Here is a 60,948-nt window from a genome sequence, read left to right as displayed (position 1 = left end):
TGGGACAGCTTCTTGGGAAGTTTGGACATCTGGACTGCTTCACCCCTCAGAGTTAGTTGGGGATAAAGGTCGAAACGAAACCTCAAGTTCCACTTCAAGTTCACCTCAGGAGGTGGTGAGAGGCTTGATTTGCCTCACCAGGCTTTAAGTAGAAAGCTTGTCCTACCCCAACTAGGGTGCCGTGATGGGGAGCACCACCTCCCTCCCCCTACTCAAAATGAAAAGTTGGCACTTACAATTAAGTCACACCAACTGCCCAACTCAGCTCAGCTTTTTTTATTAGAGGTTTGTAATCCAAGCAGATCTTTCTGCTGAGGAAAGAGGCATCTGAAGACTACTTGAACATAGGAATTCTGGTGTTTTTCCAATCCTCCATGGTGCATTGCAGCAAAGATGATTCAGGAGCCTATGGAGCTAATACCTTTTGCCAGGAAAACCTGTGCAAGAGGGGCAATCAGAGTTGAGAAAGAAGAGGTGAGCACTCGTGTGTGTGTGTCTATAACTGTGTGTTTTTTGTTTTGAATGGCATTTGTTAAGAGCTTGCTTACTCTGTGCCAGGCACTGTATTAAGCACTGAATACAAGCTAATTAAGTTGGACACAGTCCATGTCCCATATGGGGCTCACAGTCAATCCCCATTTTACAAATGAGGTAACTAAGGCACAGGGAAGTTAAGTGACTTGCCTAAGGTCACACGGCAGACAAGTGGTGGAGCTGGGATTAAGACCCAGTTCCTTCTGTCTCCCAGGCTTGTGCTATATCCACTAAAAAATAATTATGGTACTTGTTAAGAACTTAATATGTGCTAAATACTGTTCTAAGCACTGGGGTAGGTACAAGTTAATCAGGTTGGACAAAGTCCCTGACCCACATTCATTCATTCATCCAATCGTATTTATTGAGTGCTTACTGTGTGCAGAGCACTGCACTAAGCACTTGGAAAGTACAATTCAGGAACAAATGGAGACAATCCCTACCCAACAATGGGCTCACATGGGGCTCACACACTTAATCCCCATTTTACAGATGAGGTAACTGAGGCCCAGAGAAGTTAAGTGACTTGCCCAAGGTCACACAGCAGGCCCATGCTCTTTCCACGGAGCCATGCTGCACGTTTTCTCACCCAGATTTTCTGGACAGCCATTTCTCTCCAGCAAATGGCCAGGGAAACTCAGCCCTGAGGTCTCTGGAGAGATGATTATAACAGTGAGTGCCAACTTTATTGCTGGGTCTGCCAAAAGCCCAGCTCCATTTACTGCAGGCAGAAAATATCAGTAGATACAGAAGAACTTGGATCAATCCTTGATAGGTTACTAGAGAGACTCTATCAACTCCTGAAAGACTTGGTATTGTTTAGAACTTGAAGGGGCCATCTATTCTACTTCAACCCTCTTCTGTTATCAGGACCTTTCTCTTTAGTCTTTTGCATATCACCTATGATGACCGGGTTCTGAGTATTTGTTAAGTGCTTACTATGTACCAAACACTGTACTAAGTACTGGGATAGATACAAGATCATCAGGTCCCACATAATCACAGTCTGAGAGAAAGAATAGGTAACTGAATACCCATTTTGCAGATGACAGAATTTAGGCACAGAGAATGAAGTGACTTGCTCAAGGTCATACAGCAGTTAGGTGGTGGAGCAGGGATTAGAACTCAGGTTCTCCAACATCATCATGGACTCTAACAACTCTGCTCTGCTCCCTCCCTCACACTCCCTTCCACCTGGATTTAGGGAATATACAGAGATCTCCTATTTCCCACCCTGGCTGACAGCAGTATGGTAGGGTAGGACTGGAAAAAATTGAAATGCTGCCAGTCAGACAGATGGGCTGACATCTGGGAGTCTGGGGCAGGCTGGGAGATGAGTCTTTTGGTATGTAGCTCTGGAAATGTCATTCAGCCTGTCTACATGGCACAATCCTTGATAGATTAGGCTGGCCACTGCCAATTTAGACAAAAAGTAGACTTTTTACCTGGAGAAGTCCTGTCTAAAAGAACAACTGTCCCAGGATGAACTGATCTTTGTCTCTAATAATAATAATAGTGGTATTTGTTAAGGGCTTACTATGTGCCAGGCACTGTACTAAGTGCTGGGGTGGACACAGTCCCTGTCCCACATGGGACTCAGTCTCAATCCCCATTTTTCACATGAGGTAACTGAGGCCCAGAGAAGTGAAGTCACTTGCCCAAGGTCACACAGCAGACAAGTGAGAGAGCCAGCATTAAAACCCATGACCTTCCGACTCCCAGGCCTGTGCTCTATCCATTAGGCCATGCCACCCTAGGTATGATAGTGATAGGTGTTGATAAAGGGCAAGGACTGTTCCCTTGTTTTCATGTTTTGAAATTCCCTCCTCAGGACCTCACTCTAATTCCCAGAAATCTGCTTCTCTCCCCCAGACACTGACAACTGACTTTACACAGGATTTCAAATTGCTTTCCCTGCCTGATCAGTCTTGTTTGAGGATCACATGAGAAGCTCAGCCTTCCTTGGAGTTCCACACAGGGACTCTAAATTCATCATTCAGGTGTGAAGAGACCCATGATTGCTCGATTTTAGAGTGAGATAAATCTTCCCTGTGCTTGGACCCTTTGGGGTAGTAATTTTGCTTCTTGAGGAGGTGCCCATTCACTCTATCGGTGCATCCTGCTGGAACACAGATAGTCGGTTCTGAGTGGCTCTGGAGAGGCTTTGACAAGAAAATGAGCCTTTTCACATCTATACAATCACCTCCCCATTGCAGTAATGTCCAGAAAGGCTCCCTAATGGCCTGGAGGAGTGATTGGGCTTCCTTATGCACCTAATTTATTCTGAGAGAGAGGTTCCCAGTCCTCAGAGGTTCACTCAATGAGTTCAAGCCAAAGCTGATTTTAAATGAAAGAAGAAACAGTCATTTTGCTTTGGGTAAAGGGAGAGCGTGGAAGGCCAAGCAAGCCTCTTAGCACTGTGACCTAGTGAATAGAACACAGGCCTGGGAGTCAGAAGGACCTGGGTTCTAATCCTGACACCGCCACTTGTCTGCTGTCACAGACCTCCCTGCCTCCTGCCTCTCCCTAACTCCAGTCCATATTTTTTTCTGCTTCCCAAATCATTTTTCTAAAACATTATTCAGTCCACTGTTTTCCTCTCTTCAAGAACCTCCAGTGGTTGCCCATCTACCTCCATATCAAACAGAAACTACTCATAAGTTGCTTGAATAGTAATAATAATAATTATTATTATTATGGTATTTAAGTGCTTACTATGTGCCAGGCACTGTACTAAGTGTTCAATCAGCTTTCTCCCTCCTAGCTATCCTTGCTACTTTCCAACTACAACCCAGCCGCACACTTCGCTCCTCTAATGTCAACTTATTCTCTTTACCTCAATGTGCTCAGATATCATGGGTGATTCAGTGACCAAGCAACTGACATCCTGAACTGCCTATACATCTTCAATCAATCAATCAATCAATTAATCATATTTATCAAGTTCTTACTGTGTGCAGAGCACTCTCTAAGTGCTTACGAGAGAACACAATAGTAAATAATAGTAAAGAATGAATTAATGTTAAGTGCTTGTGAGAGTACAATAGTTAGTAGACATGATCCCTGGCCTCAAGTAGCTTAGAATCTAGTGGGATAGGCAGCCACTAAAATAAATTTCAGGGAAGGGGGAAGTGACAGAGTTTAAAGATATGCCCATAAATGCTACCAAGGGGTTAGCACTCTAGTGCTTAAGTGAGGAGAAAGTACTGAAGTAATAGTAATATTGGAGGTATTTGTTAAGCCCTTACAATGTGCCAATCACTGTTCTAAGCGCTGGGGTAGATACAAGGTAATCAGGATGTCCCACGTGGGGCTCACAGTCAAAATCCCCATTTTACAGGTGAGGTAACTGAGGCACAGAGAAGTGACTTGACTTGCCCAAAGTCACACAGCTGATAAGTAGCGGAGCTGGGATTAGAACTCATGACCTCTGACTCCCAACCCAATGCTCTTTCCTCTAAGCCACGTTGTGGGGAGATGAGAAACTAATCAGCAAAGGCAACCTGGAGGAGATGTGATTTCAGAAGGGATTTGAAGACGGGGAGTGCAGTGGTGTGATTTGAAGGGGAAGGGAGTTCTAGGCGGGAGGGAGAGCATAAGCAAGAAGTCTGCAGTGGGAGAGGCGAGAACAAGACACAGTGAATAGGTTTGCTTGATTTGAATGAAGGGTACCAGCTGGGGTGTATGTAGAGAAAAAGAATGGATAAGTAGAAGGGAGAGGCTGATTAAGTGCTTTAAAGTCAATGGTCAATAGTTTCCGTCAGATGCAGGGAGGAGTGAGCAACCACTGGAGGATTTTGATGTGTGTAGAAATACTTTTTTTTTTTTTAAAGATCCTGGCAGTAGAGTGAAGTATGGATTTAGAAACCTGGAGATCAGCAAGGAGGCGGGTGCTTGTAGTCAAGTCAGAGCAGTGGCCGTTTGGATGGAGAGGAAGGGGTGGATTCTGGAGACACTGAAGAAGAAGTGACAGGATTTGAGGGCAGACTGAATGTGGGCTTTTTAACAGAGGGAGGAGCAAAGTGTGTGAACTGGGATTTAGTAGGAGAGAAGCTAGGCTAAGTAGTGGGGAGAGAACAGATTGAGGATCTGCTCCCATTAAATTGTAATGTTTGAGGGAGGGGACCATATCTGTCATTTCTATTATACTCTTCTAAACACAGGTGCTCAAATATTATTGATTAATTGTACACCCTCAGACCAGTGAGCTGGGTCTTGCAAAATGGCTGTGGTTCCCCTCCTAAACCCCCTCCATCCCCATGCATCTCTATCCAATGCTATATGTGGACAGCCTCTCCCACCCTAAATGACCCTTGCATTGAGATGTGTGTGCGCCTTTCAGCTAACTAGTTTTTCTTCTTCAGCTCAATGGGCCCAACCAGGTGATAGCAGTGGCAGAGGTGTAAAATGAGAATCTAGTCCCCACCTTCTTTCCCCATTCCTCGCTCTATCTGACTCTCCTTTCTTCTCCCACCCCCTCTTTTTTCTGTGGCTCTGCTGCATCAAAGATGGTGAGAATTCTGGTCACATGAATTCTGGCCTGTCCCTCCCCAAAGTGGCTCTAAGGGATACCTTCCCCTTGCAGGCTGCAGGAGGCAATCTGAGCCAGACAGGTAAATGAACCCAGAGGGTTGAAAAGAAAGGATGAAAGAAACTGAAAATGGGGCAGTGAGTTAAATTATTTATGGTATGTGTTTTGGGGGGCTTGATCGATGACAATTTTCCTCTCCTCCTCTTCTCCCTGCCTCCCTCCTGTTCTAGGCACTGTCATCTCTCATGAGAAGCTCCAAAAAAGCAGGTAGAGTTGTTCTAGGACCTCTTAAAAACCCGAACTTGTTATCTAATACAGCTGTCTCATATCTAGTAACAAACAAATGGGGTATCTCTTCCCAGATCTCATTTCCTAGGAACTGAAGGGTGTATTATTTCACAATGTACCCTGTCAGAGACGTTTGGGGAACCTATTGAGATAATATTACTGCAGCGTTAGGGACACTAACAAGTGGTGGAACTCTGAAGAGGCAACGCAGTTTTGAGAAACAGCAGTCCTGAGGTTGGTACCTTGGTTGCTTCCATCCACTTAGTGATTCAGGAGGAAGAGGGGGCTGTAGAGAAAAGGCCATGAATTCACCAGGATGTCTAGGTTTGTCATCCTTGTGTTTATTGCAAAGATACCTGCGTCTGGCCTGTCAGTCTTGCATCTCCCCTAGTGCTTAGTTCTTGGTTTTTTTTTTGCTTTTTTTAAAAATGTGATTTGTTAAGAGCTTACAATGTGCCAGGAACCATACTAAACACTGGGGTAGATACAAGCTAATCTGGTTGGACACAGTCTATGTGCCATGTGGGGCTCACAATAAATAATAATTATGGCATTTGTTAAGTACTTAGTTTGTGCAGAGGACTGTTCTAAGCATGGGGGTTGATACAAGGTAATCAGGTTGTCCCACGTGGGGCTCACGCTTTTAGTCCCCATTTTCCAGATGAGGTAACTGAGGCACAGAGAAGTTAAGTGACTTACCCAAGGTCACACAGCAGACAAGTGGCAGAGGCAGGATTAGAACCCAGGTCCTTCTGACTCCCAGGCCTGTGCTCTATCCACTAGGCAATGCTGCTTCTCCAGTATAGTGCTTGCTACATAGTAAGTGCTTAAATGCCACAATTATTAAATGATGCTCTTGGCCTTTGGGAAAGTGGCCTAGTCATTCTTTGGAGGTAAATTTTGCACTGTGGTAAAATGCCAAGCACTGTGCTCAGTACTGGAGTATGTACAAGAGAATCAAATGAGAAACAGGCTGACCTACCCGGGGCTCGTAATCTAAGAGGTATGGAGATCTGATATTTTATTCCCATTTTACACATAAGGAAACCAAGGCCCAGAGAGGTGAAGTGACTTGACCCAGGTCACACAACAGCCCAGGAAGAGCTGAAAATAGAATGCAGGTCTCCTGACTCCCAGTCCCAAGACCTCTCCACTAGGCTGCATAAGGGGTTCCTATGAGTAATAGGTTTTATGAAGGAGAAATCGAGCGAGGGGAGCCAGGATGGATGAAAACCTCAGATGTCAGAGAAATGAAAAAAATCAATAGCCTCAGGTTCTCAGTGAGTAGAGAATTAATGGGTTGATTAGAAAAACTGAGAGATGCTTTGGAAAGGGGGAAAACCTAATGGGTTTCAGGGTGTCAGCAGATTGCAGCTGCAGGAGCAAGGCAATGAGCCAGGTTCTAGCAGCTCACAGTTATGGTGGTCCTTCTTGTGTTTCTCATTTCTTTTCCCCCCTATGCCCCTCTCTCCATTTCCCTCCCCCTTTGCTTCCACGCTATTTTTCTGAGGCATTTGTTAACTGGGGGCCTCATTTGGAATAGAGACTCTATCCAATGTAATGACAATTGTATCTACCCTGTTGTTTAACACAGAGTAAACACTTAATAAATATCATTATTACTATTAAAGAGAAATGGCACTGGCCTGGCAGAGGACCTGGGTTCTAATCCCAGCTCACCACTAGCTTTCTGTGTGACCTTGGGCAAGTCATTTAATTTCTCTGTGCCTGTTTCCTCATCTGTAAAATGGGGATTCAATTACTGTTCTCCCTCCCCCTTAAACTACGAACCCCATGTAGGACAGGGACTGTGTCCAACCTGATTATCTCGTATCTACCCCAGCGCTTAGTACAGTGCTTGCCATATAGTAAGTGCTAAACAAATGCCACGATTATTATAATTAACCACCCTCTGGTATTTTTAATTTTACCACCTGAGTTAGGTTTTTCTAAATCCCCAATGCCTGAGGTAGTTTGCTTGTTTGGGGGAAGGGGATTGCTACTTCAGAGGTAGCTGTTGCATGTTTTGTAAGGAGGGAGTGGGCAGTGAATTGACCCATTGGGCGTTCCCAGGAAACGCCACAGATTCTCACTCTTCTCACGGAGTCTGAATATTTCACACCTGGTATAAACCTCTAATTCAACTTCAATTCCCTTTCCTAAGCCTGGCACATGGCGCACCCACTAAGCTGTTCATTTCATTGCCTTCTACTTTCCAGAATAATTCTGATTTATTTGAGGCACCAATTCTATTTTTCTCAATTTCAAAGGTCAAATGTCTGGTCTTTTTCTTTTTTGAGATGTAGCATTCAATACCTACCTTTTATGTTTCTTTAATTTCACAGTGAGAACATTTTCAAATAAGAAAAGAGGTTATAGTTAATGTAATAATGCTAATTATGGTATTTGTTCAGCACTTACTACGTGCCAAGCACTGGGGTTGATACAAGGTAATCAGGTTGTCCCACGTGGGGCTCACAGTTTTAATCCCCATTTTACAGATGAGGTAACTGAGGCACAGAGAAGTTAAGTGACTTGCCCAAAGTCACACAGCTGACAAATTGTGGAGTGGGATTTGAACCCACGACCTCTGACTCCCAAGCCCATGCTCTGACTCTTTCCACCAAGCCACGCTGCTTCATACTAATTCATATTAGTACTTTAACCACTCTACTGAATTACACTTAGCTCAGAGACATGAAAGGTTAATAATTAATACAGAAGCAGAGTGGCCTAGTGGATAGAGTATGGGCTTGGGAGTCAGAGTTCCTGGGTTCTAATCCTGCTCTGCCAGTTGTCCGCTGTGTGACCTTGGGCAAGTCTCTTAACTTCTCTGTGGTTCGGTTACCTCATCTGTAAAATGGGGACTAAGATGTAGGACGTGGACTGTGTTTAGCTTGTATGTACCCCGGCGCTTAGTATGTGCCGGGCACTGTACTAAACGCTGGGTTGGTTACAAGAAAATACAGTTGGACACAGTCGACAGCGTTGGCTTAGTGGATAGAGCACGGGCCTGGGAGTCAGAGGTCGTGGGTTCTAATCCCAACTCCGCCACCTGTCTGCTGTGACCTTGGCCAAGTCACTTCACTTCTCTGGGCCTCGGTTGCCTCCTCTGTAAAATGGGGATGAAGAGTGTGAGCCCCATGTGGGACAGGGACTGTGTCCAACCTGCTTAACTCGCATCTACGACGGTGTCTGGCAAGTCCCCTAGTTATTATTAAATGGATGTGGTGACTTTTCTTCATCTTCCAAGAACAGTTAGCGACAAACCCAAAGTAGAAGAGCAAAGTTCGGAGAGAGGGTGTCGGGCACCGGGAGGCGGAGCCTCGGAGGTCCCGGCTCCTATTCGCCTAATGAAATTTTCACGTCCCAGTCGCCTCTCGCAGGTTGGTTTTTTGTTTTTGTTTTTTTTTTTTCCGTCGGATCATCTTCTCCTCCGGACTAGTTAGAGAGGCAGAGGCGATTAAGCCTCCTCGTCGTCGACGCCATCGAGGGGATCGGGACGGCGTGTGGGTGTGTTTGTTGGTAAACACCGTTAGCCATGGCCGACGATATGAGTAGATTTGGCTACATAATGGAGTTGCTAGCCAAAGGCAAGGTAAGGACAGTGGAGGGGGGCTGGAAGCCCCCCACCATCCCCAACTGTGGGTTTGCATCCAATCCAACAGGGGTTGGACGACAAACGGATTCGTTCATTCATTCATTCATTCATTCACTCGTATTCATCGAGCGCTAGCTGTGTGCGGAGCATTGGGCTAAGCGCTTGGAAAGGACAATCCGGCAACAGATGGAGACGATCCCTCCCCAACAGCGGGCTCACGGTTTAGAAGACGGACAACGAAACAAAACAGAGAGGCATCGATAGACGGATCCCAGGGCTGCCCCTTTCCCCCCCCAGCGCGACGAAGGTCGTCGCCGAGTCCTGCAGATTTGCAAAGCGGCTCCCTTGGGGTCCAGGCCGGGTGGGCGTGCAAGACGCACGCTTAGCACAAATCGTGCCCACCCCCCTGCGCTCAAGGCTCGGAGGTGGGAGCGGCTCCCGGTTTCGGGGAGCGGAGGGCGTAATGGAGGGGAGCCAGGCGAAGATAACCTCCTTGCCGCCGCCCGCGGGGGCCCGAGAAGCAAGCGGCCCCGCACCACCTCGCGCCGGGAGGATCGGGGTCTTCGTTGACAGGCTCGCGGGACCCCCGGGGTCTCTGCCACTCGGCTAGCCCGGGGCTTGCGGTGTCTGGGCATCCTGGCCAAACCATCCGGCGAGGGAGCCGGTCGTAGCTATCGAGCGCTTACTGTGCGCCGAGCGCCGTACTGAGCGCCCGGGGGAGTCCAATGTAGTAAGAGAACTACATTACCGTGCGGTTAACAACAGTCAAAGATGTCAGTTTTTCAAGTTCCGCTCCATTAGGCATAAGCAAGGCATCGCTTGCAGGGCTTAGCGCGGGTCAGACCTTCAGTAAGTTCCTTTAGTACAGCAGCGTGGCTCAGTGGAAAGAGCCCGGGCTTGGGAGTCAGAGGTCATGGGTTCGAATCCCGGCTCCACCACTTGTCAGCTGTGTGACTGTGGGCAAGTCACTTAACTTCTCTGGGCCTCAGTTACCTCCTCTGGAAAATGGGGATTAAAATTGTGAGCCGCACATGGGACAACCTGATCACCCTGTATCTACCCCAGCGTTTAGAACAGTGTTCTGCACATAGTAAGCGCTTAACAAATACCAACATTATTATCGGTCCACGGAGAACTGGCTGGGGAATGCACACCTGGCTGGCAAGTAGCGCGGCTCAGTGGAAAGCGCACGGGCTTGGGAGTCAGAGGTCATGGGTTGGAACCCTGGCTCTGCCACTTGTCAGCTGTGTGACTGTGGACAAGTCACTTCACTTCTCTGGGCCTCAGTTCCCTCATCTGTAAAATGGGGATGAAGACTGTGAGCCTCGCGTGGGACAATCTGATTACCCTGTATCCACCCCAGCGCTTAAAACAGTGCCTGGCACATAGTAACAAATACCGACATTGTTAAGTAGTGGAAAGGAGAGGGTTCCTTCATCATTCTCTCAAAATTCAAAGTTGGCTTTTGAACCTCAAGACGTCTGGAGGAGGGAGGAGGTTTAAATGCCAAGGGCTTAGTACATCGGGTCACGCTGCAGCCTTCCATCCGGCCAGCTCCGCTCCTATTGCAAGATGGAAAGGATGCACTGGCCCTCGAGGCTGGGGAATGGCGGTGGCGAAGGCACCGTTGATTCCCTCCCTGGACCAATTCCCAGACCTGCACCGCTCCTGGCCTTCCCCGCCCCGTCCGGCCAAGGGATACCTCCTAAACCCATTCGTTCATTCATTTGGTCGTATTTATTGATTGTTTACTGGGTGCGGAGCACTAAACTCCAAAATTCCAGAGGGAAAAGCGGGCCCAAATCCAAGTTCTCTGGGTGTAGATCTTGATTCTTTGCAAAAAATCGTTGAAGAACAGCTGACCTGCCACTTTTTTACTAATCAGCTGGAAAAACTGGATCCTTGGGCAATAGGCAGTGGGCCAGAAAGCAAAGAGAAGCAGCGTGGCTCAGTGGAAAGAGCACGGGCTTAGGAGTCAGAGGTCATGGGTTCTAATCCCGGGCCCGCCACCTGTCAGCTGTGTGACTTTGGGCAAGTCACTTCACTTCGTGGTGCCTCAGTTACCTCATCTGTAAAATTGGGATTAAAAATGTGTGAGCCCCACATGGGACAACCTGATTACCCTGTATCTACCCCAGCGCTTAGAACAGTGCTCAGCACATAGTAAGTGCTTAACAAATACCAACATTATTATTATTATAAAGGGCGTTATGTGTAGCAATAAAAGTGGCCACAGACTCAATCACAGCAGCTGGATTTCTGTGCGACTCACCATGACCAGTATTTCAGAAGGGACCTCCGTTTAGCAAAATGGCAACTCCAGGTTTGTTGCATGACTATTTTTAGTTGAAATCGACACTGTGGGCAGAGCCAGAAATATCAGACCTTCCACAGGAAGAGAATTTTGAGCCTGCAGGCATCTTGAGGTTCAAAAGCGAATTTTGAATTATGGGAGAAAGATGAAGGAACCCACTTCTTTCCACTACTTGCAAGCCTGGTGTGCGTTCCGGAGCCAGTTCTCCATGAACCGATGTACTAAAGGAAGTTACTGAAGGTCTGACCCGCTCTAAGCCCTGCAAGTGATGCCTTGCTTATGCGTAATGGAGCGGAACTTGAAAAACTGAAATCTTTGTTGTTAACCACACAGTAAGTGTACCTTGAAATTACTAATACTTTTTTCTTCTCTGTAGTTAGGTGGTAGTTTGTGGTTCTGGCTTGCAATGCACTGGAGATCTCAAAGTCAGTATGATAAGCTCAAGAAAGGACTTATCTTCCTCTTTTCTTTCTAAAAAAGGCATAAAAAAACCCTTCTCAATTCAAAAGTGTCATATTTTTCATCTCTTCCCCTCCCCCCAGACGTCACCCTGTCTCCTTCCTGTCATTTCTAAGTTTCCAAATAAGCTCTGTTTTTCAAATTTTTACTTGAACGCAGTGATTTTTGTAATTACTTTTAAATGTTGCTAGTGAGGCTTTCCTTTCAAGGTAACATGATTTCCCTCTTCCAACCCCAAGAGCACAGTCTATTGCTTTATTTTACTCCACTGTTCATAACTTATTTTGAAAGGGTCAGGGACTGTGTCCAATCTGATTATATTGTGTTTACCCCAGCACTTAGTACAGTGCTTAGCACATGGTAAGTGCTTAACGAGTGCAATCGTTATTATACAAACCCAACCAATGTGGCCTTTTGGTTCATCAAACAACTTTGCCCCCACCCCCAGTCCCTAGTTAATATGACAGGTGGCTCTCCCTGCAGGGTTAGAGTAATAACTTCTGAACAGTGTGCTACATTTTATGATTTTCTCTGAGGAATAAAAAGAGTGGTCTTATTTTTGAAAGCTTTATTGTTTTTCATATGAGATTTTAGATTTTTTCCCCTTAATCTTCCAACTTCTCCGTGAGATTCCTGGTGGTGTAAAACAGGGTTCCCCAAACTGATATGGCAAAGGCTTCTGGTGCCTTTCACTCTTCTATTTCCACCTTTTTCCTGTCTGTCTGTATCTCCTTCATTTGTAGAACACCTGGAATGTGTGAAATGTAGCTTGGTGATAGTCCCTGGATGAGACTAAAAGGAGAGGGGCAAATCAACTGTAACCTCAAAGGAAGAGGTAAAACCTTATTCATCTCAAAAATTGCCAGTGAATGGAGACCTTGGCTGATCGAGGTTTTTACAAATAATTGACAAATGCACAGTTGACTTTAATATTTATTCATCTGTGTGGATATAGCCTCCCGGAACCAGTTCTCAGTTTTCACACACTCTCTGTTAAATAGCGTAGTCTAATGGAAAGAGGTCCAGGATTCTAATCGCAGATCCACCACTTGCCTGATGTGTGACCTTGGGTAGATCACAACTTCTCTGGGCCTTAGTTTCCTCATATGTAAAATGGGGATTTAATACCTGTTCTTTCTCCAGTTTAGACTGTGAGCTTCATGTGAGAAGGGACTCGGTCTAACATGATTCTTGTATCTAAACCCAGCACTTACTACAGTGCTTGGTGTATAGTGAGCACTTAACAAATGCCACAATTATTATCATCATCCTACTTGTCGTATTTAAGTACCTACTATATGCCAGGCACTGTACTAAGCGATGGGATAGCTACAATCTAATCAGGTTGGACATAGTCCATGTCCCATGTGGGGATCACGATCTTAACCCTCATTTTACAGATAAGGTAACTGAGACTCAGAGAAGTGAAGTGACTTACCCAAGGACACACATCAGACAAGTGGTGGAGCTGGGATTAGAACCCAGGCCCTTCTGACTCCCAGGTCTGTGTTCTAACACTGCTTTCCCCTGGCATTCAGTGCCAAGGATATTGGTGGGAGAGTGAGGTGGTTTTTTGTTTTTTTTCAAAGGGAGATTTATGCATCAGTGCTGCGATCTGGGACTGGTAAATCTTGGTATTGTAGCATCTGGAGAGTGTGTGTGTCTGTGTGTTGTGTGCATGTTTGTGTGTGGCGGGGGGGGAGGGAGAGGGGGAGAGGGAGGGATGACAACAGCTCCCAACAGACTCAACTTTCATTCCAGGCCATGTGGTTCCCTCCCCATATCTCTACCTAGTTTTAAACCATTCTGGGGGCCATTGCAAGAAGAATTTCCATTTATGGGAAGAAAGCCATTCTTTAAACCTATAAAGTCTTGCTCATCCCAGGTCTTCATATGGCACTGCAAAGACTTCAGATCAGGACTTTCCAGCCTAGCTCCCAAGTCCCAACCCGTTTGCTTGGCTCCATGCTCAAAATGAGTAATTGTCATTTGTATCTGGGGAGGTGTTCATTTTCACTCTCTTGCCAGTCTTGTGAGTAACCTTGGAACTGCACTACAGCTGTTTGCATCTAGACAAAATTCAGCCTTTACCACTGTCAAATTCAATACAATTTAAGAGGATAGTTTATAGGTTAGATTTTCCTTTTTAAATGGCATTTAAGTGCTTACTATGTGCCAGGCTAAGTGCTGGGTAGATACAAGGTAATCAGGTTAATTAAGGCTCACAGTCTTAACCCCCATTTTACAGGTGGCATAACAGAGGCACAGAGGAGTGAAATGACTTGCCCAAGTTCACACAGCAGACAAGTGGTAGAGCCCATTGTTGAGTAGGGATTATCTCTATCTGTTGACAAATTGTACTTTCCAAGCGCTTAGTACAGTGCTCTGCACACAGTAAGTGCTCAATAAATACGATTGAATGAAAGAATGAATGAATTAGAATCGTGTGGGTAGGGAACATGTTTACAAACTGCTAAATTTTACTCTCTCAAGTGCTTAGTACAGTTTTCTGCACAAAGTAAGTGCTCAGTAAATGTGATTGGTTGATTGATGTATGTCATAGACCTAGCTACAATGTGAAACGGACTGCAGATTTGCTTAAGACCTCAAATTGCAACTGGTGGCTTGGTGCACCAAAATGGGACCTTGTTGCCCTTGACTTATCTTTGAGCTTCTTTCTCTCCCCCACCCCCCAAATCTGCTCCCAATGTGCCATTGACTTACATGTAACCCGTCTCTGGACCTGCAGCTTTATTGCACTGACCTGATTTTGACAATTTATTTCTGCCTTTAGTGGTTAAAAAAAAAATCATGCTGTACATAAGTTTGAACCAGCAAGACAGTTTTTGCCTTCTGCCTACCGATGTGTCTCCTGGTTTCTTTAAAGTATCAAGGTGTATTTTACTTTAGGTTAAAAAAAAATATGGTTGTCTGAAGTTTTTTGCACCACTGTTTTCAGTTTGTTCCCTTTCTTTAGTTCAGTTTCTTTTGTTTTAGCGTGGGTAATTGGTGTGATCCAGTTCATTTTACTGGTTTTGAAATTTTAAAATCCCTTGGTATGCTTTATGTACCAGAACTTAATTAGTGCACAGTCTGGTACTTAGCATGATTTCTGTCCCCCAATTCAAGTCGCTTCCATGTGTTTTGGAACAGGGAAAGAAGAGGGATTTGAAAATTTAAAAGGGATGTCTCCAGTGTACTTACCAACCCTTTTTCTTTTAAGATAATTGACGGGTTGGGGAATAGGATTTTGAAGGTTAAGGAAGATGGGAGTATTTAGTTTGCAGAAAACAGAAGAGTAATGAAATGTCTCCAAGTACAGTATTGGGGAATCAGGCTGTTGTCTCAGCACGTTGAGGGCAGAACAAGAAAATATTGATTTTTTTTTAGCTGCGGCAAGAGGGATGAGATTTAAGTTAGTTATTATGCAAAACTTAACTGAGTGTGAAGGTGGTTAAACTCTATAGTTACTAAGGGAGGTTGTTCAGCCTCTCAGAGATATCCATGTACAGCTGTTCATCGTCCTGAAATCTCTCCACGTTGTGTCTCTCTCTGTCCCCTAAAGTGGTCTTATAAACGGATTAAAGGGCATCCTGAGACCGGACTGTCCACCCCTCTGTCTTCGAGATTCCCCATCTGCTGGCCGGAGCCAGCCCTCCCTGCTTCCGGACCCCGGACCCCTCGATCTATAGGGGAGTGGGGTGGAAAAGGGAAGGTGCTTATGGCCCGATGGGGTTCCTGGACGCAGGGATACGAGGGGGAATTCCCTTATTGGGACTCACGGTGCCCCTCTTCTCCCCCCCCTCCCCAAAGACACGGAGAAGAAGCCCATCCTTTGGGCCCTTGAACTCCAATTCCAGTTTATGCACACACAGTAAGCATTCCTTACTGTACTAAGCGATTGGGAGAGTCCAATAGAACAGACACATTCCCTGCCCACAACGAGCTTCCAGTCATTGACTGGGGGAAACAACGAAGACAGACATGCAGCGTGGCTCAGTGGAAGGAGCCCGGGCTTGGGAGTCGGAGGTCATGAGTTCGAATCCCGCTTCTGCCACTTGTCAGCTGTGTGACCGTGGGCAAGTCACTTCACTTCTCTGGGCCTGGTACCTCATCTGGAAAACGGGGAGGAAGACTGTGAGCCTCACGAGGGACCACCTGATTCCCCTGTATCTCCCCCGGCGCTTAGACCAGTGCACATAGTAAGCGCTTAACAAATACCAACATTATTATTATGAAATAAAGAAACGACAGAGAGGGAGGGAAGTGAGTGGAGGAGGTGGGCCCGGGTGCGTCGGGTCCTGATGGGACAGCTCCGGGGGGTCGCCCCCCACTCCCTCGGCCCCCTGCCGCGCCATAGCGCATCCTCCTCCTGCGGCAGGGAGGCGGGAGGGGGAAGAAGAGGAAGTGTCCCGCAATCATGGCGGCAGGAGCCAGATAGACACTTCTTCTCCCCTCCCCGTAGTCCTCTCCCCCCCCCCCATCCCGTGCACCTATTTCCCCCTCCCCTCCCGGCCCCCCCCCGGGCGAGGGCTCCCCCCGGATTCCCCCCCCCCGCGCACCTGTCGCCCCCCGCGTAACAAAGGCGCCCCCGCGCCCCCTCCCCTCCCCCCATTATGCGGTGGGCGCTATTGTCAGAGACGCGCCGGCCCCACCCTCAGCCTTCACTTGCGTGGCCAGCCCCGACCCGCCTCAGTCGTCGTCGACCGCCTGAGCGAGAAGCGGCGATTTCTCCCCTTCCGCCCGCTGGCCCGCTCGCGCGTCCTCCGCCCGCGAGTCGCGCGCCCAACCGACGTTGAGCTGCAGCCCGCCGGCCGGTCGGCTAGCCTAGCGGCCGAGGGATCCTCCGCACGCCCCCTTCTAACACCACAATGGAAGGAGACCGTGCAGTGCAGGGGGTGAGTATGGAAGAAGGGGCGACTCGGGGGCGCCGGAGCGGGGGTCTTCTCACCCCTCGAGACTCGGTCCCTGCCCTCCCCCACCGCTCCCCCCCGGGCATTTCCCTGGGGAGTCCTCCGCCACTCCACCCGGCCTTCGGCATCCCCCTCCCCCGGCCCCGTCACACCTTCTTCCCGGCTGGAGAAAGGGGGCGTGGGGAGGATGCCGCAGCAGCAGTGATCGATCGTGTGCGGAGCACTGGACTGAGCCCTTGGGAGGGGACAGGGCAACAGCTCGTGTCTAAATAACAGATTCATCCAGTCGTATTTATTGAGCGCTTACCGGGTGCAGAGCCCTGGACTAAGCCCTTGGGAGAGGACAGGGCAACAGCTCGTGTCTACCCCAGCGCTTAGAACAGTGCTCTGCACATAGTAAGCGCTTAACAAATACCAACATTATTAAATAACAGACTCATCCGGTCGTATTTATTGAGCGCCTACCGGCTGCAGAGCACCCGTTGGGAAAGGGCAGTGCGGGTAATAGAGACGTTCCATGCCCAACGGGCTGAGAGTCTTGGGCGTGGGGTTGGGGGGAGACATCAATACAAGTACCCGGGCGTCGATATAAATAAGCAGAATCATAGATATATGCATATATACATAAGGGTTGTGGGGCGGGGATGGGGGAAGAGCAAAGGGAGCGAGTCGTGGTGACGCGGAAGGGAGGGGGAGCTGAGGAACAGTGGGGCTTAGTCCGAGCTATTTATTGAGCGCTTCCTGTGTGCAGAGCACTGGACTGAGCCCTTGGAAGGGGACCATGCAGCAGATCGTGTCCAAAGAGCAGCGGGAGTGGAGTGATCAATCAGTGGTATTTAGTGAGCGCTTCCTGTGTGCAGAGCACTGGATTGAGCCCTTGGAAGAAGACAATGCAACAGATCGTGTCTAAACAGCAGAAGTAGGGGAGTGATCAATCAGTGGTGTTTATTGAGCGCTTACTGTGCGCAGAACACTGGACTAAACCCTTGGAAGAGGACAATGCAACAGATCGACAGAACGTGTCTTATTAAGGGTTTACCGCTCCGCTGCTGGTTGTTCGTTCCCACCTTGGTCCCCACTCGCCTCCTCCCCTTCTCCCCTCTCTCCCGCCGATGAGTTTTCTCCGAAGACTGAGGCGGAGATCGTCTCCTTTCCCTCAGCCGCCCTCCACTTCTCTAATAACTGCGGGAACTTCCCCTCTCCTCTGGGGAGGGGGCGTTTCCCAGCTCGGTTTCCGCAGCCGCTTCGGAGATTTTTCGTCTCGGTCCCTCCCTTTCCCCGGGCGCGTATGCAGGAAAGCGAAAGGCGACGTGACCCTCCTATTGGGTTGCCATCGGGAGGCTATTGAAAGCAGCACTGTCCTGCCTCGGTGGACTGGGGGTGGGTGCGCGCCCGGTGCGGGTGTGTTTTTTAAGAGCTCTTTGTCTGGCCGCGTTCTTACTGAAGACCGTGCAGCTTGATTCGGCTGTAATTCCAGCGTGGACTCTGTCCCCGATTATCCTCTGCTCCACCCACATGGGCTGTTCGGCAGCAATTAGATCTGGGCAGTGGGAACACACGAATCTCACTGTTCAGGGAGAAAGGATCCATCACCTAGCCGGGACGGCTCGGATTTGGCCTTAACAGAATTCCCCCTTAAACCAACCTCCTCCCCCCGCCCCATCCCCCCGAATCACTTTTTAACTGTTGAAAGCTAGGGAAAAGAAAATCAGTCCGGCCTAGTTCGGTCCCCGTCATACAACGGGATTGTAATTTATTTGGTCAATTCTAATTGGGGACAAAACGTTTCCCTTTCGACACTATTGGAAATCGTTGTGACTTCAACGTAATGAAAAATACAAACTACTTCATTCACTCAGTCGTATTTATTGAGCGCTTACGGGGTGCAGAGCACTGTACTAAGCGCTTGGAATGTACAGTTCGGCAACAGAGACAATCCCTGCCCAACGGCGGGCTCACAGTCTAAACTACTGATGACTAACGTTGAAAGAGGGGTGTTTGAAAATGTAGTTCATTATATATTTTTCAGGGTAAAACTTGTCTGCTGTGTGACCGTGGGCAAGTCACTCGACTTCTCTATGCCTCAGTTACCCCATCTGTAAAACGGGGAGTAAGACTGTGAGTCTCAGGTGGAACGTGGGTTGTGTCCAACCTGATTAGCTTGTATCAACCCCAGAGCTTAATACGGTACCTAGCATATAGTAAGCGCTTAATCAATACCAGAGGTAGAAAAAAAAAACCCAACAAACACTTGGATGGGCACCTTTAAACACATTGTGACGTCATAGAGCATATTTTTGGAAAATCACAACGGGCGTACCTGGTGCTTTAATGGGTTTGATTATACCTTATCAAATTTCACTTACTGAGATTTGTAATTTGAATTTTTTTTTCCTAAACAGTCCAGGTGATGCAGCTAGGAACATTGCTTTGAAAGACCTGTTGATAAATCATGGTGCCAGATGACTCCAGCCTCACTCAGTTGTCATTTTCATTTAAGATAAATGATTTTTTGGACATAGAAAATGAGGATTGAGAAGGTTTAAACAGTGTTGTAAATATTTAACCTCTGAGTATCAGTGATTTCGAGGGTTGTTTGGGCTCTACAGAAAGACAAAATAAAATGATGGGGAAACAGTAGTTTTCCCAAGGGATCTTCCGTTTGTGTTGTAGTAGATAAGGTAGGATCTACGGTTACTCCTAACAGTTCATCATTCGAATATAGTAATGGGATGAATATCTCACTTGTAAATAATTTTGATATTTAGCCTTCAAATTCTTTTGCTGTGTCTTGAGTGCTCAGAAAGTTTTAGAAGTCATTTGGGGCTCTCATAGGGTTTATGTGGTTTATGATGTAAAAATGTCTGCTACCTCAAGATCTGTCTTTGCAAATTCAAATTTAAGGGCCTGTGGGTGTTTTGTGTGTTTTTTTGGTTTTTTTTTAACCAGACAGGCACACTTTTCCTAGCCCTTCTTATTCTTGATGATACTATAAAGATGTTACAGCTGAATGAGCATCAGTAGCTTAAAGAAATGCAACCCCAGTGTTGGGTTATACAGTCTTTTCGAGGGGTGTGTCAATACATTTTTTTACAATTTTTTTCTCTTGTTCATTTTTTTTTCACTAATCCCTCCCACCCCTTCTTTCACTTCCCACAAATCTTACGGTTCTTAAGCATGGATTCTTGAGCAAGAGTCCACTTCTGTTGCATTATAGGAGAACTGGGTATATATATGTCTGCATCTAGAGGGCATATACATACTTGTACTATGGCTGGGAGTGATCTTGGCTCTGACCCCTCTCTCTCTCTCTCCTCCCCCTCTTCCTACTTCCACACTTTTAGGTGACCTTTAAGAATATTGAAAGGGAACTCATCTGCCCAACATGTAAGGAGTTGTTTACCAACCCGTTAATTCTTCCATGTCAGCATAATGTGTGCCATAAGTGTGTTAAAGAACTTCTGTTCATGTCGGGTGAGGACTCGTTTACCGATGTGACTTCGGAAAATTCAAATCCAAGCAGCCCACGTCTTCGTCTGCACTCTCCAAGTTTGGATAAAATCGACAGAGCTGCTAAAGCAGGTATGTCAAAATTTCTGTACCTTCAGTGATAATTGTGGTGTCTTTTAAACGCCTTTTATGTACCAATCCCTGTCCTAAGCGCTGGGGTAGATACAAGATAATCAGGTCCTACATGGGGCTCGCGTTTTAAGTAGAGGGGAACACAGGTATTGAATCCCCATTTTGCAGATGAAGGAACTGAGGCCCAGAGAACTTAAGTGATTTGCCCAAGGTCACATAGGTAAGTGGCGGAGGTGGGATTAGATCCCACTTCGTGTAGATGATTTATTGGCATTTCTCGAATGCTTATGGTACATAAAATTTGCATTTCATTGTATTTAATGATTCACAGAGCAAAGCAAGTTAATTCCAAACAAATAGCGTAAGATGATTATGGGCCACTTTTTCTTTAATAGTAAATCGCAAAAATGCTCTCAGTACTTTTCAAACATTAATAACTATAATTGTTTAAAAACAGAAATCTTTGAGACCAGGTCTAGTCCTCCAGTCTATATGATGAATTCTGAACCCCAACAGAATTGCTTATGTGTTTTATCCTGTGCTGATTAACTGCTCTGAATACCGGGAAACATTATTTTTTTTCCCTATTAACTAAACCATTCTTGAATTAATTTATATAAAGGAATCACTTGCTGCTTTGTCATTTTGTGAATCTTTTATTTGAAATGAAATTTCTTAATCCTGCTCTCTGTTCATTGTTTACAGCAGCACAACGGAGGTCTTTGGGGTGGAGAGGTAGAAATGCTTTACTGTTTGAATGACTTCAGATAGTGTAGTGTTTAGATCTAGATTAAATTTCCATGGTTAGTGCATAGTTATTAAACATCAGTGGTCAAGTCCTCAAAACTACGTAGAAAGTGGACAAACAAATTAAGCTAAAATGACTTAAAGGTCAACAGGATTAAATTTTGCCAAAGGGTTTTTAATTCCCATTTTTAGAGGGACACTAAATTCAAAGTTCTCAAATCTAAGTCACCTTAGGTGAAAGAAATGCTACGTCATTATCCTATTAAATTTGGCTATACTTTTTCTTTGGAAAAGATTTCAGGAACTCCTTCAGAATTCAATATTCATCTTTTTCCCCACTTCATTATTTTTACTTTCATTTCCTTTATGTCACTAATAATAATAATGATCTAGCCTAAACATTTTAGTGGTTGTGCTTGTTGCGGGCAGGTTGATACATGTTTATCAACTCTGTTGTATTGTACTCTCCCAAGCACTTAGTACAGTAGGTGCTCAACAAATACCATCGATAATGATGAGTATAATGTATGTACTATCAAGGTTCTTAATGAGCTTTTTGATACTTTTGATATTTTAAGGTAAGTTTATTTTCTCTGAAACATTTCATTTTGTGAGAATTTACCTACAAAGTCAATAATTTAATCCGGTTGACCTTTAAAATTAAATCAGCTATTCTTTAATTTTGAAGTGCTGGTGATATTTTACTGGAAGACTATAATAAAGAACTGGTGATGTCCTACATTTTACCAGAAAACAAACAATTAAAATACTCCTTTTCTGATTGAACAGTGACAGTTTCATACCTCCAGCCATAAGTAAATACCAGATGGATACTCCTAGTTTTAGAAAATCCACTAAGGTTATTTATAGACTTCAGTCTTAGAGTTGGTTGGTAAGGGATGAAACATCTTTATAAGAGGTCTTTATTTTTCCAAATATCCGCGTTGATCTAGGACTGGTGTCACCAGCGAACATTTGTTCAAAGCATGTTTTGATTAGCATAACCTAGTTGTTTTATCTGGTTAATTAACACACAATCAGAATCTTCAACTTCAGCAATTAATAGTTCAGACATCAATTATACATTCCATTTTCATATCTCACAGTCCACGCTAATTAGAAGCATGCACTTGACTTTAGATTTCCGGTTATCTTGTTTAAAACTTGACCACTGTACCATGTTTCTTCAATAACTGTTGTGCTTGTCGGTTTTTGTACTTAATGCATCGTCATTGGGAAGTTATATGCCTTTTCCAGCTAGTGTTGCTCTTTGCCTCCTTTTTTGCTTGGTATTGTCGAGTGCTTTTTGTGACCGCTCTTTACTGCATGTTTTTGCAAGTTGCATGTTAATAACAAGTGCCCATATCTTTTACTTTGGCTTTTCACAAATTTTAGACAGCTGTTCTATTTTATGCTATAATTGTAACATTTGAATATACCATATGTTCAAATGAGGATATCAGAAAGATCCCTGTTCAATACATGCATGCCTGCATCAATTGGTCAGTTTACAGATGCTGCAAGGCATGTAGTATGTTCAGTTCAGATAAAGTCTTAAGAGTAGTTTGATCCAAGTTAGCCCCAGTATTCCATTTTCGTTGGAATACTCTATTACATTTTTGGTTAAGTTGTGCTTTGAGAGAGATGATGCAAGGCTTGTTGTGAATCTAAGAACTAATTATTTGCACTTTTTTTTTTTTACTGTGACGATTCTTTACAGATGTTATTAATTTATATGCGCTATGAAGTTTTGGAAAGTCTATAGGGTTAATCTCATCCATTTTTGCACTCAGTGCAGCTACCTGTGGAGTGGGAAAGAGCTCCATAGAAGTCAAAAAATAGGATTCTCTCTGGCAATGTAATTTTTTCATTTTTATTAATCATCCTAGCACACCCTGGACAGTTTATTGGATGAACACTTTTTGGAGTCCTTATAGATATCTCTATATAGCATATATAGCTTTCTCTCTCTCTCTCTCTCTCTCTATATATATATACACACACAAATATTTATCTGCAGAGTATGGATAAGCTTGATGCAGTTTTGGGGTCTTATGAGTTGAGTATTTCCATTTTTCCAAAATCCATATCCTCCAGGTTTTCTTCATTCTTATCCCTTTCCCATTTTCCCATTGTATTATATATTGTAACTAACCAAAGACTTCGTGTCTATGCAGGCTGGAAACGCAATTCAAGCACCCCTAAGGCAACTGTTCTTCCTTGCCCCGCCTGTAAGCATGATGTTGACTTGGGAGAACGTGGGATCCATGGCCTGTTTCGTAATTTCACCTTGGAAAACATTGTGGAAAGATATAGACAAGCTGCTCGAGCTGCTACAGCTATTATGTGTGACCACTGTAAATCTACGCCTCAAGAATACACCAAAAGTTGCATAGACTGCAATGCTAATTTCTGCAATGAGTGCTTCAAAGTGAATCATCCTTGGGGCACCGTTAAAGCTCAACATGAGTATGTGGGCTCAACCACTATCTCAAGACCAAAGGTAATTGGAGGTTTTGATAAATGGGGATGACATTTTAAAAGTTGAACTGTGTGTGTGTGGGGAAAGTGTCAATGTTTTACCAAGCAAATGCAATTTAGAGGTCCACCTGAAGTGGGGGTAGGGGAACTGGAGCTTAGGGAAAAGATGCTTTTCCTTCTTGATGAAATGTCAAGAATATTTCATTTTTAGAACAAAATTCTAAATTTAAAAACTTAAATTTGAAAGGCAGATGGGAATTGGAAGGGGTGGGGGGAGCCCCAACCACTCTTCATTTCAATATCCTGACCGCTCCTGCTGCTGCTCCTGTTCTCTCTGCCTTTATTGCTTTTTCAGGGCCCTCAAGTACTCCAGGCTTTTTTGTGTTCTTTAATTACTGTTTAATTCAATATATTATTAGTGACACCCATGTGCAGAGTACACTGGTTGTATTTTCCTATGTTCTGTGAATGCCTTTATGATTCCTTCTATATGTATCTTTGCTCTTTTCCCAATAGGTCATCATGTGCCCTGAACATGAAGCAGAAAAAGTGAACATGTATTGTGAACTTTGTAAACGACCTGTTTGCCATCTCTGCAAGTTGGGAGGAAGTCATGCAAACCATCAAGTCACCAACATGGCCGTTGCCTACAAAACTTTAAAGGTAGGCCATTATTCCTCCTCAGTCCCTGCTTATTCAAGTGGCAGATTTCTCTCTTCCCAGGCTGTTGATCAGAAATCATTTTAAAGATGGGTCAGAACGCTAAAACATGATTTAAATGTGACACTGTGGAAAAGAGAGTTGAGACTTTCCTAAGAAAAGGTTACCTGCCAAAGTGTCCTTTACACCTTAGTTTTTGACAGTCCTGGCAGCAGAATCAGTAAGAGACTCTTCTCAAGCAATTTCAGGATGCTTCTGGGGACTTAACAAACCCAAACTTCACACTAAGTTAAATAAAGCAGGAGTAATTCTCTGTGAATTAACGGAGTTCTGACTTGCCAGAGATGAGTAATTTCCAGGCTTGTGTGTAATTACAGGTCTGTGAGTTTTGGGCTAGTAATGGTTTATGATAGGCCAGTGATTTTTAGTTATCTTTTCAATGGGTTCTAATCTCAACTCTGCCACTTGTATGCTGTGTGACCTTGGACAAGTCACTTCACTTCTCTCTTGCCTCAGTTACCTCAATCTGTAAAATGGGGATTAAGACCGTGGGCATTAAGACATGGACTGTCCCACACAGACTGTGTCCAGCCTGATGAGCTTGTATCAACCCCAGTGCTTAGTACCGTGCCCCGGCCCCTAGTATGCGCTTAGCAAATAGCATTTATTTAAAAAATGTAATGCTTGTCCCTTCAAGGCACAAGCTGAGTCGGTTGTAAATGTTTGAGTTGTGTTGACTGAATACATGAAGTTGGTAAAAGTTGTGCCCTTCAGTTTCTTCAACCTTGTGTTCTATTTCAACAGGAGAAGCTTACCAAGGATGTTGATTTTCTCATAAGTAAGGAGAGCCAGGTGAAGGAGCAAATTTCGGAACTACACTCAGTAATAAAAGAAATGGAGGTAAGATAATATCAAAGTTGAGGTGAGTTTGAGCATTTAATGTGGTTTTTATTGCTTACATAACTCTTTCTTTGCTCACTTAAAAATCCAAACTAAATTGTAATGCAGACAGTAAGGGAAAACTGGGAGGGTGGGGGGGGAAAAAAAGAAGCGTATTGTTTATCTAACCTGGCCGAAGACTAAGTATTTCTGCTAGCAACACAAAATTATATAGTCAGGCAATTGAAATTGATTGAATGATTTCATATCACTTGGCCTGCGTTTCTGAAATTCATTCAGTACTTGACGGATGTGGCAATTTTTTAATACAAGGTGCTGAGTGGGGAGTTAAATTGTGTTTGTGTTACAATAGTGCAATGGCGAAAAAGCTAAGGAAGAAGCGGCCATCCATTTTGACAAGCTTTATGGTGTCTTGGAGGAGAGAAAATTTTCAGTTTTCAAGGCCATTGATATTTCGAAGAAATTGAGACTGGAAAAGCTACATATCCAATTGGAGGAATACCAAGGACTTCTAGAGAATAATGGACTTGTGGGATATGCACAAGAAGTGCTTAAAGAAACAGATCAGTCTTGCTTTGTTCAAACGGCGAAGCAGCTCCATGTCAGGTACTTGCTCAATTAGAGAGGAAGGTCAATGGGTGTGTTGATTGTATTGTGGAATAGTTGCTGTGTCCCTCACCAAAGCTAACTCAAATTTGGGTGAAGTTTTGTCTCCCACTTCCCTTTCTTTTCATAGAATACTTTTTGTCAAATAATTTTCATAGATTATTTTATGCTCATTCCTCTTCAGAATTCAAAATGCAACTGAATCTCTAAAGAATTTTAAGCCTGCAGCTCAAGCATCTTTTGACGATTATGTCGTGGATTCGTCGAAGCAGCAAGAACTTCTTGAAGAAATGACCTTTGTCTCTAATGGTGAGAATTCAGAAAGGACACGCAGAGAAGGAGCATTGCCTAATGAATAGAGCGTGGGCCTGGGAGTCAGAAGGACCTGGGCTCTAATCCCGAGTCTGCCACTGGTCTGCTGTGTAACCTTGGGCAAGTCACTTAACTTCTCTGTGCCTCAGTTCCCTCATCTGTAACATAGGGATTAAGACTGTGAGCCCCATGTGGGACAGGGACCATGTCCATTCCAGTTTGCTTATATCCACCCCGGTGCTTAGTACAGTGCATGGCGCGTAGTAAGCACGGAACAAATATCACAATTACCATCATTTCACCTTGTATTTCTACATAAACCACTCAGGCTTGTGAAGGAATTTCAAAGGAAACCATATGGGTTTGCTATAGAATTGTGCTGGGATCATCCCATTTACTATTTAAATGTAACCAGAAAACCTTCCTGGCTTTCTCTGGGGACACCCCTCTCAAACAACCACACACTGCCGAGTCAGTGATTCAAAATGCTCTTCCTGAAAAATCTGCATAGAGTCTTCAGTTTTCCTAGCCCTGTAATAATAATAATGATGATTATGGCATTTGTTCAGTGCTTACTATGTGCCAAGCACTGTTCTAAGCGCTAGGGTAGATACAAGGTAATCAGATTGTCCCACGTGGGGCTCACAGTCTTAATCCCCCTTTTACAGAAGAGGTAACTGAGGCACAGAGAAGTGAAGTGACTTGCCCAAGGTCACCCAGCTGAGAAGTGGCAGAGGCGGGATTATAACCCAGGACCTCGGAGTGCCAAGCCCGTGCTCTTTCCACTAAGTCATGCTGATTTCACTGTTGAGGGGGGAAAAATATACAGAAGTTCTCTACTGTGAATATTAATATGCTTTCTGTTTTGTGTGCATTTTCAGGGATTGAAGTACCAGAGATCAATGAAGAACTAAGCAGAACCTACAACAAAACTTTAATCACTTGGCATCATTCTGAGAAGAATGTTACTGCTGATGGTTATATTCTCGAATACCGGAAGGTTGATAAAATGGGTGATTCCTTGGCCTGGACTGAGTCAGGGGTTTATGGAACCACCAAGGTTATTTCTGACCTCGAAAATAACAGCAGCTACTCGTTCAGAGTTAGAGGCTACAAAGGCGCTAGCTGCAGTCCTTGCAGTAAAGAAGTGATTTTGAATACTCCGCCGGCTCCAGGTATGGTACATCGAGGTCTATAATCACAGGATGGGGACCGTGATGGGTCATTTTCAGACAGATGTATATCTGGCCCACAATTTTAAGACCCCCTAGGAGAAAAGAGTTCGCATTTCACTGGGGCATAGGCCCGGCCTTGACGGTAATCGTGCTAATTTAATGTTTGAAGACTTGCCCAAATTTTGCTTCAAGCTTAATACATGTTAAACCGCACTATTCTAGCATTCTCCATCTAAGGTACGGTATTTTAAAAGGTTATTTTCTTTTAGAAGAAAATACACAGTTGGAGCACTTATGTAGATATCTGTAATTTTATACTTATTTATGTCTGTCTCTCTCCGCCCCCCAGACTGTAAGCTCATTGTGGGCAGGGAATTTGACTATTGTTGTACTTTCCCAAGGGCTTAGTACTGTGCTCTGCACACAGCGCTCAATAAATACGATTGAATGAATGACCATATTTAAAATCTGCTTAATAAAACCCTAAAGGTCCAGGCTACTGTTTTCCCTCCTGGGCTACCTGTTTTCAGATTCACTCTCAGGCAAGTTTTGAAATGACTAGAAGAAGACAAGACTTATGGATAAAGGAATAAGTTTAGAGGTGGCATAAAGTCAGCAGCTTGCAGGATTTGGATTTCCTAGTACTAGAAATTCACAGACGCTTGATGAGATAATCTTTTACTTCATAAGAGGGGGAAACATTCGATTCTGTAGCATTGTGATTGTGAAACCTGAAGACGCTGCCCAAAGTGGACTTACCTAACAGACTGGATCTTGGTTTCTTTAGCAACCAGGACATTTTTTTTTAAAGACAGTATCTAGGAAAAGGTGTGCTTTCCTCTTCTCCCCACCCCCTCCCCCTGCCCTCCTTTGGCAATGAGGCAGTTGATCAGTTGATTGCTGACTGTGTGCAAAGCACTGTACTAAGCGGTTGGGGGACTACTTCCATATAGACTTGAGGTGACTAGTTAGTCACTTGGACAAACTGTTGCTTACATTGGATTTTGCAGGTTTAGAATATTTAGCATTCTTGTCATGTTTGTGCCATATAAATTTAAGAGCGCTAATCAGGAGTAATACATTTGAGACTGACTCAGATATTTATTTTTAAAGTTTTTAGCTTTCTTTTTGATGAAAATTGTGGCTACAACAGCGAACGCCTCATTCTGAATTCCAAAAAGGACCGTGTTGATAGCCGAGCCGGATTTTCACTTTTGCTTACTGGTGATCGTATTCATGTTGGGTGTTACACAAGTTTGGATTACATTATTGGAGACACTGGAATCACCGAAGGGAAGCACTTCTGGGCTTTTCGTGTCGAGCCCTACTCTTACTTGGTAAAGGTGGGAGTTGTTGCGGATTCGAAACTGCAAGAGTGGGTTCAGAATCCACGTGAACTTTTCAGCCCAAGGTAGGCATTTTTCTTTCCGGTTCTCCAACTTTATCATTGTTAACTTAAATGTCCAATGAGCATCGTTATATTGTTCCACAGCCACTTAATTTTAGGTCTTTGCGGAAATTAGCAGGAAGATAAACTGAATCGGCTTCACTTTGCATATGAGTGCTGCAGTAATATTCCCCAAACAGAAAGCCGTATCTCTGGTAGTGTACGCTCGGTAATGGTGTGTGTTTTTCCTTATTCCCCAGTGTTCTCCCTTCAGTCTTGATAGGAAGATGAACTTTGAGGGTAGTGAGCATTCAATTTAGAGGAAGACTTGGCCTAATGGTCACGGGGAGCTGACAGAGACCCCTCGTCCTACCACCTGTCAGGATTTCCAGCCTTTTGAGCAGCCTTCTGGATCTAAGGAGGAGAATTAAGCTAGTGTTTAGTGATTCTTTTCATCACCCAGATAAAAGCTACTAAAATCATGTCACACAAGGACTTGCTTGCAATCAAAATATCTGACTTTATTATATTGCAGCGCACTTTAGAACAGAAAACATTCTATTTTTATTGGGTTGGAAAGGCATGGCTTGATATGTGCTTTGAGGACACATTTGTGTGACTACCTTTTATACTTTAGAGCTCATTGGTGATTTTTATGGTGCACAGGTAGAATTCTCTGAATGACCTGAATTCTTTCCCTGGTCTCCTAGATATGAGCAAGATAGCGGTCACGACAGTGGAAACGAAGAAACCTCCTTTGTTGCCGCTCAGCCTTTCACCTTAATTACCGTGGGCATGAAGAAACTTTTCATTCCAAAGTCATCCACCGTCCCCCTGGGTGCTGAAAATCGGATCCTTCCGATGCCGACGTGCTTGGGAATTCTCCTCGAATATGACAAAGGCAAAGTTGGGTTCTACGATGCGGATCGCATGAAGTGCCTTTATGAGCGTCAGGTTGAGTGCTCCGGGGCCATGTATCCGGCATTTGCATTGATGGGCAGTGGGGGAATTCAACTCGAGGAGCAAGTCACAGGAGGTTACGTGGAACACGTTGTTGATGTGTAATCCAAGCACTGTCGAGACTCTTAGAGACAAAGCAAATGCAAGAAAAATGATGCCTTACCATGTGCAAGCATAATTACATCAGTGCTTTGAAGTGCTTTTTGCCATATGTGTCTTTTTTGTGTGTGTTTGTGTAAGTGTGTGTATGTGTGTCTGTGTTACTTTAAAACACGGGGGGGGGGGCAGGGAAGGGAACTAAAATAGCTTTTAATCCCTCCCATCTCACTTCACACTTCCGTTTTTCTTGCCCACGCTTTGAGGAGACTTGTTTCACAAATGACTACTGAACCATTTTGTTAGCACCGAATTGCCTTTTCCTAAGTGTTTTTTTCCTGGGCTGTTAATCTGTAATTTTTTATCGTTAGCAGACATTACTGGCCTTTACATTTCTTTATAGTATGCATTGCTTTCCCATTTTAAATCAAGTGAATTGTGACAGAAAATACTTCTGAAGTAACTACGGGCAGAAACAGATGCTAAACAATGTTTGTTTGCATCAGTTCTTAGCAGTAGGAGAAAATCATAGATCTAATCAGGTGGGGGAAATAAATGATAGCATCTGATAATTTTCCATCTAAAGGCCCATTAAATTTATAATTCAAAGTCCTTTGTAAGTATAAAGTGGTAAACTATAAAGATTTTTTGTTTTCTGGAAACGGTTGCACACTACATTTATAATTTTATTTATATGGTGTTTACACTCCATTTACTTGCATATTGTTAAATCATATGTTCACCTAAACAAGAAACAAATCACTAAAATTAACTGACAAGTGAATAAACTACCAACTCTGGGTTCTCTAGGAAAGCCTTAAGATGTTTTATTGATAACTTTTCACCTCTAGATTCTTACCTGTAGTTTTGCATCTAATAAGATTATTTTTATGAAGTGGTTGCAAAAAAAGTAATGCACTGATCTGAAGCATTTATGTTCTGCTGTTCTAGTGTTGTGCACTTATTCCACTTTGAATGCTCATTACATTTCAGTTTTCCATGATATGTGTTAGTTATGTTATTATTATTAATAAAATATTCATTATGCAACAGGTAGGTTTGGTATATGTGCTGCTAATGAACCTGGTCGTATGGTTGTTATGAAATGGGCGGCTGATAGGTCACTTGTTTGTCTATCATTTCCTGAGGATGAATGCTCGGTGGATGAAAATATTTTATAAAGTAAGTAGAAACAATGATTTGAAATGTTTGGAAATACGATCCAAGGGCATCTCAAGACTTACTGTATAATTGCACTTTTTTTTAAGCGGATAAGGGAAATTCGTTGGCTGTCAGATTCAGTACTACAGAACCATCATCTTGTGTGTGTTGAATATATGAGTGTTTTCCTTTTTTAAAGGATGTGCCTGTCCTCTAGATTAGATACTAGTACTTAAGAGCCGTGTGGGTCTTTTAATCAAAGTTATTTCTCAAATCTGAAATATTTTCCCCACGAGAGTTATTAGAATACTTTTGTCACATTTATACAGTAATTTGGTAGTATTTACTTCTATGAAATAGCACTTTACAATACAGGCTAAGAACTGTGCAGTGTTCTATGGATCATGGTGCAATAAGGCTGCTAAACTAAGATGTTGGGGACTAGAGTTTGATATTGTCAAACTTTTGTACAGTTGTAAATCATACAGGCGTTCTTAAAAATATAAAGCTTTAACAAGAACAGGAAGGACTTGTTGAAAACGTTCTCCAATTGTTTATAACAGATCACTTTATGGTTTGGGTTTTATAAATAAAAAACATGAGGATTCACACACATTTTGGTTATTTACTTCTAAATTCTAAAGACTTTACTGGTTTGGTATTTGTTTATGGGTACGCCTTGGAAAACTCAAGTACATCATCTGGTCATACATTTTGACTCCCTCGCTCCCCTTTCCCTTTGTCTATCTTGCACCATCCAGTTCCAGATCACCTCCATGCTACGCTTCCTGTATTCGCACCAGAGAGCTGGTGTCAGAACTCTAGACACCAGGCTGACTTGAGCGGTTTCAAATTTGTCACCTCCTGTAACTCTGCCCTCGCCTCTGCTCGGCAACACCACTACTCCTCCCTCATTGACTTCCTTGCCCATTGTTCCAGACCCTTAACTTCCCCACGAAACTCTTACTGCCCCCACCTCCCCACTCTCAAGTCCCTGATGGCCTTGCCAACTACTCCGTTGACAAATTGAAACCATCAGGACTGAGTTCCCTAAAGTCTCCTCTCACCTCCCCGACCCTTCCCACCTTCACCTGCCTTTATGTCTCACCAACTTTCAAAATTTACCTCTTTGACCTGTGCCTCAGATCCCATCCCTTCTCAGTTTCAGCTCTCACCCCATTTCCCTCCTGCTTTTCCCATCCAAATTCCTCGAATGGGTTGTATACACCCACTGCCTCTACTTTCTCTTCTCCAGCTCCCTTCTTGACCCTCTACAATCCGGCTTTGGCTCCCTTCGCTGAGTCAAGCATCGAAGACGATCTTTTTGCCAAATCTGCTGGACTGTACTCCTCCCTAATCCTCCAAGCTCTTGGCTGCCCTCGACACTGGACCCACTCCCTTCTTCTGGAAACACTATCTGAGCTCAGTTTTTCTGACCCATTCCCTCCTGATTCTCCTCCCTCTCTGTCCACTCCTTTTTTTTGCCAACCCTTCCTCTGTCTCCTACTCCCTAATTATAGGCATCTCTCAAGTTCGTGTGCTGGATCCCCTTCTCTTCTAAATTTACCCTCCCTGGGGTATTCATCCGCCCTCACGGCTTCTATTACCACCTCTATGTGGATGATGCCCAAATCTCCGTCAATAGAACTGACCTCACCTCTCCCTGTCCCTGCAAATTCTCATTTCCTTCAGCTTCTAGGTCATCTCTACCTGGATGTCCCAATGGCATCACAAGTTCAGTATGTCCAGAATAACCCATCTTCCCTCCCAAATCCTCTTCTTCATCTGACTCTCCCATTACAGTTGACAACACCACTATTCTGCCTCCAAAGCCCATGACCGGGGTCTCAAATCCCATATTCTGTCGTGTCAATGAGTCACTCAATCCTATTTGCTTCAGACAATGTCCAAAGGGTATCCTCAAAACCAGGTTTACCTAAAAAAAGGCTCCTTAATACAGTACTATTAGTATATTTTGATAACATGGAGTTCTTCCACCACCTTTCAAGAATCCACCCCTTCCTCTCCTTCCAAATGGTGTTAAGCACTTACTGTGTACCAGGCCCTGTTCTAAGCTCTGGGGTGGATACAAGTCAATCGGATTGGACACAGTCCCTGTCCCACATGGGGCTCGCAGTCTTGATCCCTATTTTACAGATGAGGTAACAGGCACAGAGAAGTTTAGTGACTCACCCAAGGTCACACAGTAGACAAGTGGAGGAGCTGGGATTAGAACTCATGACCTGCTGATTCCCAGGCCTGTGTTCTATCCATTATGCCATGCTATTTCTCCATGGCCATCATACAGGTCCAGAAATCTGTTATATCCCGGCTTGTCTGTTTCCTCCTCGAGACTGTAAGCTTGTTATAGGCAGGGAACGTGTCCATTGATTCTGTTGCATTGTACTCTCCTAAGGGCTCAGTACAGTGCTCTGCACATAGTAAGCGCTCAGTGTATACCATTAATTGACTACTGCACTGGCCTCCTTGCTGTTCTCCCTGCCTCCTGTTTATCCCCTCTCCAGTCCATACTTTTACTCTCCTGCCTAGATCACTTTTCTAAACCAAACCGCACACATCTCCCCACTCCTCAAAATCCTGCAGTCGTTGCCCATTCTTTGCATAAAGCAGAAACTTCTGACCATCGGCTTTAAGACACTCAGTCAGCTATCGCCCCTCCTATACATCCACTCTCTTCTCCCACTACACCCCAGCTCGAAATCTTTGTTCCTTTCAAGCCAACCTACCCATTGTGTGTCGTTCTTGTCTCTCCTGTTACTGACCTCTTGCTCCTGCCTGGAACTCCCCAGCTTCACACCCAGCAGACCGTACTCTTCCCCTCTGTAAAGGCCTCCTGGAGTTATATCTCCAGGAGTCCTTTCCTGTTTATACTCTCAAATCTCCAATTTATATCCCCAGCAACTACCACTTTAGCCCTTTTGCATCCCCTGAGCACTTGGGTACTCTCTCCTCCCCCCTCCCCACCAAATCAATGTACTCTTCCAAGCACTTAGTACAGTGCTCTGCACAGAAGTACTCAATAAGTATGATGAGTGTATTTATTGAACACTTGCTGCGTGCAGAGCACTGGTATTATGTGCTTGGGAGAGTACGATAGAGTAGGAAGACCCTGCACTGAAGGAGCTTACAATCTAGCACTCTTATGTACTCCTGTGTAACACTTATTTGCATATCTTTATACTCTATTACCACCACCTATCCATAACTAATTTTAGAGTCTGTCACTCCTGCTAGATTGTAAATTCCTTAAATCCAGGGATCAGGTCTACTAATTCTATCATACTCTCCCACATGCTAAATACAGGGCTCTGCACACAGTCATTCAAATACCAGGAAGCTTATCTTTGCCTGCTTTGCACAGAACTTTCACTTTGGTTTTATTGTAACTGAACTATAAGAAATCTTCTGAAAAGCTTTGTGTTTTACTGTTGTTATGCACCTTTTGATTTATTACCCATTTGGACTTGAATCTCCAATTTTGGTCATTCAGTAGGATTAGGGTTTGGTTATTAATAGTTTAGTACAGTTACCCTTTCTATTTTTATCAAAAGTGGATGCAGGCTAAAATGGGTATTTAAAGAATGCTTTCTAAAATGGAAGATCTTCATTTATGTTGTATTAAAAAGCACTGGCCCGGGCAGCTGACAGACTGTTTGTCAAAATGTAGTTTTAATACTACTGTCCTAAGGAGGTTTAGGTAGACATGATTTTGAGGATGCTTTCTGAACCTTGTCTGAAGCCAAAAGGACTGAGAGACCCATTTGGGAAGCTGCCGTAATCAGACTTTTAGGGAATATTTCCTTAACTAATGGCATTTTTAGTGAATTCTGTCTGTGTTCAGAGCATTATACTAAGTCCTTGGGAAAGTACAGCCCAAAAAAGTTGGTAGACAATAATAATAATAATAATAATAATAGTATTTGTTAAGTGCTTACTATGTGCCAGCCACTGTACTAAGCACTGGTGTGGATACAAGTAAATCAGGTTGGGCACAGTCCCTGTCTCACGTGGGGCTCACAGTTTCAATCCCCAATTTACAGAGGAGGTACCTGAGGCCCAAAGAAGTGAGGTAATAATAATAATAATAATGGTATTTGTTAAGTGCTTACTGTGTGCCAAGCACTGTTCTGAGCACCAGGGTAGATACGAGGTAATCAGGTTGTCCCACTTGGGACTCACAGTCTTAATGCCCATTTTCTAGATGAGGTAACTGAGGCACAGAGAAGTGAAGTGACTTGCCCAAGGTCACACAGCAGATAAGTGAAGCAGCATGGCTCAGTGGAAAGAGCACGGGCTTGGGAGTCAGAGGTCATGGGTTTGAATCCCAGCTCTGCCACTTGTCATCTGTGTGACCTTGGGCAAGTCACTTAACTTCTCTGGGCCTCAGTTACCTCATCTGTAAAATGGGGATTAACTGTGAGCCTCACGTGGGACCACCTGATTACCCTGTATCTACCCCAGCACTTAGAATAATAATAATGTTGGTATTTGTTAAGCACTTACTATGTGCAGAGCACTGTTCTAAGCGCTGGGGTAGACACAAGGGAATCAGGTTGTCCCACGTGGGGCTCAAAGTCTTAATCCCCATTTTACAGATGAGGTAACTGAGGCACAGAGAAGTGAAGTGACTTGCCCACAGTCACACATAAAGCTGACAAGTGGCAGATCCGGGTTTCGAACCCATGACCTCTGACTCCAAAGCCCGTGCTCTTTCCACTGAGCCACGCTGCTGCTCTACAGTGCTCTGCACATAGTAAGTGCTTAAATGCCAACATTATTATTATTATTATAAGTGGAGGAGCCGGGATTAGGACCCATGACCTTCTGATTCCCAGGCCTGTGCTCTATCCACTATGCCATGCTGCTTCTCTGGATCCCTGACCACAAGGAGCTTGAGAAGCAGCATGGCATAGTGGCTAGAGTATAGGCCTGGGAGTCAGAAGAACCTGGCTTCTAATTCTGGCTCCGCCACCTGTCTTCTGTGTGACTTTGGGCAAGTCGCTTCACTTCTCTGGGCCTCAGGTACCTCGTCTGTAAAATAGGGATCGAAACTGTGAGCCCCACATGGGACAGGGACTGTGTCCAACCCAATTTGCTTATATCCACCCCAGCGCTTAGCACAGTGCCTGGCAAAGAGTAAGTGCTCAAAAAATACCAGTTAGTGTCATTATTATTACAGGGGAAGGCAGACATTAAAATTAATTCCAGAGAGTCGAAATGGCAAAGCATGAGGATATAAATGAAAGTGTTGCGGGGCTGGGGTTGGTACCAAAGTGCTTAAGAGGTACTCAGCCAGGGGCCTAGTTACCAAAGGAAGGGCGGTAGTGGAAATGAGGGCTTAGACGGGGAGGATCTCTTGGAGGAGATGTGATTTTTAGGAGGGTTTTGAAGGTGAGGAGAGTGATGGTCTGTCGGATATGAAGGGGGAGAGAGTTCCAGGCCAGAGGGAGGATGTGGGCAAGGACTTGGTGACAGGATAGATGAGATGGAGGTGCAGTGACTAGGTTGGTGTTACAGGAGAGACGTGTGTGGGTCCGGCAAGATAATTCCCCAACTCATCTTCATGTACTCTTTCCAGCACATGAGAGGGAAAGAGAGGGTGAGTTCTTATTGCATTTTATTTAATCCGGGGCTTAACACAATGCTTGGCACAAATGCCACTATTATGTGGTTTTATTCCTGTGGCTCCAATACTCTGTATTCTTAATGAACTTCTGGCTTGCTAAATTAGGCCAATCAGCTTTTTTTATTAGTTATAGAAATGAGCTGCTTTCCTTATTTCATAATTAAGGCTGTTGAGAGGAGGATTCTCAAGAAATACCATTTATTATTAATGATAATGATGGCATTTGTTAAGCGCTTACTATGTGCAAAGCACTGTTCTAAGCGCTGGGGGGGAGGGCGATACAAGGTGATCAGGTTGTCCCACGTGGGGCTCACAGTCTTGATCCCCATTTTACAGATGAGGGAACTGAGGCCCAGAGAAATGATTTGCCCAAAGTCACACAGCTACATCTACTAAGTGCTAGGCATTGCATTAAGCCCTTGGGAAAGTACAAAAGTATCCGGACTAACATTTCCTGCCTCATTACAATCTAATGAGAGAGATGGACAAAAATTATTTACAGATAGTGAAAACCCTATGAAGATTAAGTGTGAAGCAGGAAATCGTACAAACACATCAGGATGTAAATCTCTCAATCTCTCAGGATAACCTACTCACTGTGTTTCATTCTTGTCTTTCCCACTGTTGACCTCTTGCCTGGAATTCCCTCTCCCTTCCCATCCGGCAGACCACAGCTCTGCCCATCGTCGAAGCTCTTCTAAGATGGCATCTCCTCCAGGAGGTCTTCTCTGATTACTCTCTAGTTCCCCTACCTCTTAGCCCCCAACTGCCACTTCAGCACTTAATGCCGCATAAGCACTTCTTCATCAATCAATCTATGGTATTTATTGAGCGCTGACTGTGTGACTGTGTGCAGAGCATTGTACTAAGCGCTGGGGAGACCACAATGCAACAGAGTTGGAAGACACGTTCCCTGCCCACAACGAGCTTGCCGTCTAGAAAGGGATACTGACATCAATGTAAATAATTTATAATATATAATTTATAGATACATTCATAAGTGCTGAGGGGCGGATACCAAATGCCCAAAGGTCACAAGCCTCCATAGCACTTATGTACATAGGGTAAGATTCTATTACTCCTGCTATCTGTAATTTATTTGTCTGCCTGCTAGATTGTCAGCTCCTTGAGGGCAGGGATTGTGTCTTAACTCACTCATACTCTCCTACATCCTCTCCACATAACAGGCACCCCAAAAATGCTCCTGTTGGGTCAGGATGAACAAATAATTAAATGTATGGATAAATACATAAACATGGTACTCATTCGGTACCTTCTGGGCACAGAGCACTGTACCAAGCACTGGGGAAACAAAACAAATCAGACCATCCCTGGCCCACAGGAGACTCACAGCCCAAGAATTAGTGAGTTGGAGGATTTGGTGATGTACAGAAAAGCTGGAAATGATAAAAATGACAAGAATGAAATAAATTAGAGCTACAATACAATTAGGATTAAAGAAGCAGTTTTTCGATTTTTCACTGTTAAGGCAGATTGGTCCAGAATCCAACTGCCACAAGCTTCCTAATGTTAAATAGTTGGAAGATGTGGTACCGTTGTTTATTTTTTTAAATTTACGGCCTCACTCACTCTGGCAGGGGATGGAATGTCCAGTTGGTGTTGGGGAGGTGATTCCCCTGGGTGACATCTTGAGTGTCACAGGCTAGAAATCTCCCAATTTAAATAGAGCAGCAGAGAGGGGCCATTGTAATGAAAAAGACAAGAGAAGTAGTGTGACTTAGTGGAAAGAGCACAGGCCTGGGAATTGGAGGGCTTCTAATCCAGGCTCCGTCGCTTGTCTTCTGTGTGACTTTGGGCAAGTCACTTAACTTCTCTGTACCTCAGTTACCTCATCTGTAAAATGGGGATTAAGAATGTGAGCTCTATGTGGGACAGATCTCCTCCAAGGTCATGTCTCCTTGGAGGTCACATCTCCTCCAAGAGGCCTTCCCCATTTAAAGCCTCTCTTCCCTGATTCCCTGTCCTTTCTGTGTCATTTATGCACCTGGATCTATGACCTTTGGGCATTTGATATTTGCTCCACCCTCAACCTCACAGCACAAACATACATATCTTTAAATTATACAGTCTAAATTATTTATATTTGCCTACACAGTAAGCTTACTGCAGGAAGGGTACATGTCTACCAACTCTGTTGTACTCTGCCAAGTGCTTAGTACAGTGCTCTGCCCACAGTATTGAGCATCCAGTGCTCAATCAATATCATTGATTGATTGACAGGGACTGTGTCCAACTTAATTATCCAGTATCTACCCCATTGCTTAATACAGTGCCTGGCACATAGTAAGTGTTTTAAAACTACCATTTGGGGGAAAAAAAAGCAAAAATGATTGCTATTGACTTCCCTAACAGAAACATCTCTATTAGCTCTAAAGTCTCTAGGTTATACTTTGAAGATTTAAATTCTTTCTGGGCTCATATCCAATGCTAGATAGTCTGTAGTCATTTCTTTAATTCATTACAGTAAATACTTTTGTACCATCCATTTGATTCAGAAAGAAGGAGATAGCCTGGGTTTCTTTAGCCATCTCTCTCAAATCAATATTGTCAGTTTGTTTCTTTCCAACTTTGTAAGATGTTTAGAAGTACTTCATATTAGAATTTTTGAAGCAAATATAAAAATGCTTTCCAGAACCATGATCTATTTATAAGGACCTGCTTAGCATCAATTTGCAGAATTTTTGATGTCCTTATGATTTCCTATATCAAGACTTTAAGACTTTAAACTCTTAAACTCCCAGTGAGCTATTCAAGACAAGCTGGGCTCTTCAGGAAATCATGGCTCTAAGTGCTATGTGTAGTGGAGTTTTGTCTTCACAGTTGGAAGAGACTGATTACACATGGCCTGAAGAATGTATTTTAGCTTCTTGGCACTGTGAAGGTTTTTTGTGTGCATTACCAACCGTAAACATTGCACTGGGAAATCCAACTTAAGAGGAAAAGGGTTTATTTGTTCTTCTTGGCATGTCTCATCTGAGAAACTATTGCTCCTTGTGATTTCTCACTCTGTTCATCTTTCATCTCCCGACTCTTCCAGCTAGAATTAAATCCTTAACACTTCTTTGGCCTCCACTCCAATTTTTGTACCTGTGTTTCCTGAGAGTGGAGTAGAGGTGTAATAATATGAAGATTAAATATTATAAGATGAAATGAAGATGAGCAAGACATAAGCCAACATTGGTCAGGTATCTGAGTGATCACACTTCTACTGAAAATAAATGATAAAGAACTTCAAGAGACCCCAGAATTATGTTCACTGTGTTGAAATTACTTTGTTCTGAATGCCACCAATTTGCACAAGTAGATGTGCTCATCCACAAAGTAAAGGCTTAACAGCTTCAACCTCTCTGATCTCCCTTCTGTCTGCCTCTTCTTTCCCTACCTTTGTCTCTCTGAATCAGAATTAAGATTGTGTGAAGGTGTAACTTGGTTAAACTCTGAGCTCCCCGAAGTACAGGGACCATGTCCAATTCCCATCTATGTATTCTTTTTCCAGCACTTTAGCATGGTGCTCTACACAGTAGTAATAAATATTTTTACTACTCCCACCACTGTTCAGCTGGTAGATTTTTTTCTACCTTTTATAGACTCACCCTATCAACCCTATCTTGTAGGACTGATGACGTTTATGTAGCATAGTCTAGTGGAAAGATCATGGGGCTGGGAGACTGGAGATCTGGTTTCTAGTCCCAGCTCCACTATCGGCCTGCTGTGTGACTTTGGGGAAAATCACAACCTCTCTGTGCTTCAGTATTCCCATCAGTGAAATGGTAACAACAGCCTCTCCCTACCTCATGGGAATATTGTGAGACCTTTTCATTCACATACACAGTCATATGTGAATTTGACCATTAATGGGATTATCTTTGAATGAGAAGGACAACTACATATATACTTGTGTGTATGTATATTGTGTGGATAAAATGAGAATTGTTCTGAAAGTGCTTTGGAAAAGTGAAATATGATAGACAAGTTTACAGTATTCTATTCTACAAGCCAAGGCAATCATTCACGAGTAGTAGCAGTGTGGTTTAGTGGAAAGAGCATGAGTTGGGGAGTCAGAGGATCTGGGTTCTAATCTCGGTCCCGCCACTTGCCTGCTGTGTGACCCAGGGCAAGTCACTTAACTTCTTCGGACCTCAGTTCCCTCACCTGCAAAATGGGGATGCAATATCTGTTTTCCCTCCTACTTAGACTGCGAGAGCCCAATTTGGGACCTGATTATTTTGTATTTACCCCAGAGCTTAGAACAGTGCTTGGCATATAGTAAGCGCTCAACAAATATCACAATTATTATTGGTAATAGTATTATTTATTGAGTGCTTAATCTGGGCAGAGCACTGTACTGAGCACTTGGGAGAGTACAGTAGATTAGTAGACAGGATCCCTGCCCTCAAGAAGCTTGCAATCTAACAAATTCTAAGACAGTATAGTATGTATTTTATTACATAGTTATGTTCTGCACAAAGTAAGCACTCTAAAAATACCATTAATTGATTTTTTTAATAAAGGTCATGTATTCCTTGATCTACTTACAGTATTCCAGACCCTTGGAAAGGTGAGAGGTAAAGAAAAGAAATTTGGATGATTAGCCATTAAGAGCTAATAGGAATGGCTCTGATCTCGGGATAAAGTCAGGAGGCTTGGGACCTTCTACAGCTCTAATTGGCTAAGTTACAAACTCCACCCCCGCTAGACGGTAAGCTCATTGTGGCCAGGAGATGTATCTGCCAATTTTGCTGTATTGTACTCTCCCAAGTGCTTAGTACAATGCTCGACCCATAGTAAGTGCTCAATAAATACCATTGATGATTGATGATGATAAGGATTTTCACCATTCCAGTTTCTATGTCTGTGATGTGAAAATACAAGATACGGTCAGTATGGCAAAGACAACTTTCTGGTTTGCAGTAATTTATTCCTGGGCCCAGTGTAGGTAATGATGATGACAACTATCACATTATTCACCATTTGTGGAGGTGACTGAGGACTCCATGTTTCGTTAGGCTGAATCACTACGTAGTCACTAATCACTAATGTCTTTCGTAGTCTTTTCCTAGTCGTAGACTAATGTCTTGAGGCAAATGCAAACGGCATCTCCGAAATGTGACTCTAAACAGGAAATCCGCTTTCAAATGGCTTCAGGGCCCTGAGTCAATTCAGATCCACAGGGAGAATGAGTCAGCCTCCCCCGTCTCTTGTATTTGCCAATGGATTATATTTATGTGCCCTAGAGAAAGAAAGGTCAATTCCACTACTGGTCCCTAGATTGTGAACTTCTTGAGGGACAGGGTCTGTGTACTCTTTCCCAGTGCTTAGCACAGTGCTGTGCACACAGTCAGCACTTAATGAATACTATTCCTACTACTGTGGTGTGAAGCTCACCAACACTTTATGCCATGGAGTCACATTCACCTAAGAAAGATTTGTAATAAAGCAGGTCAGCAGAAATGACCTGCTGAAACATTACCCCTGAGCCTTTCATGTGTTTACATCGCCTAGTACACATCACCCTGAGCCTATCAATCAATCAATCAATCAATCAGTAACATCATTTATTGAGCTCCTACTGTAGACAGAGTACTAAAATAGGCATTCGGGAGAGTATAAAACAGTGGAGTTAAAAGCAGTAATAGATATGATCCCTGGCCTCAAGGAGTTTACAGTCTAGTGGGGGAGATAAACACTTGACTAACTGCCAGATAGGAGGGAGAAAAGGGAATCTGTACACAAATTAGAGCTTCAGTGGAAAGGCATGTAAGATATCTACATTAAACCTTATTAAAAGCAAATCTCTTTCAAGAGGCCATCCCAGACAAAGCCCTCATTTCCCCTTCTCCCAATCCTTTCTGCTTTGTCCTTGCACTTTGATTTGCACCCTTTATTTACCCCTCCCTCAGCCCCATACCACTCATGTCCTTATCTGTAATGTATTTATTGACATTAATGTCTGTCTCCCCCTCTAGACTGTAAGCTCCTTGTGGGCAGGGAATGTGTTTATTATCTCTGTTATATTGCACTCAGTACAGTGCTCTTAAGGGCTCAATAAATGCAATTGATTAATTAAGTGCTACAGGAGGTTGAGAGTACATGGGTGCTTAGGTGGCACAGACGATGTGAAGTGGTAAAGAGGGAAATAACCTGGGGAGATCAGAAATTCATTGGGGAAAAGCCTCCTGGAGGAGCTGCGATTTCAGGAGGATTTTAATACCAAGAAAAACCCTACAACGCATACAAAATACAGCTCATCTTAAAGAAATGTTCTCTTTAGAGTTACCCAACTAAAAGACCAAGGAAAAAGATAAATCACCTCCGGGCCTTGAATGGTGTGTGTACAAGTTCCATAGTGTCCTTCGGTTCGATCAGGTTGGAACCGAAGCCTGGTTTCTCTCTTTCCAACAGTGCTGTCACACATCGAGGCAAAGAATAGGAGCCTTTTGAGCAAGGTTCCATCCCAACAATGTCTTCACTGTCTGGGCAAGGCAAAGAAAAAGATCTCTGTGACCATTGTATTTGGTGTTAATAGTGAGCTTTTTGCTTCAATCAGAGAAAGAGGGTTCTCTTTCTGAAGTGTCTGGGAAGGACTCTCCTCATCACAGGCTCAGCTTGGCCCTCCCCCAGTTCCTCAAAGCCATAGTAATAACTTCACTGCTCCAAAGAGTACATTCCACCACTAATCTGTGGGAGAGGATAGCGGGGGCGGGGTTTGGGGGGGGGGGCTGGGTGCTGGTGGTAGGAGAAAGGTTAATTGGATCGAACGGCTGATTTGGTAAAGGCTGTTTCATAATATAGGCTGCCAAAATTACACGGAGGGTCTCACAACTCTCTAGTGAATATGCTTATGGCCAAATGGGCAACTGGATCTATTTGGCAGCCTGGAAAATTATCAGAGTGTTTCAAACTGACTTGGAACTGGAGCAGAATAGAAGAGTCATACAGCTGCCCCTACTCAAAAAGATCTGCTCCAAGGATCTGCTTAACTTGGATTGTATAGACTCTTTGCTAGCCCAATACTTTGCACATAGAAGCTTTTAATATTTTTTTGATGATGATGATGATAAAGATTCCCTAAGTCAAAGGATTTGAACTGCTTCCCTTGGGCTATTTGTTAGTCTAATAGATCTTCCTGCCTGCAAAGTTTTTTTTTTTTTACCTTCCCTTCCAGTTCTATCCCATTAGTTGTATTTATGCCTCTTACTATGTTCCCAGATCCCTGTCCACTGCACACCTCTCTGTTTTACTGGGCAATGATTTTCCACACTGAAAATTATCCCGGCCATTGCAGTGGAAGAATTACTGAGTCATTCCTCTTCCTCTTCATTCTTATCCCAGCCCACAGGTGTTTGCCAAGGTGGGAAATGCCCAACTCAACAGGATCTAGAGAAGTCTAGAATTTTTGGCTGGAGAAATGGATGTGTGTGTATGAGTGTACTGAGAGGACGCAAGTAAATGCTGCCCTTCATGTTCTAAGATGGTGCTGCTGACGAAATGAGTGTAAAGCTAATTGTGTAGCTCAGGAAGGAAGCCATTTGTGAGCTTTGTGTGTGGGACTCATTCAATTGTATTTATGGAGTGCTTACCGTGTGCAAAGCACTATACTAAGGGCTTGGAAGAGTACAGTACAACAATAGACACATTCCCTGCCCACAACAAGCTCACAGTCTAGATGGGGGAGGCAGATATTAATATACATAAATAAATGAATAATTTATGAGATCTTTTCCTCAGCAATTTTTTTTTGTGGCCACCAATGCACCTAATCCTGCATTTAAACCTGGAAGAATTTAAATTGTAAAGGAAAGTGAATGTTCTCAGGAAGTACTGTAAAAAAATCCAGCATCCCCAGTTCGCTTCTGACTTTTCAGTGCCTCCTTAAATGCCCTCTCCTCTCCCCCACCCACTTGCTCCTCCCCTCTCCCCGCCAAATAATTTGAGTTAGTTGGATGTGGAACACCATGAGATGCGACCAGCAGGACTAGCTGATACACTACACAATAATGAGCTCGCCGAATGTGGCTGTTCCCCCACTTACTTGTTCTGGAGTGTGCTCTGGCTGTATTTTATGAGTTGTAGAGGTGACTTGGTATTAAAACCCTCCTGTAATCGCATGTCCTACAGGAGGCTTCTCCAATTGATTTCTGATCTTCAGAGCAGACATCACTTAAAGGGAAAGTGATTTCCTCCAGACTGACCTAGAACCATTCGGCTCACCCAGGGAGTTCCCCGTGAGATGCCTTTTCCTGATCAGAGCAGAAACCCCAGAAAAGAGCTTTCTGCCCAAGGGATTGAGAGAGGACTTGAGCCATTTCTGTAGGGGGATGAAAGGTTTGAGACTCAAGGACTGAAGCTTGTCTTACACCTAAGTCATACGGGTCAGTCCAGGGAGAGGGCACAGGGGCTAAAATGCCATGGTTCTTGGGAGAGAAGTTGTCCTGGTGTGATTTCTCAGCTAGTTTTGTTGCTGTTTTGCTTTTTCCAAGAAGAAACACAGCATCCTCCAACCTTCCTATGGCCACTCTGAACGTCATGCCCAAGAACCACCTCTGGAATGGGTGGGGGCATAGGCATGCCTGCCGATGAGTCTCTCAGAGATATTCAGTTTCAGAGCTACAGCTGCCACCAGTGTCTGAAACTTAAGCTGGACATTCAGTTTTACAACTGCTCTCCCCCTAAAATGCAATTGTGCAAGGGATTATTACCTGGAAGAACCAAACAGTTCCTGGGTCTGACCCAGGTTCATCTAGCTCACTTTTGTCTCTAGTAGTGACACCAGAAGTCTTGAAGGAACCTTTTGATAGTTGCCCTAGTGGACATCTATCCTAAATGGCTAGGATCTCAAACTTTTCCCTCTAACCACCTGACCTTCCCTCTTAGAACCTCCTATGATAAGCTATGGATGGCTCATACATGGATTTAATAATAATAATAACTATGGTATTAAGCACTTACTATGTGCCAAGAACTGTACAAAGCACTGGGGTGAATACAAGCAAATCAGGTTGGACCCTGTCTCTGTCCCACCTGGGGCTCACAGTCTTAATCCCCATTTTACAGATGGGGTAACTGAATGAAGTGAAGTGACTTGGCCAAGGTCACACAATTACCCAAACCCCTCTTGGTTTCCCTCCCTTGTGGAAAGGAGGCATCCAGCTGGAAGTTGGAGTCGTGACAGGACCCTGGGCCCATTCTCAGCTCATTCAGTGGTTTTTATTGAGGCCTATTCTGTGCAGAACACTGAACTCCATGTGGAAGAGGGAGTGAGTCCCACCTGACTATTCCATATCTACCCCATATCTACTTAGCAAGCGCACAATAAATATAATTATGACTGTGATTATGATTACTAGAAGCTTGGGCCCTGACTGCCCCCAATCTCCCAACCTGACATCTCACAATGTGTGCCACTGGGCACCCGTGGCATGCTCACAAGCACCCCGCACACATACTTGTGCTCTTGCCTCCTCCCCACCATTATTTTATGCTGTCACACTAGCCTGGGACACCTCCCTCTCCCGCCGCCCCCTCCCAGCCAAACCACAAGACCCGAACGCTCTGAAAATTCAAAGTCCTCCTCAAATCCCACCCACTTCAACAAGTAGCTCCCAACATCTCAAGTCACATCAATCCAACAGCCACCTTTGGCCCTTTCACATTGTAACCCCTCCTTAGCTGTACTTGTGCCCATAAGCAACACGAGAAGCAGCCTGGCCTAGTGGATAGAGCCCAGGACTGGGAATCAGAAGGACCTGATTCTGGCTCGCCTCTTGTCTGCTGTGTGATGTTGGGCCAGACACTTAACTTCTTTGGGCTTTATTAAGACTGTGAGCCCTATGTGGGACAGGGACTGTGTCCAACCTGATTTGCTTGTATCTACCCCAGTGCTTAGTGCAGTGTCTGACACATAGAAAGCGTTTAAATACCATCACCACCACCATTATTGTTGTATTTTGCTCTCCCACGTGCTTAGTACAGTGCTCTGCACACATTAAGCACTCAACAAATAGGTTTGATAGCAATTTAGAATGCTGTTCAGAATGCATCAGTCCCCTCCTTGAAAACCTCCAACGACTACTCACGTCACTAATAAAACAGAAATTCCTAACCATTGGTTTCAAGATTCTCCATGAGCTGTCTCCCAGCATGGCCTAGTGGAAAGAGCATGGGCTTGGGAGTCAGAGGATCTGCGCTTTAATCTCATCTCTGTCAGGTACCAGCTGTATGACCTTGAACAAGTCACTTAACTTCTCTGTGCCTCAGTTCCCTCATCTGCAAAATGGGGATTTAATACCTGTACTACCTCCTACTTAGATTGTGAGCTCCATGTGGGACCTGATGATCTTGTATCTATCTCAATGCTTAGAACAATGCTTGGCACATAGTAAGCACTTAACAGATGCCACAATTATTATTATCTCCTCACTCCCTTTTCCTGTTATATCCCACCCGGCACTCTTCAATCCTTCCAGACTAACCTAACTGTAGCTGGCTCATGACTCTTCCATCTCCAAAAAAATTGATCACATCCTTCCCTTGCATGGAACTTCCACCCTTTTCAAAATACATCTCTCTCTACTTTCCTAAAAATCCACCTCCTCCAGAAGGTCTTTTCTGACCAATCCCCACCTTCCTGGTTAACTATCAATCATTTACTGTCCTAATAATAATAATAATAATTGTGGTGTTTGTTAAGCACTTACTATGTACCAGGCACTGTACTAAGTGCTGAGATGGATTAATAAATTAATAATAATTAATCTGAGCCTCAAGGGCTGATCCTTATAAGACACTGAGAGCAGAGATAGATTACCCACAATCCTGTCAAGGGCCCCTTTGTGGGGACAGGGAGTGAGGGTTATGTCCTCATGAACTCACATCATTAATATTTGAATGGCTCCCAGAGCATCTTATAAATGAGTTCCCATGTAACCTGCAGCACTATTGAAACACCACATTTGTATGCGTACTTCTGCTGAAGTGTATCAAAATATTGTGACTGTTATTTTTTTATTTGTAAAATGTAACCTCCCTTGATTCTTTTGCTTTTATCTCTAGTGCAAGGGAATTCCCAATCAGAATCTCATTAGACTGGGCTCCTATTCTCATTACACACATGAAATCAAACCTCTCCTTTCCTTCTTATCCCTTTCTCACCTTGCCAGGAGGCAATCCGATTTACTGGCAGAGCCTTAGCAAAAGTCTTTGTGTTTGTTTCCTTAATCCAGTAGGATCCTTTGAGTCAGTGGGATTACCTGGGTTAATCAAAGAACTAGTGAACACTGGCTGGCAAAGTGAAGGCTGGTGTCTGACTGGCAGAGGAGGCGGGTTAGTCTTTACTTCGCTAAGGTCTCAGATTCCTCCGGGGCCTGAGTCACTGTGAACTCTAAATTTAGTAAGCTGCAACCTATGAGCACTAGTTTAGCTCAGCAACTGGGCGCAAGAAGTTTGGAAATGCATTTCTCCTTCTCTTTGGCAGGTTGGAATTTCTCCATCTCCCACCATGAAAAGGGGGACAGGGCCCAAGTCTTGAGAGCTGACATCCAGTTTAAAGCCTTGAGCCAGGGGGAGAGTCTTGAATAGGGCCTGGCTCTATAAGCAGGACTCTCTATGCCAGCAATGAGGGCTTATGCCACATTGCTACATAAGGCGGCCACTGACAGCCCTTACAGGTACCAGACCCTGAAGTGCACACAAGGCTGTGTGTATTATACTGGGCATGCAGTGTGACATACTGATATACAGTACTTTTGCAGAAGTCTGTTTGAAGCTTTTGTTCCGGGGAGGGTCCTGACCCTACAGTCCTCTCTCTTATCTCTGTGAACACAGGCACAGCTTCAAAGCTGCTGAACCTAGCCGCAGGAGCTGCTGGGTGGCCACCTCATTGCTCCATGGACCAGTCCTAGGTGGGGGGCTAACTAAGGGACAGGAACACAGTAGGTCTGAGACCTGAGGAGCTCAGAATTTGTGAACTCTGAGTGTGAATCTTCGGGTCTTGCCTTAATCTATAAAAAAGTGGCAGGTGGTAGAGAGCCTTGATGCCGATCATCAGGAGTGTCTAGTTGACCCGGTGAAGGGGGGGAATGGACAGCCAGTGGAGGATTTGATGAGCAGAATTATCTATTCTGATCATTTTTTGAGAAGCAGTGCGGTTTGGAGTCAGAGGATCTGGGTTCTAATTCCGGCTCTGCCACTTGTCTGCTGTATGACCTTGGGAAAGTTACTTCACTTCTCTGTGCCTCCATCTGAAAAATGGAGAGCCCAGTGTGGGACAGGGACTGTATCCAATCTGATTATCAAGCACTTTAGTATGGTGCTTGTCACGTAGGCTTAACAAATACCATTATTATTAATACTATTGATTGATTCATCCTTAATAGCAAAGCTGGTTTACCAGCCGGGGGAGGTGTCAGGGGAGGGAAACACAGAGGGACTAGGGAGACAAGAAGAAGGAGAGTTCAGATTTGGGGCAGGGAAAGCTGTGTAGGAGGTTGTAATAGCTGGTCAAGGAGGGAAGTTAGAGTCCTGGTGGGGAGTGGTACTTACCTCTACAAGAAAGCATGTTGTGAGGAGTGGGTTTCATTTGCTAGCCCAGTGAAAGTAGCTGCATTGTTGGGTAACTCTGTGAAACCTTGGAAAATTATCTGTTACCCTGAATCCCGGCTCAGCCACTTCTCTGCTGTGTGTTAGCACAGCTTGGGCAAGTCACCTCACTTCTCTGAGCCTCAGTTACCTCAGCTGTAAAATGGGGATTAAGACCATGAGCACCACCTGGGACAGGGACTGTGTCCAACCCAATTTTCTTGTATCCACCCCAGTGCTTAGTACAGTACCTGGCACATAGTAAGCACTTAACAGATACCATAATAATTATTATTATTTTGCTCCCACCCATCTCTAAGGGTGAACGCAGAACAGAGGATCCACCTGGTCATTTTTAGACCTTCCATTCATGGCTTCTGAATTAAAGGACAAAATGGAGTTTTCATAGGACCAGGGAAGTTGGCAGGAGTGAAAAGTAAATCCCTCCTCTAATGTGCACCTTCCTCAAAAATCAGCCATTGGGGACACGGACAATCTATGGGATTCTGTCGGAGTAAGCAATGACAGAATCTGCAAAACTAAAGTCTGCTCACATTCCTCCAGTGAGAAATGCACCCGACACTCCTCACTGACCCCCACTCCCTCTCTCTCCATACACCCAGAAGGCTCTGAGTTAGGTGTTCGGGGTGCATGACTTGGGATGCTCAGGTGCGTGGATTGATTTAGTTCAGAATCTGTCTCGAAGCTCCCGAAAAAACCTGCTCCCGTCTCGTCCTGCCTCATAGCAGCAGGGGGCAATCTTGGGCCAGGGAAAAGGAGCCGGAGCTTTTTACTGCTCTAGAAGGATTCCCTCAATCAGATCTGGGGGAGAGAGAGGAAAGAGAAGAATTTCAGGAAATGTTTTGGGCTAGTCAGAGGTTTCCTTGGGGCTTCTCATTTTCAGCTCTTGCAGGAAAGTCATGGTGATTAGCCTTCCCAGGGTTAACCCTAGGATGGCCACTGAGAGCACTCATGGAGCTTGTTTTGCAGACTTATTAGTGACCGATGTTTTGTGTGCTATGCTGGCTATACGAGTTACCAGCCAATTGATCATATTCATTCATTCATTCATTCAATAGTATTTATTGAGCGCTTACTATGTGCAGAGCACTGTACTAAGCGCTTGGGATGAACAAGTCGGCAACAGATAGAGACAGTCCCTGCCGTTTGACGGGCTTACAGTCTAATCGGGGGAGACGGACAGACAAGAACAATGGCACTAAACAGCGTCAAGGGGAAGAACATCTCGTAAAAACAATGGCAACTAAATAGAATCAAGGCGATGTACAATTCATTAACAAAATAAATAGGGTAACGAAAATATATACAGTTGAGCGGATGAGTACAGTGCTGTGGGGATGGGAAGGGAGAGGTGGAGGAGCAGAGGGAAAAGGGGAAAATGAGGCTTTAGCTGCGGAGAGGTAAAGGGGGGATGGCAGAGGGAGTAGAGGGGGAAGAGGAGCTCAGTCTGGGAAGGCCTCTTGGAGGAGGTGATTTTTAAGTAAGGTTTTGAAGAGGGAAAGAGAATCAGTTTGGCGGAGGTGAGGAGGGAGGGCGTTCCAGGACCGCGGGAGGACGTGACCCAGGGGTCGATGGCGGGATAGGCGAGACCGAGGGACGGCGAGGAGGTGGGCGGCAGAGGAGCGGAGCGTGCGGGGTGGGCGGTAGAAAGAGAGAAGGGAGGAGAGGTAGGAAGGGGCAAGGTGATGGAGAGCCTTGAAGCCTAGAGTGAGGAGTTTTTGTTTGGAGCGGAGGTCGATAGGCAACCACTGGAGTTGTTTAAGAAGGGGAGTGACATGCCCAGATCGTTTCTGCAGGAAGATGAGCCGGGCAGCGGAGTGAAGAATAGACCGGAGCGGGGCGAGAGAGGAGGAAGGGAGGTCAGAGAGAAGGCTGACACAGTAGTCTAGCCGGGATATAACGAGAGCCCGTAATAGTAAGGTAGCCGTTTGGGTGGAGAGGAAAGGGCAGATCTTGGCGATATTGTAGAGGTGAAACCGGCAGGTCTTGGTAACGGATAGGATGTGTGGGGTGAACGAGAGGGACGAGTCAAGGATGACACCGAGATTGCGGGCCTGCGGGACGGGAAGGATGGTCGTGCCATCCACGGTGATGGAGAAGTCTGGGAGCGGACCGGGCTTGGGAGGGAAGATGAGGAGCTCAGTCTTGCTCATGTTGAGTTTTAGGTGGCGGGCCGACATCCAGGTGGAGACGTCCCAGAGGCAGGAGGAGATGCGAGCCTGAAGGGAGGGGGAGAGGACAGGGGCGGAGATGTAGATCTGCGTGTCATCTGCGTAGAGATGGTAGTCAAAGCCGTGAGAGCGGATGAGTTCACCGAGGGAGTGAGTGTAAATGGAGAACAGAAGAGGGCCAAGAACTGACCCTTGAGGAACTCCAACAGTTAAAGGATGGGAGGGGGAGGAGGCTCCAGGGTAGGAGACCGAGAATGATCGGCCAGAGAGGTAAGAGGAGAACCAGGAGAGGACAGAGTCCGTGAAGCCAAGGTGAGATAAGGTATGGAGGAGGAGGGGATGGTCGACAGTGTCAAAGGCAGCAGAGAGGTCAAGGAGGATCAGAATGGAGTAGGAGCCATTGGATTTGGCAAGAAGGAGGTCATTGGTGACCTTAGAGAGAGCAGTCTCGGTAGAGTGGAGGGGACGGAAGCCAGATTGGAGGGGGTCTAGGAGAGAATGGGAGTTAAGGAATTCTAGGCATCGATTGTAGACGACTCGTTCTAAGATTTTGGAAAGGAAGGGTAGTAGGGAGATAGGACGATAACTGATTATTAAGCATTTACCGTGTGCAGAGTTCTGTACGAAGCGCTTGGCAGAGTTCGGGGAAATGGAGTTGGTAGATGTGTTCCCTGCCCACAAAGAGCTTACAGTTTAGAGGGGGAGACAGACATTATTATAAATAAATGAGTTACAGATATGGACATAAGTGTTGTGGGGCTGCAGGATGGGTGAATAAAGGGTGCAAAGCCAACTGCAAGGGTAACAGAGAAGGGAGTGGGAGAAGCCTTCATTCAGACCGTATCTGTGGAATTTTGCAGAACCTAGAACATGTCCCCAGGGGGAACGCTGACCCCGACATTTTGCTCCAGAGCCATCACATTCCGCTCCCGGCTCCCTCTGGACACAGGTGCCCCTTCTGAGCTGTGGGACTCTAAAGCAGGATCTAACGCAGGGGGAGGAGTGACACGTGAAATAAAAATACCAGACATAAAGTGATCTGGTGCTCTATTGGTACCAGTTAGGGGATGGATCAGCTGAAAACTTGACCATCCATAAAACCAGGCACATTAGCCCCCTTGTTAGGGAGGGCTATTAGTATCAGCTAGTTTTGTATGGTATTTGTTAAGAGTTTACTATGTGCCAGCCACTGTACTAAGCTGTGGGGTAAATACAGGATAATCAGGTTGGACAGAGTCCATTTCCCACATGATGATAATGATGATGGTATTTGTTAAGCGCTTACTATGTGTCAAGCACTGTTCTAAGTGCTAGGGTAGATACAAGGAAATCAGGTTGTCTCACGTGGGGCTCACCCTCTTCATTCCCATTTTACAGATGAGGGAACTGAGGCACAGAGAAGTTAAGTGATTTGCTCAAAGTCACATGGCTGACACGTGGCAGAGGCAGGATTAGAACCCATGACCTCTGACTCCCAAGCCCAGGCTATTTCCACTAAACCACACTGCTTCTCACATGGGGCTCACAGTCTTATTCCCCATCTTAGAAGTGAAGTGACTTGCCCAAGGTCACACAAGAGACAAGTGGCAGAGCTGGGATTAGAACCCAGGTCCTTCTGATTCCCAGCCCCATACTCTATCCACTACGCCATGCTACCTCCCTGTTAACCATTCGTACCATTCCTATGAGCTCTCACCCCTCCTCGGAGGCCCACTGGCCTTCTTATTGTTACTCTTCCCTGCCGTACCAGTTGCCCTTGATGCAAACACAGTTCCGGTTGCCATCTGCAAGCTGCTGCAGGCCTGGGCCCACCCTGTGGGCTGTGGATCTTAGTATTCCTCCAGTCTTCAGGACATGGTACTGACTGGGACTTGGCCTCCCACACTTATGCCCCTGACTTGGTGTCTGTGGGAACATGAGGCAGTGTGGTCTAGTGGTTGTGGTGGGTGGGAGTGAAGAGGGAGGACTAGTTCTCTTGCTGGGACTCTCTAACTGCAATCCCCTTTCCCAAACTCTGTAGCACATTATGGGGCCAAATGCCCAGGGTCTATTTAATTGGATTGCAGGTGTCTGATCATCTTCCACCCAGTTGAAGAGGTCAATTTATGTCCTGTCAATGAGCCACATCTTCTGATTGGTTCCTGCAGTTGGGATCTGATTCATTTGGAATCTCAGCCAATCATATGACACAATCTGATGTAGATGGGGAGGGGTAGGATAGGGAGGGGGGCCAGAGAGGCCTGGATCCAGGCAATTTCCATGATACGCATCGCTGTTTCATCTTATTAGATAGGGTTCAGGGGGAGGGGGCTCCTCAGCTCCCATCTGGTGATTAGAAAGAGGTGAAAGGTCTGGGCAATTGCAATTCCCTTGTGGATCTGGTGTGGAGATCCAGTGGTTCAATGGTGGGGGTGGGTAGGAGAGAGGGATGGTCATATTGTGGAGGATGCATGGAGGTCTAGTCTGGGGATCTGGCTTCTGCTCATCAATCAGAGGTAAGGATGGCTCAGACTGCCATGGTACCTTTTCACCCAGTGTAGTGATAGCAGTGTGGTGAGCATCTGCTCAATTTGAGTAAAATAAGAGTTAATTTTTGAAATCTGAGATGTCCCTCTTTTTCTCTAAGCTTTGCCAAAGGGCAGCAGGGAAGTTCAGTTTTCTTTTTGATTTTCAAAACCCACTTAATAAATTTAATACACTGAAAAAACTGTCACCTTGCTTTCATCTTTAGTCCTATTTCAGTAAATCAAACACGGGGATAAGGCTCTGGATAAAGCTTCAGTGCTTTTGGAGTTTGGTTCTTTCTTTGCCCAATCAGGGGGTTGAAATTGATATCAGCTACAGATGCAGCCACTTTGGGTGAGCAGGTCAAGTTTCCACTCTGGGTTTTATAACATGCTTGGTTATATTCATGCTCACAGTGTCCCTGGATCAATGCTTGCTCACATTTTAGAAAGATAAAAGGGAAAGAATAACCCCGCTCTGCATATGTGCTATGCCTCAAGGCTTCCCCTGTCCTGTCTCTGACTTTATCTCTTCAACAGCGTGATTGAGGGTCTTTTTCCTTGAACTTTCCTCATTGCTGGGTATGTTGTTCTTTAAGGACTTTCCTGAGCACAACATGTCCTTCAGATAGCTTCAGCTATTGTTTATAAATCTCTGCACTTGACTGTCATTTTTGAGTGTGTTTTACAGCATTCTAACCTGAATATATTAGGGAATCATGACTGGCTGCATTTCATCTTAAGTTTATCAGAAACAATGCAATGCCTCATGAGGACCTGAATACTCCTATATTAGGGACATAAAGGAGATAATAATGATAATAATTGTGGCATTTAAGTGCTTATTATGTGCCAAGCACTGTATTAAGCACGGGGTTAGATACAATTTAAGTTGGACATTGTCTTGGTTCCACACAGGGCTCCTGGTTTACTCATTCATTCAATCCTATTTATTGAGCACTTACTGTGTACAGAGCACTGTATTAAGTGCTTGGGAAAGTATAATACAACCATAAACAGTGACATTCCCTGACCACAATGAGATTACAGTCTAAATGGGAGGGAGAAAGACATCAATACAAATAAAGTTACAGATATATACGCAAGTGCTTTGGGGCTGGAAAGGAGGAAAAGCAAAGGGAGCAAGTCAGGGCAATGCAGAAGGGAGTGGAAGATAAGGAAAAGTGGGGCTTAGTCTGGGAAAGCCTCCTGGAGGAGATGCGCCTTCAATAAGGCTTTCAAGGGGGAAGAGTAATTGTCTGTCAGATTTGAAGAGGGAGGGAATCCAGTGGGCTGGAGGTTGGCAGCGAGACAGGTGAGTTGGAGGCACAGTGAGAAGGTTAGCACTAGAAGAGCAAAGTGTGCAGGCTGGGTTGTAGAAGGAGAGGAGCGAGGTGAGATAGGAGGGGGCAAGGTGATGGAGTGCTCTTAAACCAATGGTGAGGAATTTTTGTTTGGTGTGGAGGAGGATGGGCAATGACCGGAGTTTTTGAGAAACGGAGTGACATGTCCCGAATGTTTTTGTAGAAAAATGATCTGGGCAGCAGAGTGAAGTATGGACTGGAGTGGGGAGAGACAGGAGGCTGGGAGGGCAGTAAGGAGGCTGAAGCAGTAAGCCAGGTAGGATAGGATGAGTGATTGGATTAACGTGGTAGCAGTTTGGATGCAAAAGAAATGGTGGATTTTAGCAATGTTGCAAAGGTGGGACGGACAGGATTTAGTGATGGATTGAATATGTGGGTTGAATGAGAGAGAGGAGTCAAGGATAACGCCAAGGTTACGGGCTTGTGAGACTGGAAGGATGGTGGTGCCTTCTACAGTGATGGGATAGTCAGTGGGAGGACAGGGTTTGGGTTGGAAGATAAGGGCCTCTGCTCTGGACACGTTAAGTTTGAGGTGACGTGAGAACATTCAAGTAGAGATGTCTTGAAGGTAGGAGGAAATGAGAGAGGAGGAAATGAGAGACTACAAAGAGGGAGAGAGATCAGGGCTGGAGAGATAGATTTGCATATAATCTGCATAGAGGTGGTAGTTGAAGCCATGAGGGCAAATGAGTTCTCCAAAGGAGTGGTTGTAGATGAAGAATAGAAGGGGACCCAGAACTGAATCTTGAGGGATCCCCACAGTTAGGGGGTGGGAGGCAGAGGAGGAGCCTGCAAAGGAGAGAACAGATACTTAACCCCCATTTTACAGATGAGGAAACTGAGGCACAGAGCAGTTGAGGGACTTGTTTTAGGTTCCACAGCAGTCAAGTGGGGGAGTGGGGATTAGAACTCAGGTCCTCTGGTGATGATGGTGTTTATGATCATATCTACCACAGAACCAAGCACTGGCTCTGCTTGGATAAACAAGTCAGACACAGTCCCTGTCCCACAAGGGGCTCACTGTCTAAGGAGGAGGGAAAATATGTATTTTTCTCCATTTTACAGATGAGGTAGCTGAGGCAGAGAGAAGTTGTGACTTGGCCAAGGTTATACAGCAGCCAAGTGGTGGAACTGGGATTAGAACCCAGTTCTCCTAGCTCTAGTCCCATGGTCTTTCTACTAGGTCATGCGGCCTCTGAGGAAGGACTGATTTCTAATCCTCTGAACTTGACTCACAGCTTCAGACTCTGGGCAACTGCTTCTGAGCCCTTCAGTTTTTCTCAGCTTGAGATGATAAATGTACTTTTTAATGTTTTCAATCTTGTAGACAGTTTCCATTGCCAATTATAAACTATTTGAACAGTGTGTGTGTGTGTGTGTGTGTGTCTGAGGGAGTGTGAATTTCAGCATCAGTGGCATCTTTAAGAATGAAGGACAACTCTAAATATATGTGTGCCCGAGGGAAGCTGACTGCCCTTTGTTCAGATGCCAATAGAGATGTTTTTCATCTTTATCAGTTAAAAGCCTTGAAACTAATAACTCTGGTATTTGTTAAGCACTTACTTTGTGCCAAACAGCATACTAGCATCAGTGGACTCTGATGGACGCCCTGGAAAGAGAGATTCAAGACCATTTGCTTATAGAAGCAGCGTGGCATAATAGAGCATGGGCCTGGGAATCAGAAAGTAATGGGTTCTAATCCCTGCTCCTCCACTTGGGCAAGTCACTTCACTTCTCCATGCCTCAGTTACCTTATCTATAAAATGGGGATTGAGACTGTGAGCACCACAGGGGACAGGGACTGTGTCCAACTCAATTTTCTTGTATCCACCCCAGCACCTAGTACAGTACCTGGCACATAGTAAGCACTTAACAAATGCCATCATTATTATTACTGGGTGAAGATAACAGCGGGCTGTGTCCTGCTCAGAGAGCCTCCAGCCAGCAGGGAGCCACCCCCTGGACACGGACACCCTGACTTGGACACCGAGCTATCCAAAACCTCCAAATGAGGCTATGACCTGGTACCTGGGGAACTCAGCTTGTCTTAGTTCAGGGGCGTCACGCGATGGGATCCACGAGCCTGCAGATCCTTCAATTACTAGATAGGAAATGAGCCTAACTGAAACTCATCTTTGGCAATTACCCGCTGAATTCAAGTATTAGAGATCGAACATCACTGGTCAGTGCGTTCTTTGGTTCGAGGGCAGGGAGATCTACATCAGTCACTATAGAATTTCTCTTTGGTTGTTCGGTTCACGGGTGTGAGGGGCAGAGGTGGGAACGAGAAGTGAAAACACTGGGATTGAGCTCCTAGGAAATAGGTTAAGTGACTGTAACTCTGCACTGTAGCTGCCAAACAGTTGTGATTACTTCTCTGAAATGCCATCACTGTAAGTGTGTAGAGCTAAGCAGTCTTATCCTGCTGCATCAATGGATCAGGCAATACAATCCTGGAATGTAGTCCGTCTCCTAGCATTGAAGTTATGCTCCCCTCAACCCAGCTTGGCTGGGTGGGACATGGGAGGTAGTAGGATACCCAAACAGCTGCTGTAGGGTGAGCCAAAAGGAAGCAACTGCAAACAAGGGGGAAGGGGAAATATTTTAAGGATGCGATAGAGAGAAGCCTCAGATAATAGCACCCAGACGAAAACAGGGATAGACCATCATGGTGCACCAAGATCAAATAATCAAGCATATTTATGGAGCGCTTACTGTGTGCAGAGCACTGAACCTAGCACTTGGGAGAGCACAATATAAAAAAAGGATCTGTTCAAGTAGAAGCTTTGTGAGGATTATGAGACAAGGAGGCAATAGCAAAAATAGTGGTAGATGTTTTATAAAGCAAACACAACAACAAATCAAGGGATGTTATTTTTGTGTGAGCAGTGTCTGTCACTGTTCCCACATTGGCCTTCTCAGCCAGCGGTGAATTTCAGTGTCAGGTGACTCCTTCTTTAAGTACCCAGAGCTAATATGTACACCAAGGAACTCTTGAAAATCTGTCTCTCGAAAAACTTAGGAAGCTAAGTGACACTGTTCTCTCTCTTATTCTGGTGCTTATTTTCTTGACTACTGCGTGGTCACATTCCTTCCCCTCCCCCTCGAGAGCCACGTCTAACAGATTTATCCTCGGTTTTCCCCCACGAGAGCTTTCCTTCAAAAACTTTTTCAGAAATTCATAGGAAAGAAGAATAACTTGGCTCCAAGTTTGTGGCAGGTAAGATTCATCTAGGAAACAGTTTGTTCCTCTCTTGGGACCGGAAGGCACAGTTTTGGTCTTTGTTCATTTTCTAGGAAGTTTGTGTGCATGTATTAAAAGTAGCAGTGCCTGGCTCAGAATAATCCAGTAGAGGACATTTGGCAACCGATCTTCTTAATGAAAGGCCATTCTTCTCTGCGAGTCCTGGCTGGCAAAGAAATTCTTGAAAGCTAATAATAATAATAATAATAATGTTGGTATTTGTTAAGCGCTTACTATGTGCCGAGCACTGTTCTAAGCACTGGGGTAGACATAGGGGAATCAGGTTGTCCCACGTGGGGCTCACAGTCTTAATCCCCATTTTACAGATGAGGGAACTGAGGCACAGAGAAGTTAAGTGACTTGCCCACAGTCACACAGCCGACAAGTGGCAGAGCTGGGATTCGAACTCATGAGCCCTGACTCCAAAGCCCATGCTCTTTCCACTGAGCCACGCTGCTTCTCAGCTTTCTGGTCCGGGCTCAGCAGGCACTGAGAGAAGTCACCATACCAATCATCTCCTGAGAAGGGGCTGGCAGGAGGGATGGCTGACTTCTTAAACAATTGAGAAAAGGAAACCTAACAAATTCATTGTCAAAGCAGCTAGTAGACTTGTCTCCAGGGCTTCTCTGTAAGTGACCCAGGGCTTCTGGTCGCAGTGTGGACTTCTGTGAGGAAATGTGAGTAATGGGCTGCCCTGTATTGATGGGTTGTCTCATTTCGGTAGATTCCAGGAGAGAGAAGTAGAAACGAATGTCTCCTGGGTGGTCCATTGGAGAGAGAGAGACTGAGTCATCAGCACATGCTAAAAGAAGCAAACCCATTGAAAAAGTTACCAAGGAGGAAAAACTTACACTGCAGTTTATTTACACACACTTAACCATCTAAACATCTCTGCCTGGGGAAGCGCTGGAAATTTGAAAGTTCCTGTAGAATTTTCTTTTTCTTCAACTATTGTTTGGGAATCTTGTTCAAGTGATAAGCAGTTTTCTGGATGCAGCTTTCTAGTGCTTAAAGAAGGGAGCAGTGTTAGCTCCACATGGTGGATTTCTATGGGTGAGTGGGACCTTTGGGAAGCTTCTGTGGAAGCAGCAGGTGGTTGTGTGATGGGTAAAACACAAGGTGGCACTTGAGTCCAATAATCTGGTTTTGAGCGCTATAGTCTCCTTCCACTATCCTGCCAGGTTAATCCTTTGCAGTCTCTGGCTGGCTGTCTTGGAAAGAGTGGGCATTTCTTGACAGAGCAGCTGGTCCCCTTAGTGGACTGACCCTGACTGCCACCCTATGAATTATCTAGGCATTCGGTCTCTCAGAGAGCTGGGGAAAGGCAGCTAAAATAAGTTGATGCCTGGAAGAGAAGGGTTTTTTTTTTATGGTATTAGTTAAGCACTTACTATGTGCTGGGCACTCTGCTAACCACTGGGATAGGTGCAAGTTAATCAGGTTGGACACAGTCCCTGTCCCACATTGGGCTCACAGCCTTCATCCCCATTTTACAGATGAGGTAACTGAGGCACAGAGAAATGAAATGACTCACCCAAGGTCACACAGCAGACAAGTGGAGAAGTGGGAATTAGAACCCAGGTCCTTCTGACTCCCAGACCCGTGGTCTATCCACTAGGCCATGCTGCTAATCAGTGCTCAATTAATCAATGCATACCAACATCTCAAAGCTGTCAGGGAAGCCATGGGCTGAAATGTCCAAAGGTAAATCATGTTGGCTGGTGTCACCATCATCATCATCATCTTCACCACCTTATTCTAAGGACCCACTTAGGATAGAGCACAGAACTAGGCACTGAAGGAAAGTTACAAAAGAAGGACACAGTCTTGCCCTGGAAAAGGTTATAATCCAATGGGGAGGCAAGACCATCTAGGAAGATAAGCAAATGATTAGTTATTGCAAGACTTTGTGTGATGACCTAACAGATAAGTACATAAATGCTGAGGTAGCTGGAGAGGATGGGGTGCCCTGGAAGGTTGAGGGTAAACTGAGAAAGGTTTCAGGCAAGGAGGTACTGTTTGTAGAGCACTGACCTTGGAACCTCTTGTGCACAGAGCACTGTCCCGGTTGCCTATTCTGTGCAAAGAATGGAACTGGGTGCCTACTCTAAGCAGAGGATTTTACTGGGCATATAGTGTTTATAGAGCACCATTCTGGGTGCTTACTGTGTGCAGAGCACTTTACCTGGTTTGGGGAGAATACTCAAAAAAAGTAAAAGATATGGTTCCTGCTCTTGAGTTTACAATCTAATGAGCTTGACAGTAGAACATTGATTAACAAATTTATCACGATTAAGAGAATAGATATTAACAATAGCCCCAAGAGAATAAAGAAATCAGTTATAAATAAACAGAAGCAGCATGGCCTAAAGGATAGAGTGAGGGTCTGAGAGTCAGAGGACCAGAGTTCTAATCCTAATCTAATCCTTATTCTAATCTAATCCTAATATAATCCTAATATAGAGAAGCAGTGTGGCTCATTGGAAAGAGCACGGGCTTGGGAGTCAGAGGTCATGAGTTCAAATCCCAGCTCTGCCACTTAGCTGTGTGACTGTGGGCAAGTCACTTAACTTCTCTGTGCCTCAGTTACCTCATCTGTAAAATGGGGATTAACTGTGAGCCTCACATGGGACAACCTGATTACCCTGTATCTACCCCAGCGCTTAGAACAGTGCTCGGCACATAGTAAGCGC

General features: G+C 44.7%; 1 protein-coding gene across 1 annotated transcript; it reads left to right on the top strand.

Moving 5' to 3' along the window:
• The first annotated feature begins 16,395 nt into the window (after positions 1–16,395).
• On the top strand, positions 16,396–29,650 carry TRIM36 (tripartite motif containing 36). The gene is made up of 10 exons (XM_007668253.4): positions 16,396–16,625; positions 19,985–20,222; positions 23,147–23,472; positions 23,967–24,113; positions 24,915–25,010; positions 25,363–25,616; positions 25,801–25,925; positions 26,810–27,103; positions 28,217–28,514; positions 29,201–29,650. The coding sequence occupies exons 1-10, from the start codon at positions 16,599–16,601 to the stop codon at positions 29,553–29,555; spliced, it is 2,160 nt and encodes a 719-aa protein (XP_007666443.1). The 5' UTR covers positions 16,396–16,598; the 3' UTR covers positions 29,556–29,650.
• Positions 29,651–60,948: the final 31,298 nt, after the last annotated feature.

The sequence above is a fragment of the Ornithorhynchus anatinus genome, chromosome X5, assembly GCF_004115215.2.
Source record: "Ornithorhynchus anatinus isolate Pmale09 chromosome X5, mOrnAna1.pri.v4, whole genome shotgun sequence".
NCBI lineage: Eukaryota > Metazoa > Chordata > Mammalia > Monotremata > Ornithorhynchidae > Ornithorhynchus > Ornithorhynchus anatinus.
This window is presented reverse-complemented; position numbering and strand designations above follow the sequence as displayed.

What these genes read in the sequence shown, in the direction of transcription:
- TRIM36 (XM_007668253.4), top strand. Translation starts at nt 16,599, where the DNA reads ATGGAAGGAGACCGTGCAGTGCAGGGG. An exon ending in TTGCCTACAAAACTTTAAAG is followed by an intron (nt 24,114 to 24,914) that starts GTAGGCCATTAT and finishes CTATTTCAACAG; the next exon opens with GAGAAGCTTACCAAGGATGT. An exon ending in GAATACTCCGCCGGCTCCAG is followed by an intron (nt 27,104 to 28,216) that starts GTATGGTACATC and finishes TTATTTTTAAAG; the next exon opens with TTTTTAGCTTTCTTTTTGAT.